Source organism: Schistocerca americana, chromosome 11, assembly GCF_021461395.2.
Source record: "Schistocerca americana isolate TAMUIC-IGC-003095 chromosome 11, iqSchAmer2.1, whole genome shotgun sequence".
In the NCBI taxonomy this organism is placed as follows: domain Eukaryota; kingdom Metazoa; phylum Arthropoda; class Insecta; order Orthoptera; family Acrididae; genus Schistocerca; species Schistocerca americana.
The window spans coordinates 88,571,688-88,632,635 of record NC_060129.1 but is presented as its reverse complement, the minus strand read 5'-3'; the positions used below and the strand labels follow the sequence as shown (position 1 = coordinate 88,632,635).

The window sequence follows — 60,948 nt, the reverse complement described above, 5'->3', positions numbered from 1 at the left end:
AAGGTCGGTCGGTACGCTTTTGTGCTGTATTTGGTGCTTCACGTTTCCATCTCACCATTACATGTCAAATAGTGGACCTAGGGATGTGTAGGAGTGTGGAAATCTTGCATACAGACGTATTATAAAAGTGACGTCTAATCGCCAGACGATGTTCAAAGTCCGTGAGTTTTTGTGAATTTTTTGATTAATTTCAGCCAAAAATAACAGAGTTGCTCTGTGATATCCACTGAAGATTGTGAGTATAGTTCTCCAATTACGTACAGTGTAGCCATTCCGATTTTCATCTGAAATCAGAGAGGATTTGATTTTACATTACTAACTTATTTTCTAAGAATATGAGCCTCAATGCAGGTGAAAATAATGAAAATTAAAAACTGTGCAGGCGTTGGAACAATTTACTGCGATTTTCACGTTTTTTTCTCCATTTAGGCGAAGAAAAACACCCGTGCAATCGTGACATCTCCTCATAAGTTGGTTCATATAATTAGTAATTTCATACACAATCATATTATCACATTTAATAATGATCGATTCAATACTTTTTGAGTTAGACTGGACGCAAATGTCAAAATAGTCATTTGGAAATGAACGCGTTTGAGAAATCAATTCTTGGAAACTGGAAATTCAAGGAAGTCAACAATAATGTAAAATGCTTACCAATTGATCTGCGATTCCAGAGCCATATAGTAATCCTTCTTCTTTCTCAGAGGCTTCGTTTTGCGCTTGCAGCAGTGCTTTCCGAGCTATCCGACCTTCCTTCGTTTCAATGAGCTACGTCGATTCTGCCAGCATACGCCCTGGTTATCCATTTGTTCGGCATAACTGAAGCTTTACGTGTCTCCTAAAATTCCTGCCTCGTTCATGGCCATCAGAAGGCATGAATTTCCTTCATTGAATAAGCCAGCTGCTAAATACGACGCCAAATCAACCACTTTTAGTCCGGAGTGCAAGTGTTTGGGAGCTAATCACCAAATAGTGGAATTAAAAGTTTCATTAGCATTTTGTGTGTGGCCACCTACACATTTCTCCAGTAATTCATCCCCTGATAAATCTTATATGGGAAGAATTTCCTTCTGTACGAATGCGAATTTCGCTTTGAAATTTTGACAGAGTACTCTTGGATAGTTAGCTTAACGATTTCTCGAACCTCCTAGTGTGGTTTCCGCATTAACCATCGTAATCCAAATTAGGTTATTATATTAATTTAGATTTTCTATCCAGTTTGTTGAAAGTAAATGAATTGTGGAGATATATTTACTCATAAATTTACAGATTCTCCAGCAGTTGTTTATTTGGCCTGACAGCATTGTCCTTGCATCATGTTCTGCAGAAGCGTTAGTTGGTTCATCTGCATTTTTGTCGCAATTCTCACTGCTGCCGACTATAGCGACTCTCATCCCAGTACAGGTAAAGATTTTACTTGTATAAATTGACATAAGTCTGTATATGATAATGAATAACCAGTTTTAGTAGGTAATGAAAAACATATTCAATATTTTCATTAAGTATTTTATATATTTGTTTTTCAGGATTAGATCCCGAAGTCACAGTCTACCACTTTGGAACTGACAATATGAGTAAGTGTCATAATTTTCCATTACTTCCAGAAACTTTTCATGGTTCAAGAAATTCATGCAGTGCAAACTTATCTCATCGGTAGACGTATTTGATGATTTAATAACTGATTTGGGTCATTTGATTATTATGCATAAAATCTCTAAGTTCACTGAGTTTCTATATTATTACTTTTGTTTTTATAGTCGGTATGAGTTGGAATACAGTTTACATATGTGTTACATACGTGTTGGTACACCTTGAGAGTGGTAATCATGGCCTTTTTCTAAATTATTTTCATAAAGGTTTAGTGGTCCCGTCTAGATCAATATAACACATGAATAGACGAAGCTAAACAGAATCTATTTCACATAAGTAGTCGTGATATACAGGTATTTGACATGTATTCCAGGATTACAGTAGTACATTGTACATCGCCTTCCATAAATTTATATTGAGTACAGAAAAACCTTCTCACGTTCACAATATTTATATAACCAATTAAAAACAGGAATCTGATAGTGGTAATCATCTCAGGAGGTATCCATCAGAAATTGTAATGCTTGTGCTGACTACCTTATAATCCTGTTTCTTATCTGTTTAAATTCATTAAGATATGGGTTCAAAATTATGGTACGTTTGCTTCCAACGTGTCCTTTCATCAGTGGCAGAGTTTTTAAATTAATAGTGGATGTCATCATTGTGGTTCAGCTGAAGATTTGCTTTTATGTAAAACATAGTTCCATAGAACCTTCACATGGACACAAACAGTAAATTTTGAAGGAGTGTTAAGTATTCCCATCTATATAGATAACTTGTAGCACTTACTCCTTCAGTTTATTTTGAACAACATACTAGTTTCTCTTTTCTTGTAAATAATGGTTATTTTAGGAAGACAGGTATGACCTTAAGAGCCAGTTACATGGCACATGCTGTAACTATACCAGTAGCATTATGATTCTCTTGTTAGTAACAATAGTAAATCAATAATAAACCATGTTCCTCTTCACAGTGTGAGATATGTCATGTTCCCTATTATGATTGCTATCTGAGTGAATGTCCATCAAATTATTGCTATTTACTTTCTGTAACAATACGTTACAGAAAGTAACTACAAGTTGATCCACATTTTCGAAGAAGTATGTAGTTCAAAAATGGTTCAAATGGCTCTGGGCACTATGGGACTTAACATCTGTGGTCATCAGTCCCCTAGAACTTAGAACTACTTAAACCTAACTAGCCTAAGGACATCACACACATCCATGCCCGAGGCAGGATTCGAACCTGCGACCGTAGCAGTGGTGCGGTTCCGGACTGAGCGCCTAGAACCGCGAGACCACCGCGGCCGGCAGTATGTAGTTGATATGTACACTGTTTCAAAGGAACCACATGGTAAACAAAATGTCATTCTAGAATGGGACGTAATTGATGTCTGTAGATCATAAATTTTAAGTAACCACGTTGGTGTCGTCTGTAAGCAATAATTTAATTTCACACATACTTAACGCCTGCTGTGTGCAGATTGTTACCAGAAATTTGAAGCATAAGGGGACGCTAGGCTATACAAAAATGTAACTCCTTGTTCTGATGTCACAGAAACTTCCTGTGATGAGACAAGTTTTTAGCCGGTTAACTGATGAGTTACTGATTTTATAATTGCTAATAGCAGGCTGAACAGCACAAAGGCTTTAGTCAAATCACGCAAGCTATTTACAGAAGAACAATTTCTGTGTCAACGCTCTAAGGTATACACAAATACAAAGATAGGAATATTCCTCGGAAAGCCAAATTATTTTTATTCCTAATTGCAAAGAATTCAATACATTTGATTGTATGAATTAATTATTTTAATAATTTGAGGTTTTCCACATTTGTAACATCCAATTAGAGTTCCCTGGAATTTTGTGTAGGGCACCTTTTTCTAAAGAGTTCATATAATGGTGTATTTCGTTTTGATAAGACCAAAACTGTGGTGAAGTGTTGCATTAAAACATGAATGAAATCTATGTATTCCATCTAGTTCCCCAGAGTAGGTTTTCAGCTGTTTACATGACGTACTGCCACATCATGTCATGTATATTTCTGGAAGGCAGGATGGTTTGGTTGAGTTACCCAGTGGTTACAGACAGGTGACTCATAACTTTCATGTAAAATATTGGGAGTTAGTTGTTGTAGGATATACACTGCAAGTCTAATGTCAGTGACATTTGAGCATCTCATGTATCTGTTCAGTTTGTGTCATTTACCTTCTGCCTAGTCTGATGCACTGTCGCAACTTCCTCCCTGTGCCAACCTCTTACCTTCAGAGTAGAACTGGTTATCTCACGTTCCATGTTGAAAATTCGTACCAGGACGTAAAATCTTAGAAATATTTTCCTTATGTTTGGTTGTAATAGACACCTTCGACGGAGGAAAGCCATCTTTCCCTCTGCATGTCTGCCTCTGAAATCCGCCTTACTTTGTCCTTCATCTGTAATTTTGCTTTCAAGGAAGCAAAATTCCTTCATCTATTTTGTAATCCCAGACTTTGACGTTAAATTTAACGCTAATCTCGTTTCTGGTATTCCTCATTACGTTAATCGTTCATTTGTTCACACTAAGTACATATTTGCATTCATTTGACTCCCCATTCCACGCAACAGACCTAATAATTCTTCCCGATCTTCACTGACAGTAATGTTTTCAGCGAATCTTCCCCATGGCACTTATAACCATGACTGTTAATCCTACTCCTACGTTTGTCTTTTATTTTATTACGGTTTCCTAAATGTACAGATTAGACAGTGGCGGAGAAACACCGTTTCATTAAGTTACACCCTCATTAAGCACATCTCTTTTCTCATAGTCTTCCGTTCTTATAGCTTCTTTTGTGTTCCTATATATATTATTGTATACCCAAATTTCCCAGTATTTCTAGTCATTTCACGCTGTAGAACGCTTTTCCTAGGTAGAAGAATTCTATACAAGTATCTAGATTCTTATTAACTCTTGAATACATTACGAAGTGGAATGCAGCACATGTGTTTTGGGTTCTGTCGTGTTTCCTATGCACTTACGCTACATCTGTTCTCCAGAACAGAGCTTTCTTTGTGGACCAAAGTCTCCTCCAGCCACTCACCCTCCCACTGATGCAAGACTCTCTTAAGCTCAACATCGAGGTGATAGCATACAGGAGGATGGCACACTGTAATACTTGAGAATCGAGACAATCCTCTTGGCGGCCAGATCTGTCCTTTCATTCTTCACAATTCCGATGTGTTTTTGTACCCAGCAAAAAGACACCTAAATCCCCAGTCGTTGTAGTTGGAGCAGGGACTAGCTTCCCTGCTGAGTACAAACGTCTCACAGGGTGAAGGGAACGTAGAAAATCGGATGACACAAGAAATTTATCACTGGAAGAACGTCTCACCTACTCCAATGACCGCAAGATCGCATAAAATTCTGCATAAAAGACAGTAAACGCTTAAGGCAGTCTGATCTTGAGGACAAGATCTGTCAAAAAAACGTAGCAACCAACAGGATCCGCCTGTAGCGATGCGTGCATAAAAACAGCTATATTGTTGTGGTGCCCAGGTAAAATGTCAGAAAATATCTCATTAAAAGCGGAAGCAGGAGCGTAATCTCTCTTGTAGCGCCCCAAATCTAAAATCACTCTGGGTCTCTCCAGTAACCATGGCAGCAAGCAGTTAAAACCCTCGATTTGGAGCAGTACTGGCTCCTCACTGAGGGACTCCAGCACATGTTGCACGTGGATCGCAAGTGGCATTGTGGCTCTTAAACGGTTGGAAATAAGTGGGATGAGCAACATTATAGAGTGTGGGTGAAGTTGGAGCTGTGAGGAACTTGCATGCCTGATGCAGTAGGTGGAGCTGCTGGTGACCCCCCCCCCCCCCCCTCCCCAGCCTCTGCACATAGGCTGGGTATGGGACTTGTCCTATAGCGACCTGTGGCCAACTGGAGACCCTCAAGGTGGACAGTGTCAATTCAAATCAAAAGGCCTCGCCAATGCATGAACCATGCACCCATAGTCCAGCCATGAATGCATGAAAGCCGTATAAAACTTCAATGCTCAGATACACATTGCTGCGGCTCAATGCAAGTTCTTTAGCTGTCAGAATCTACATTCCTAAATCAATATCTAGGGTCCGGGGTCTCTCCCAGGAATGCTGGTCCCCATGTGCCACAATGCATCCCTTGTGCATCAGCTCTCATCTGTGACTAGATTTTAGCTCACTTTCCTGATGAAAACCTCCAATAGAATCTTCTGAACCTCAAAGATCCATTGCTAATCTCATGACTTCCTATCATTCGAGCTTCTGAGCAGGCTGCCACAGCAGCAGCATTTATCGAAGACCCAATTCTTGTATTTGCCACATAACCCAAATTGGAAGAACATTGGTTGTAGCACAAGTCAGGGACAGTCCTCAATGCCATTTCCACAAGGTGAATTGTGTTACTAGCTGTTAGTGTGCCCACAAAGCTGAAATTTGCCACACCTCCACTTCTATGTCTGTGGACTGGTGACTGGGCGACACCAAGGAATATTCTTCCCAACCATATTTTACAAAAGCGGCGCTGGTACCTATATATACTCTTGCAGTCCACTCAGTTGCTGTCTATACAAGTCAAGTTGTAACGCAAGCCAGTCAACTTCCAGACTAACACTGGGTCATCAGCTACAGTAATCGACTGGGCTACACAAGCCATTAAGTCTCCTCCAGGCACCCCTTCACAACAGAGTTATGTAGTTTTAGTAAAAACACCATTTCTGTTACAGGACATACCTGTTAGAGGACTTTTCCATAGTAAACGCTACTGTGGCGTTACAGTAACTCCAGCTTGGATTCTGATGGTTGTGGCCCCTCAGGTCTCTAACCTGTCCAGCATAGACTTATTCCATGCCTTGGGGCTTGAGTTCTGCGCCAATTCTGATGCAGTCCAAGCACTGGGCCTCTCCCTACACCACCTACATCTTGGTTAAATTAGGACCAGTGTTCTGCCAGTGAGCATCCTGGGGATCCAGTCGCATATATCCCTTACACCTACTGCAGCTCCAAACTCCAAAATTATTTAAGGTCCGTAGCGTCGAGTTTGCATACCAGGATAAGCATCAACAGGACTTGCAACATCTTCAGGATGAGGGCGTCATCATCCCAGTAACACACAGCCAAAGGGCCCTTCCTATTTGACTGTGGAGAAACCATCAGGCGCTGGCTGCATTGGTGATGACTTCCAGGACACTGTGAATGCCTAATCTGTAGTCGTCAGATATACCACTCCCATGCTTCAGGAGACTGTTTACATCTCGCTGGGTCTATGGTATTTGCCAAAAATGACCTTCATTATGCTTATTTGCCCAAAATGATCTTCATGATGCGTATCTACACCTCACACTGCGTCACGGCTCCCAGGAGACTAAAATCATAAACATCATAGCCACTCCTTTTGGATTGCTCCAATATACATAGCTTCCGTTTGGCATCGCCAAAGTTACATCAATTTTTTGGAGGTACTATGTTGTTGGTGTGGTCTTCAGTCCTGAGACTGGTTTGATGCACTCTCCATGCCACTCTACCCTGTGCAAGCTTCTTCATCTCCCAGTACTTACTGCAACCTCCATCCTTCTGAATCTGCTTAGTGTATTCATCTGTTGGTCTCCCTCTACGATTTTTACCCTACACACTGCCCTCCAATGCTAAATTTATGATCCCCTGATGCCACAGAACTAGTCCTATCAACCGGTCCTTTCTTCTTGTCAAGTTGTGCCACAAACTTCTATTCTCCCCAATTCTATTCTATACTTCCTCATTAGTTATGTGATCTACCAATCTTCAGCATTCTTCTGTAGCACTACATTTCGAAAACTTCTGTTCTCTTCTTGTCCAAACTATTTATCGTCCATGTTTCAATTCCATACATGGCTACACTCCATACAAATACTTTCAGAAACGACTTCCTGACGCTTATATCGATACTCGATGTTAACAAATTTCTCTTCTTCACAAACGCTTTCCTAGTCATTGCCAGTCTACATTTTATATCCTCTCTACTGCGACCATCATCAGTTATTTTGCCCACCAAATAGCAAAATCCTTTACTACTTTAAGTGTCTCATTGCCTACTCTAATTCCCTCAGCATCACCCGACTTAATTCGACTACATTCCATTATCCTCGTTTTGCTTTTGTTGTTTTTCATCTTATATCCTCCTTTCAAGACACTATCCATTCTGTTCAACTGCTCTTCCAAATCCTTTGCTGTCTCTGACAGAATTACAATGTCATCGGTGAACCTCAAAGTTTCTATTTCTTCTCCATGGATTTTAATATCTACTTCGAATTTTTCTTTTGTTTCCTTTACTGCTTGCTCAATATACAGATTGAATAACATCGGGGAGAGGCTACAACCCTGTCTCACTCCCTTCCCACCAACTGATTCCCTTTCGTGCCCCTCAACTCTTATAACTGCCTTCTGGTTTCTGTACAAATTGTAAATAGCCTTTCACTCCCTGTATTTTACCCCTTCCACCTTTAGTATTTGATAGAGAGTATTCCAGTTAACATTGTCAAAAGGTTTCTCTAAGTCCACAAATGCAAGAAAAGTAGGTTTGCTTTTCTTCTAAGATAAGTCATGAGGTCAGTATTGCCTCATGTGTTCCAACATTTCTATGAAATCCAAACTCATCTTCCCCGAGGTCGGCTTCTACCAGTATTTCCATTCGCCTGTAAAGAATTCGTGTTAGTATTTTGCAGCTGTGACTTATTAAACTGATAGTTCGGTAATTTTCACATCTGTCAACAAGTGCATTCTTTGGGATTGGAATTACTATGTTCTTCTTTAAGTATGAGGGCATTTCGCCTGTCTCATACATCTTGCTCACCAGATGGCAGAGTTTTGTAAGGACTGGCTCTCCCAAGGCCGTCAGTAGTTCTAATGGAATGTTGGCTACTCCTGGGGCCTTGTTTCGACTCAGGTCTTTCAGTGCTCTGTCAAACTCTTCACACAGTATCGTACCTCTCATTTCATCTTCATCTACGTCCTTTTCCATTTCCATAATATTGTCCTCAAGTACATCGCCCTTGTATAGACCCTCTATATAGTCCTTCCACCTTTCTGCTTTCCCTTCTTTGCCTAGAACTGGATTTCCATCTGAGCTCTTGATATTCATACAAGTGGCTCTCTTTTCTCCAAAGGTATCTTTAATTTTCCCGTAGGCAGTATCTATCTTACCCCTAGTGAGATAAGCCTCTACATCCTTACATTTGTCCTCTAGCCATCCCTGCTTAGCAATTTTGCACTTCCTGTCGATCTCATTTTTGAGACCTTTGTATTTCTTTCTGCCTGCTTCATTTACTGCATTTTTATATTTTCTCCTTTTATCAATTAAATTCAATATGTCTTCTGTTACCCAAGGATTTCTACCAGCCCTCGTCTTTTTACCTACTTGATTCTCTGCTGGCTTCACTACTTCGTCCCTCAGAGCTACCCATTCTTCTTCTACTGTATTTCTTTCCCCCATTCTCGTCAATCCTTCCATTATGCCGTCCCTGAAGCTCTGGAAAACCTCTGGTTTAGTCGGTTTATCCAGGTCCCATCTCCTTAAATTCCCACCCTTTTGCAGTTTCTTCAGTTTCAATCTAGTTTATAACCTATGGATTGCGGTCAGAGTCCATATCTGCTCCTGGAAATGTCTTACAATTTAAAACCTGGTTCCTAAATCTCTGCCTTGCCATTTTATAACCTATCTAATACCTCCTAGTATCTCCCGGATGATTCCATGTATATAACCTTCTTTTATGATTCTTGAACCAAGTGTTAGCTATGATTAAGTTATGATCTGTGCAAAATTCTACCAGACAGCTTCCTCTTTCTTTTCTAATCCCCAATCCATATTCACCTACTATGTTTCCTTCTCTTCCTATTCTCGAATTCCAGTCACCCATGACTATTAAATATTCGTCTCCCTCCACTACCTGAATAATTTCTTTTATCTCATCATACTGTTCATCAATTTCTCCATCATCTGCAGAGCTAGTTGGCATATAAACTTGTACTACTGTGGTAGTCATGGGCTGCATGTCTATCTTGGCCACAATAAGGCTTTCACTACGCTGTTTGTTGTAGCTTACCTGCACTCCTATTTCTTTATTCATTATTAAACCTACTCCTGCATTACCCCTCTTTGATTTTGTATTTATAACCCTGTATTTACTTGACCAAAAGTCTTGATCCTCCTGCCACCGAACTTCACTAATTCCCACTATATCTAACTTTAACCTATCCATTTCCCTGTTTAAATTCTCTAATCTACCTGCCCATGTAAGGGATCTGACATTCCGCACACCGATCTGTAGAACGCCAATTTTCTTTCTTCTGATACCTACATCCTGTTGAGTAATCCCTGATCGGAGATCCGAATGGGGGACTATTTTACCAATGGAATATTTTACCCTAGAGGACGCCATCATCATTTAACCATACAGTGAAGCTGCATGCCGTCGGGCAAAATTACGGCTGTAGTTTCCCATTGCTTTAGCTGTTCACGGTACCAGCACAGCAAGGCCGTTTTGGTTAGTGTTACAAGGCCAGATCAGTGTCAGTCATCCAGACTGTGGCCTCTGCAAGTACTGAAAAGGCAGCTACACCTCTTCAGGAACCACACATTTGTCTGGCCTCTCAACAGATACCCCTCCATTGTGTTTGCACCTACGATATGGCCATCTGTATTGCTGTATTGCTGAGTCACGCAAGCCTCCCCACCAACAGCAAGGTCCATGGTTCACGGGGGGGGGGGGGGGGGTGGCGGGTGGCGATGAGTAACACTTAAAGGACGTCTCAGAGACCATGAGCTACCTTGACAATTTTCTGGTTGTAGGAAAGTATACTGCTGATGTTGCTCTTCTCCCCATTCACAGAAGCTTACCTTCGTTGTAAACTTGGCATATGTTATTTTTCCATCCACCAGATCGAATATTTAGGACACAACTTCAGGCATATGGCTTACACCACATTGTGTGCCTACCATCCAAAAATTACTAGCCTCGTTAGATGCATTCCAGCCGAAGTCAGCCAAACTGTTATAGACCATTCATGCCCCATGCTTCAGCGATGCTGGCACCACTCGCTCTGTAACAGAGTTCCCTCGAAGTGGCCATCCTAATGCAATAAGGTGTTCCAAAACCTGAAGAAGGGCCTCTTCGACCTACCTGTCTCATGGCATACAATCCAACGAAACCATTGGTATCAGTGGCCGATGCTGACTGGCAGACTTTTGTCCCATATTGAGAATGGCGTGGAGCGACCCACTGCATTTGTAGCCAAGATACTTACAGCAGGATAGCGGAACTACATAGAAAAGGAGGCTTTGGTCATCATCTTTGGCAGCAAACGCTTCCCTGCCTGCATCTATAGCCACCGTTTCACACTCATGACATATCATAAGCCTCTAATGCGTCTCTTCAAGTATTCAGCAAGTTGCCACTGTGGGCCCCGTTTCTCTCAGGATATGCCTATTGTATCCAATATCACCCTAATGCCGCCCATGCCAATGCCGATATCCTATCGCGATTTCATGTTAGTCACAACCCAGAATTTCATGAGGATCCAGAAGTCTGTTTTCATGAGGACAGTGAGACTGCCATCATCAAAAACCCATCTTCCAAGTGATGCACGCTTTGTGGGATATCACACAGTGACAGGCCATGTCCTCCAGGAGGATTTGCATTATACAACAGAAAGACAGCCTGCAGACAAAGTAATGTCTCATGTACCCAGACCTCCAAGCCTTCTGTAGCACGCAGCAAAAAAATGGTTCAAATGGCTCTGAGCACTATGGGACTTAACATCTTAGGTCATCAGTCCCCTAGAACTTAGAACTACTTAAACCTAACTAACCTAAAGACATCACACACATCCATGCCCGAGGCAGGAGTCGAACCTGCGACCGTAGCAGTCCCACAGTTCCGGACTGCAGCGCCTAGAACCGCACGGCCACCGCGGCCGGCACGCAGCAAAAGTCTTTATCCTTGCATCACATTGCGCTGATAAAGGTCGCGATGGGCCATGCTCAGGTCCTCATTCCCAGAACCCTATGGCATTGGGAAGTCATTTTGACTCTCCTAGCAATACATCCACTGGAAGGGTATGGAGACATTTTATGCGAGAATGGTGAAAAGGTGCCTCACATGTCAAAACAAGCAAGCTGTGCCCTCCTGTCAGTATTTTCCATGGCCTCCTATGGTGACTCATTGGTCCTGTCTTCAATTTGGACTTTGCTGGCCCATTCCTTGGATCTGTGTGGCGTCTGATTTTGATTGTGAGCAGTGGGTTCTGCTTTGTGTTTTTCATGCCATTCACAACCTCAGCGAAGACGATCCAGATTGTTGCATGGTTGTTCGCCCTTAAAGGCGTCACACAAGCCTTTGTCACTGACAATGGCCCCAATTATCATCAGCAGAATTCTGATTCTTGCTATTCAATTTAATTTCATCAGTCCACATGGTCATCCTCACAAATCACCATTTTCCCTAGAATCAGAACAGCCACATACCTTCTTGTATCAATGGATTGTGTAGGTTTTCTTTGCAGGATCCAGTGCAGCTGTGGACACCCTCCATTTATTCTCCATTTGATTTGGCAGGCAATGTTTGAATTCCAGTTGCTGCAAAGAGGCTGTTGCTGCTGGCATATGTATGATGTATGGGCCCATCATGGATCCAAACCACTAATGGGTGCCATAACTCCTTCTTGCACTCCAATGCCTGTAATGCGACTCTCTTTGCGCCATCTACCATTTCCTCCAACCCAAGACCTCCTGTGGCCAGCCACAATTCGTCACTCTCTCATCCCATATGAATAGAAGTGGATCGTCCCCCTCCCCCCTTCCCCAGAATGGTGAATGCTCCAACACGGTCGAGGCCTCCAGGGCCTGCTGTGGCCTAGATGCACTTTTGGGGGAGAATGGCGGGCAGTGGCAACATGAATTATGGTTGTACCATGTATGCCACAGAATGTAACACTCATGCAGTCCATAGCAGCCACGCAAGATTTTCAGAAGGCGCACCAAGAACTACAGACCAATAGATATCTCGACAGGCAAAAGTAAGAGGTCGCTGGCCTTATCGCAAACCGTGCCCGTATACGGTCACGAGTTAGAGTGGGACAGCACGGTTCTTCCTGGAGAATAACTATTTAAGGAAACCCAGGGATCACTGTGGACAGTTCCCATCGACGAGAGTTGGCCGATTCATGCTACTGTCTCTACGCTATCGATGACGACAATTTAGCGGCGAGAAGTAGGCTTCTGAGTTGGAAAACAGCTCTCACTGATTGTTGGTCATTTCAATGTTGAGTTCCGGCTCCAGGGATCTAGGTGGAGCCAAATCCACTGAATTGTATTTTGTTCGGAAACGCAGAGGAGGTATAGTCTGATTGTAACTATAAATTGTGACAGTTAATTTTCCTTTCAAACAGACAATAATGGAACTAAGAAATTTTTTTGCTTCAACTGGGATACTCAATAACGAAAAACAGATGGATTTTGCAGAAATTATGAGCTCCACAGTGAGAATAAACAGCTAAATGGTAGTTCTGTTGTATGAATGCATAAGGCCCACAGGAATTCCCCCACATAGATGCAGCACAGTCATAGGCCTGTCCTCAGAAACGTGCTTTATAATTGCACGAAAGTTACCCATGTACTTGTCATCTTGTTTATCAATTTCAGTAGGATCTAAGTCATTAAGGGGGCCTTAATGCAATCTCCTGACATCCACAGATAATCACCACATCGATGAGAGGGTCTAGCCCTTTTCTGTTTCCTTCCCACCTGCTCCATCAAGCCTTAGTTCTGGCGATGTTTCATATCTTTTGCCTTGTTCATCATCATGTGAACAAAATTTTGACAATGGATTAGAGTAGCTATATAGTAAGTACTGCACGCCTGGATGTTGAAATATTGAACCCACGCCCGGATTCCTGGGTTCGATTCCCGGCGGGGTCAGGGATTTTCTCTGCCTCGTGATGACTGGGTGTTGTGTGCTGTCCTTAGGTTAGTTAGGTTTAAGTAGTTCTAAGTTCTAGGGGACTTATGACCACAGCAGTTGAGTCCCATAGTGCTCAGAGCCATTAGAACCATTTTGAAATATTGAAGATCATGCTTCCACACCAGAAACCTGGAGTTTTCCAGGGCTGTAACATTTTGATTACTACCTTTACCAGACTCGTCATAGCGAAAAACAAACAGTACTTACAGAAGACACCGTCCTCTTTGGCAGAGTATACTAAATAAAGTTGAATGTACGATATTGGCAAATTTGCAAAGTGAGGGGAAATATATAAATTGCATTAGGCACAGAAAAGTTTTGGAATTGTTGTAGCTTCATGTGATAATCAATTTTTTTTTATACTTAGCGAACAAATACTTATCTCATAGTTACAGCCCGATCGTGTATTGTCTCCACGCAGCCAAACATAACCATTTCCAGCCAATGATCGGCTCAGTTGGACCAGAGGACCCAGTCCACTCCATGTAATCACAGTCCACACCAGTATGAAGCTAGCACCAGCTTGCGCTGTGTCTTGTTGACAACTTGCGCCATGACTTCGTCGGGGTCTGCACCATCCTCGAACTCTACAATCAGATCTTACCAACTTTAATCGGGACTCATCCAATCAGACCACCGTCTTCCAGTCGTCTAGGGTCCAACCAGTGGGATCACGAGCACAGGAGAAGGGCTGCAGGGGAAGTCCCGCCGTTATGCAAATGCACACACGTTGGCCACCTGCTGTGATAGCCCATTAACGTAATTTCGCTGCACTGTCCTAACGGATACGTTTATCGTACGTCTCACATTGACTTTTGCGGTTGTTTCGCGTAGTGTTCCTCGCCTCTTAGCACTGACAAACGCCGCTGCTCTCGGCCTCTAAATGAACGCCGTCGACCACTGCCTTGTTTGTGGTCAGAGGTACTCTTGACGCCGTGGATCTCCAAATGTTGAATTGTCTAACGATTTCCGAAATGGAATGTCCCATTTGTCTACCTCCTCCTCCTAATCAGCGTTCAAAGTTTATTAATCTCCGTCGTGCGGTTATAATCAAGCTGGAAACCTTTTCATGTGAATTACCTGAATACAATCGACAGCTCGGCCAATAAACTGCCGCTTCATACCTTTTGTAGGCTGGACTACCGCCATATGTGAAAGGGCATACCGCTATCTCATGATTTTGCCACCTCTGTGTGGCTGTAGCAGCTGGCATCTCTCGTAGTTTGATTCTCGAACTTCAACCGTGGACTTCCTCTGGTATTTTTCTGATGATATATATATATGTCCATTTCACCTAAACAGATAATCAACAAACCCCTTCTAGCCAGCATTATTTTATTGATTTCGTTGTTTGTTATCTTATTAGTCCCTTTGACTTTTCACGGTGTGCCTTTAACAACACATTTCAAAAGTATTCCGTTTTTCAGTTCCTTACATCACAGAGTCCAGGTCACACATTTACAAGATGCAACACAACAAACGCGCTTTTGGAAGCATTTTACTGGCGTGTTAGCAGTCAGTTTTAGAGGCTAACATCTTTTTTCTATGTTTTGTTCGGATTCTTACTTTTTCCTCGCATTTTACTCCTCCAGCGATTTTATTTCTTAAATCAGCAACAAAGTGTCGGAGTACGTGGCCATCCACGACAGGTACATGGACGCTGATTTGTCGCCGTTTTGTCACAAACCATTAGTAATACAGTTTCGTCATGACTTTGTCCACTTCATTGAAGGTGGAATCTAAGATGTGCTGGATCAAATGGTGTCGTTAAGGATATGTGGGTATTCACATGACTTATTATTTTGACACAGGAAGAATGTCGTATTGTTGTACAGACTTGTGAAGAACAATATTTCTGTTAGGAGTACTATGTGGGTCATTTTTGACCCACAATGGATTTTCGAGGCCGTTACCCGCCTCTATAATCATCGCATGACGAATCGCTCCCGTGACTTTTCATCATTTATGGGGTTGTACAACTTACCAAAATTTCATCCCCCCTAGCTCACTCACCTAGAAGTATGAAAAATTTATCTGTTATACCAGTAGTACGATGTGGGTCATTTTTGACCCATACCTATTTAACGCACAGTTTGATATGAGGTAACACCGGTTTGCTGTCACTAAATATGATCTGGGCACGCCTCGACGTTATTCACGAGCTGTTAGAGTATATTATACTTTGGGCCAAAAAGAACATTAAATACGAAGTATTCGGTTGTCGAATGATACATTATGTCAGCGAGGCTTTCCGTTTTCTATGGACTGGCGACATGCAGAACTACGCGGAGTAACACTGCAAAACTACAGAATAACATATGACATATTATACTTCATTACTTTCATCATGGCAGCGACAGTATAACAGAGGTAGTGGCGGGGGACATACGTTGCCATGTGTAATTTTATTTATGTTCGAAACAGGCTTATGTGTCTTGAAACTATTTTATTGGTCTTGACACAGCTGCTGGTCTAAGACATTATTCATTTATTTGTGTGTATGAGTTTTGAAGACGGCTATATTATTATAGCAGAAACCTTGGTCTAGATTTAAAATAAACAAAATTTTGAGCAACTGTGGGCTGTTTTTCATTCGAGACAACATATTATACAGTGCAGAATCCCAACGCCCCTCCTACACTACTGTCTGGAGCACTGCTCTCTTACACTACAGCAGATGTCAGTCGCATCGCCCTTATGGAACGTCACGACTGACAGCTTCTTCACCTCCATTAAACAGGCAGATGAGCGCTGAAGTGGAGACAACACACTGTATGCAACTCACTCACAAGTCAGGCGACCATCTCCTCACAGATTACGATGGGAAATGGTAAAAGATATCCGTATCCTGCGTAACATGCATGCTGGATGTCAGAAGACTGAGAATATTGAGAAGTAACTTCCAGAAACAGTGAAGTTTTATAATGACACTAAGGATGGAGTAGATGTTTTTGACCAAATCGCTAGATACTACAGTCTCCGAGTTGCTACCCAACGATGCCCTGTAAGTGTCTTTTCCTTGACCTCGCCATGATTAACGCTCGCACAATTTTTAAGTTACGTACCTCTAAGATTAGATTACATCAAGGTCAGACAGAGATTCCGAAATCAGATACTGGATTGTAAGGCGTACCTAGGAGCAGGTATAGGCTGAAATTCAAGACATTAGTCAGGAAGAATCAATACGCAAAGACGTGGGATGCGGAAGTACTAAGGAATGACGAGTTACGTTTGAAGTTCTCTAACGATATAGATACAGCAATAAGGAATAGCGCAGTAGGCAGTACAGTTGAAGAGGAATGGACATCTCTAAAAAGGGCCCTCATAGAAGTTGGGAAGGAAAACATAGGTACAAAGAAGGTACCTGCGAGGAAACCATGGGTAACAGAAGATATACTTCAGCTGATTGATGAAAGGAGGAAGTACAAACATGTTCCAGGAAAATCAGGAACACAGAAATACAAGTAGCTGCGGAATGAAATAAATAGGAATTGCAGGGAAGCTAAGACGAAATGGCTGCAGGAAAAATGTGAAGACATCGAAAAAGATATGATTGTCGGAAGGACAGACTCAGCATAGAGGAAAGTCAAAACTACCTTTGGTGACATTAAAAGCAACGGTGGTAACATTAAGAGTGCAACGGGAATTCCACTGTTAAATGCAGAGGAGAGAGCACATAGGTGGAAAGAATACATAGAGAGCCTCTATGAGGGTGAAGATTTGTCTGACGTGATAGAAGAAGAAACAGGAGTCGATTTAGAAGAGATAGGTGATCCAGTATTAGAATCGGAATTTAAAAGAGCTTCGGAGGACTTACAGTCAAATAAGGCAGAAGGGATAGATAACATTCCATCAGAATTTCTAAAATCATTGGGGGAAGTGGCAACAAAACGACTATTCACGTTGGTGTGTAGAATATATGAGTCTGGCGATATACCATCTGACTTTCGGAAAAGCATCATCCACACAATTCCGAAGACGGCAAGAGCTGACAAGTGCGAAAATTATCGCACAATCAGCTTAACAGCTCATGCATCGAAGCTGCTTACAAGAATAATATACAGAAGAATGGAAAAGAAAATGGAGAATGCGCTAGGTGACGATCAGTTTGGCTTTAGGAAAAGTAAAGGGACGAGAGAGGCAATTCTGACGTTACGGCTAATAATGGAAGCAAGGCTAAAGAAAAATCAAGACACTTTCATAGGATTTGTCGACCTGGAAAAAGCGTTCGACAATATAAAATGGTGCAAGCTGTTCGAGATTCTGCGAAAAGTAGGGGTAAGCTATAGGGAGAGACGGGTCATATACAATATGTACAACAACCAAGAGGGAATAATAAGAGTGGACGAGCAAGAACGAAGTGCTCGTATTAAGAAGGGTGTAAGACAAGGCTGTAGCCTTTCGCCCCTACTATTCAATCTGTACATCGAGGAAGCAATGATGGAAATAAAAGAAAGGTTCAGGAGTGGAATTAAAATGCAAGGTGAAACGATATCAATGATACTATTCGCTGATGACATTGCTGTCCTGAGTGAAAGTGAAGAAGAATTAAATGATCTGCTGAACGGAATGAACAGTCTAATGAGTACACAGTATGGTTTGAGAGTAAATCGGAGAAAGACGAAGGTAATGAGAAGTAGTAGAAATGAGAACAGCGAGAAACTTAACCTCAGAACTGATGGTCACGAAGTCAACGAAGTTCAGGAATTCTGCTACCTAGGCAGTAAAATAACCAATGACGGACAGAGCAAGGAGAACATCAAAAGCAGACTCGCTATGGCAAAAAAGGCATTTCTGGCCAAGAGAATTCTACTAATATTAAATACCGTCTTTAATTTGAGGAAGAAATGTCTGAAGATGTACGTCTGCAGTACAGCATTGTATGGTAGTGAAACATAGACTGTGGAAAAACCAGAACAGAATAGAATCGAAGCATTTGAGATGTGGTGCTATAGACGAATGTTGAAAATTAGGTGGACTGATAAGGTAAGGAATGAGGAGGTTCTACGCAGAATCGGAGAGGAAAGGAATATGTGGAAAACACTGATAAGGAGAAGGGACAGAATGATAGGACATCTGCTAAGACATGAGGGAATGACTTCCATGGTAGTAGAGGGAGCTGTAGAGGGCAAAAACTGTAGAGGAAGACAGAGATTGGAATACGTCAATCAAATAATTGAGGACGTAGGTTGCAAGTGCTACTCTGAGATGAAGAGTTTAGCACAGGAAAGGTATTCGTGGCGGGCCGCATCAAACCAGTCAGCAGACTAATGACCAAAAAAAAAAAAAAAAAAAAAAAAAACCTCTAAGAAGAATTCACGGCGGGACCTTATCCTCAGAGTAGCAGATGACCTCGCTGCCTCTTACACACTTCAGACAAAACTCAGTCTCCCCTTACAGGCACTCCATACTGGCATTGGCCAATACGGAGTTCGAAGGTCTTCTCAAATTCAGGTTTCCTGCAGACAACAAAACTACAAAGGGAAATAAAACGTCAAGTGCAACAAGTATGTGTGCAAAAGATGCCGAACAAAAACTGTTGTCGGCTTTCTGAATCTCAGAGTAGGCAATTCTGTCACGTCCTTTTTCTTAAATATACTTAAATATTTATAATTATAGGCTGAAGTAATTTGTTCTTATGTTTTATTTCCTTCATTGCAATAACTACAAAAAATGCAGAGCATTTTAGTCACCTACTGCTTTTTAGAATGTTTCACTAATATTTGGTGCTTATCTTATTTTTCTATAAAAGGAAAAATACTATTGATACTCACATAAACAATATGTTTTGATTCAGTTTCAATCTTTTTATAAAGAAAAACATTACAACAATGCTTTACCAAATTTACGAAATATTGTGGAATTTCTTCTGTAACATTTAAAATAAAAAAAATGTTTACTTAGAGAAAATTCATATTTGACCGTGTACTATTCATTTTAGAGACGTATAGTCAACATGAAGACACTCATAATACCACCCAGATACGAACAAAATGGTGGTTTTCTACTGCGGGTAAAAATGACCCACATGGTATTACCAGGGGTATGGCGAAGTCTAGTTCATTTAGTGTTAGGAAGTGATGGTTGACGCAGATCCACTTGTGGCTCAAGCATGTTCTCACATGGAGGGTGCTGTGCAAGGGGAAGGGTCTACTCAGTGACGCTGTGTTTCAGAATCGCCCACAGCAGGACAGGTCCAGGAGGGGAAAGAGGCTCCCACTGTGGACCTGGGCACCCTGCTGGACGCTGGAGACAGCGCCGTGGTGACTCTGGTGGCGGGCGACACCCGTCTGGCAGCCCACAGGGCCGTTCTGGCCGCCAGGAGTCCCGTGTTCGCCTCTATTTTCAGCCACGGCACGCTGGAGGCCACAGTCCCAGACGTGGGGGGCCAGTTGCTGCGCCACCTCGTGGCCTACATGTATACCCTGCAAGCCAAGCAGCTGGCCAAAATGGCCCCCCAGCTGCTGGTCGTGGCTGATAAGTACGGCTTGTCAGGCCTGAAGGCACAGTGCGAGCAGCAGTTGGCCTCACAGCTGTCTGTTGAGACTGCGGTGACCACAGCTGTGCTCGCTATTCGGAACTCCTGTAGCAGCCTTAAGAAGGCCGCCGCCGCCTTCATAGAGACTCATATTTTACACGTGATGGCCACGAAGGGCTGGGCAGATGCGCTACATTGTCAGCCTGAAGATCTGATTGAAGTGCTCAAGCTGCTGTCTGAGCCAGCAGCAGAAACCAGGTAAGCACAAGACAAGCTACATGCCTACGTTGTCCAGTCCTGTGTAGTTCTGTTTGTGTGCGTGTATTTCCAGCCCCTGAGTATCTTTACGTGTATGTGTGCTGCAAAATACACCATCACTGACAGACATTTTTTGATATCTCGCGATGCTTTCATTGATTTCTCATGTTAGATTAATGTTGTTGTTGTGGTCTTCAGTCCAAAGACTGGTTCGAAGGAGCTCTCCATGCTACTCTATCGTGTGCAGTACCTACTGCAACCAACATCCTTCTGAACCAGCTTAATATATTCATGTCTGGGTCTCCCTCTACAGTTTTTAACCCCCCCCCCCCCCCCCACGCTGCCCTGCAATACTGAATTAGTGATCCCTTGATGCCTCAGAATATGTCCAACCAACGGATCCCTTCCTTTAGTCAAGTGCTACAAATTCCTCTTCTCCCCAATTCTATTCAATACATCCTCATTAGTTATGTGATCTACCAATCTAATTTTCAGCATTCTTCTGTAGCACCACATTTCGAAAGCTTCTATTCTCTTCTTGTCCAAACTATTTATCGTCCATGTTTCACTTCCATACATGGCTACACTCCATACAAATACTTTCAGAAAAGGGTTCCTGACGCTTGAACCTATACTCGATGTTAACAAATATCTCGTCTTCAGAAACGCTATCCTTGCCACTGCTGGTCTACATTTTATATCCCCTCTACTTCGACTATCTTCAGTTACTTTGCTCCCGAAATAGCAAAACTCATCATCTACTTTAAGTTTGTCATTTCCTAATCTAATTCCCTCAGCATCACCTGATTTAATTCAACTAAATTCCATTATCCGCCTTTTGCTTTTGTTGATGTCCATCTTATATCCTCCTTTCAAGACACTGTCCATTTCTTTCGCCGGCTGAAGTGGCCGTGCGGTTAAAGGCGCTGCAGTCTGGAACCGCAAGACCGCTACGGTCGCAGGTTCGAATCCTGCCTCGGGCATGGATGTTTGTGATGTCCTTGGGTTAGTTAGGTTTGACTAGTTCTAAGTTCTAGGGGACTAATGACCTCGGCAGTTGAGTCCCATAGTGCTCAGAGCCATTTGAACCATTTTTCCATTTCTTTCAACTGCTCTTCCAGGTCCTTTGCTGTCTGTGACAGAATTGCAATGTTGTCGCCAAACCTCAGAGTCTTTATTTCATCTCCATGGATTTTAATTCCTACTCCTAATTTTTCTTTTTTTCCCTTTACTGCTTGCTCAATATATAGATTGAATAACATCAGGGATAGGCTACAGCTCTGTCTCAGTCCCTTCCCAAACACTGCTTCCCTGTCATGCCTGTCAATTGTTATAGCTGCCATCTGGTTTCTGTGCTAATTGTAAATAGCCTTCGCTCCCTGTATTTGACCCCTGCCACCTTCAAAATTAGAAAAAGAGTATTCCTCTCAACATTCTCAAAAGCTTTCTCTATGTCCCCAAATATTACAAACGTAGGTTTACCTACCGTTGATCTATCTTATAAGTCGTAGGGTCAGTATTGCCTCACGTCTTGCAACATTTCTATTGAATCCAAACTGGTCTTCCCGTGCTCGCTTTCTACCATTTCCATTTGTCTGTAAAGAATTCGTGTTTAATATTATGCAGCCTTGACTTGTTAAACTGTAATATACACACCTGTTAGATTTAAAGAAGTACTAGATCCAACTGGGTTTATTACCGAATAGGTTAGCTTAAAAAAATCATCTTAGAACTAAATTATTCGTTGATTTATAAGTGGTTTTAACATTATTTGCGGTCATTACTTGTACTGAACTGCATATGTGGAAGAGGCTTATAGGTTCTGGCGTAAAGTATCTGAATAAGTGGTAAATTTGCTGTGAAGACGGCAGGAGCCACATCAGTGGTGGACACAGTGATGTGCTGCTCACAGCAGATGTACACCGGACACAACGATGTGTAGTGTTAGCAGCCAGGGCAGCGAGCCTACAGGCTTTATTCTGTTTGCTGTGCAATTCACCATAAATCTCTTTACTCAGTATTACATATATTGTTCTCTGCTGTATCTGCTGGTGTTCACAATGAGATACTTACAAGTGACATATGCTGCATAAAGGAAAGATGGCGTTGATCAACAAGCGTGTAGTCCGACATTAACACCAGGAACTCTGCAGCGCAGTTCAAAGAGATCAGAAAAGAATTTAAAACTTTCCATCTCTGATGTTGTCATGACATAAATATTAAACCTTGGAAAAAATAGGTGCTGTACAGAAAACGGTCAGACTGACCGCAATTTCCACATTACTACTGCAGCTTGATTTCTATGTTTCTCCTTCACTTTCTATGTTCATTTCTGAAATATACCTACGGTTACAGAACAAACTTTGTTTATTCTCCCCAAGTAGTACAGTGTTATAAGATACACGTCTTAAGATGTGTGCTAGGTTCCAAGAAGAAGGGTGCGGTGCTGAATCGAATCATGAAGAAGACTTCCGTTGCAGGACGTGACACAAGTACGTCTGCAGGAAGCTGTAGGTACTTACTCCTCAAACAGCCTGCGGCCACTTCAGGAGACAACAGACCAGTCTCTACAACTCAGAAAGATCCACAAAATGCGCAGATCCACACAACGCTTCCCATTTCCTTTCGCATTTTGTTCAGTTGTTCCAAAGGATATATGCTGTAATTTGGACATTCCCATTCTCTAGCACATTAGGAGAGGTGGTTTTATTAGTCAAAACGCTGTATGTCCTTCTTGGTGGAACATCTGTCAGTTGTCTAGCAACCTGCCGGCCTTGCTTGTACTTCTCTATGCTGTTTATAAAGGCTGCCCAAAGAACTTCACAGTGTTAGGACCTTCCCTAGCCCATACATTGCAGTTACAGATACATCTCCCACAATATGAGTATTCATAAGACCTTTTGTCTCATTATCATTTTTAAATGCTATATCACTTAACAAATGCACCATTAAATCCTAATGCCCAATAGTTTTCAATTTTATATATATATATATATATATATATATATATATGTGTGTGTGTGTGTGTGTGTGTGTGTGTTCAGAAATTTCCTTTAGAGACTTATATTATTTGTAGAGGGGAGTGAGAACTGGACTCCATGTCCAGAAACATACCGTTTCCCTCCTACGAAGGTCTCAGTTCAGATGTTTAACTCATCCACTTCTGCTTGAGCAGCTGAGTTGGGTGTGATGCAGTACAGTTATTAGATAACAATTCGAAAGAAACACAGCGAAAGATCCCTTTATCAGCTAAGCCTCTTGTTTGTATTATCACTTAAATATTGTGTGTTCACATTACCTCAAAACAAAAAATCAACCTAGCATACTGTACATGCAGAAGGTAATGTTTAAGTTTTCATGAAAACAAATGTGCGGAACTGATAAATGGATGCTTCGTTATGTTTACTTTCGGACTGTTACCTAATAACTGTACTACATCATGCCTAATTCAATTCCTGAAGCAGAATTGCATGATTTAAACATGTGAACTCAAACTGTCGTAGAATGCATACAGTACGTTTCCAGACGGGGTTCCTGTACAAAATATTACGTACTCTCTCCCCTTTAAAAGTCCTAGTAGTTTGTAAAGAGAATTTCCGATGTATGCTTCCATCACTGATAGAGTTTCCACTTATCAATCTGTATTTTCTCCTCACTTGTAGCAACCACAGTTTACTTTAGTCACATGTAATGACTAATAATGATTTAATGCGTCTTTACACAACATTACAGTGTCTCCTGTGTTATGTAACCCATGTCCCCTTAATTTAAATCCAACTCTTTCCTTCGTTCTACAGCAAATCTCCTTATCACAGTCTCATAGAACTGTATATATAGAATATAAGAATTAAACAGAATTTCTATTTTCATTCGAATAACAACTTCCGATTACATATCTTGCATAAGTGTATGTATAGAGTACTTTGCCTTTTTTTATCTTAATGCTCAATGTTCGCTAGTTTATTGAGAATGCTCGTTGGCCAATGTGAAACAAATATATTTACTTGCCTATTTTGGTGACAGTTAAACGTATTAAGGGAATAGCTGCTCAGTATCACACATTCTGTAACCCTTGCTTCTCTAAATTTCCTTTGGTGCACAGTTCAGAATCTACTCTTCTGTAGTTTACCAACTGTGCATCCTACAGCCAAGTCCCTAACAGCTACCGATACTATCTGATGATAATGGTACAAGTTGTACATGTAAAGATTATTTCCATTTTTATTTCTGTGGGAATGTTGTTTTTATGTATTTAAACTACGCTGATGACTAGTTGTCATATCAGTTCTACCTAAATGTTGACCATAGCATGTATCTTTTATTTGTACTTTAATTTATTCAGCCTGTTGTTTGCTAAGCGATGCTTCTAGTGTGGGGGCTAAACCGATTAGCACAGGGGTACGTCCTTCGTCTCAGAGGACCCACTACTGATGTTGAAAGTGTGTGTTCTATTAGTTGTATCTGGACAAACTCTCAGCAGCATTGTCTGCAGTGGGCTGCCCTCTGTCCTCCGTGTGCACTGCGTGACCACACACTGTGTCTCTGCACAGCACTCCAGCCACTGGAGACAGCGAGGTCACCCGGACCAGTCAGCTGCACACGGGCCACAAAAACTGCAGCAGGGCTCCTGTTCCAGCTGCAAAGCACACAGCTACCTGCCCAACTTCCACATTCGACGATGCTTCCGTCTCTTTCCTGAGGTGAGTACTGTCGCTATACATGCACGATTTCCACATTCACTATACCACTTATGAGGGCGTTAGCCAAGTGATCTTATCCAAACACAGAATTTCACTTTATTGTATTTTTCGATAAAATAGAAGTTATAATTGTCAAGTAACGGAATTTTATTTGTTAATTTTTGATGTTTGTGTAAGCATGTATCATAGTGTTTCTCGAGATATTTTTGTGGGAACAGAGTGTGAATTACAACCTGTTCAGACCACAATTGGTCCACTCATGCAGTTATTTGACAAAGGTACCATAAACAACTTTTACTCTACAAATTTAGTGAATGAATAGGTGTGTCGGGTGAAAGCTATCATTTCAGTGGTGGTTTCCCATCTCCTAAAGTAAATTTGTATCAAACTGGTGTTACAGCTACATCTATGCATTGTAACTAAAATATTACTTTAATGCGAATAAATAATTATGTACAAGTTCGTTATGGTCGTCAAAAGGAAATGATGATGGGTCATTATGAAGGAAAAGATGTAAAAATAATATCCATCAGGAGAATAAGGTTATGGAATGTTGTAGAGTGAAGTTTAATTTTTATGTGATTTCCTGCACTTTTTCTTCAAATTAGTTTTTGACGTTTCAGTATTTAGTAAAAGTTGAAAACTTGCGCCATACTGGGTGTACAATACTTGTACATTTGGAACAAGCGGCCTTAACTAGTAGGTCATCCTATCAAACGACCTCACTTGGCTCAAACTTTAAGCTGTCAGTTTTATTTCCATGTTTGTTTTGCAGACACTCTAATTACGTTTCACGGGATGAGCCGGAATAGCACCATTGAATGAATGGCGTCTGTAAGAGACGGAGGTTCAGTCTGCCACGAGAGCTGAATATGAGGTCGTCTAGCAGTAGTTGTTGGAAATCATTTGTTGGAACATCAGCCTCAACGAAACTGGGAGTCACACGTGCATCGTGTTGCGAGGCAGCCTAGTAGTAAAGGCGACTGCTTGTGATGAGCGAGAAATATGTATTCGACATCCTGTATGGGACAAATTTTCGGTGGTCACTACATAATGGTCAAGATGGCTGGTCATGTTAATCAGGCAATCCTCCTGCACGTGTGGTCAGGTCGAGTCGTGTGTAGTGGCGTACGACGTCTTCTGTAAACAAATCCCTGCAATTGACAGTGTGTCACAGGTGTTGTGGGTACAGATCTTGACTCAGCATGTGGAAATTTCTGCGTAAATGGATCCTGATATCGACTTATATTTATGCAAATCGATTATCGATGGTAGCAGATAATGGTAGATGACTTTACGAAAAACTGTGAGTGCACATTGCATTACATTTGTTGCATATTTAAAGACCTGCCACCTGACATTTTAAAAAGCATGTCGTGCATTGTGCAATTTTACATATAATACTGCATTGTTCTACATCACTAGTAAAATTAGTTTTGAGCTATAAAAGGAGGGTAATAACAATGAATTACAAAGTAAATTAAATTAGTTGTAGGAAATAGAGTATTAATAAATGATAGTAATTAGAACAGAAAATAGAAACATGGGAAAGGATTGATCTCCAAATATTATTTTACTGTTAAAACAAAATATAACATATAAATTATGATTTGTGTGGTTGCCATTCCATGTGGGAGGGCCTTGGCCGAAACCTTACTAAATGAAATACGTCACAAGTGATTGCGAGTGTATTTGTTTATACTGTCTATGGAGTAGGGACACTAATTAGATCTTATCTAGGGCATACTATTGCACTATTTGTGTTGCCATGGCTCGATGTAGTTACCCATATACATGTCGTATGTGTGCTGTTATCTTGTATGTCTCTGAGCATGATGTTTTTATCTTTAAGCAATGTCATAGGCTGGAGTGGAACCACAGTACCTAAAGATTCGCCTCACCATATAGCATATTCCTTAGATGTAATGAGTGTCTCAGTTCTTCAATTAGTCGTTTTCCTTCCCATTTTTAACTGTTGCATTGAAAATGCATATCAGGTAAATGAAAAAAATCACATGCGATGCCTCCTTTCTTATAGTTATCTTTTTTTGTCTGTTTTAGGTATTGAACCTCTTATAATATGAGTCTTTGTCTGATGTTATTGCTGTGCTTGTGTCATTTTCTGTTCCCGCATCTACGTCAATGTCTGTGGTGTGTCTGAGTTTGTGTCCTCCCAAGGATCGTGTTGTTGTGGTTGTTATGTGCTTGTCTGAGATTTGCCTTATGAGTTTCCTCGTCTGTAGATTTCGTGCAGTATTCTTGAAGCATTAACAGTTGCGTTGCTTAGAGCACACTATTTGTCTGGGTCTCGTAGCATTTCTTTGATGTCGTTATGCTCTGTTACAGATCTTATGTGTGTGAGGGTGTTGAATGTAATGTCACATGTTCAGGAGACCCATATGCCCCACATGTGCGTGTAGTACTCTAGCTAAGGCCCACTCCGTTCAAGCCCAGTCGCAATGTGAACAACGGCACGGCTTGGATCCGTATGCTTGTGATGAAGCTGTACCTGTAAATTGTGGAAGAAGGAGAAAACACGATGGCCTTTGTCGGTCATCTCCCAGTCCATTTTTCAGGTCTCAAGGTGGCTGTTATTTAATTGACTCATGTCTACAAAGTTTTCCCCTGTTATTACTGGAATCTAGCCATGTGTACCCCTCTTTGCCCAGCACACCGCCGCTCTGTGGTGGATAATGATGTCAATGCGGCAAGACCCCAGAACCACACACAAGGCTTCTACTGACGTGGTGCCAAAAGCACGCAGCATTCTGAGCAGCATGCTCCTCTGTCCTAGCCTCACTGTCTTTCCATAGGCCACTGGACACAGGCAATGTATTTATGCACCTGCTGCGAGGCATAGTAAGACTTCCAAGAGAGGTGTATTATGTGTTTGTAGTGAATGCACAGGACCATATAGTGATTTCATTGCTAATGCACTTACTGTTAAAGTCAAAGACTATGTATTTTGCACGTGAACTATGCGTATACATGCCCTCAATTAGCAACAATGACAGTATTCAACATGCTTTCTTAATATAATTAAGGCGTAATAAAATAAGGTAGTAAAATGGAAATGTCGTGTGGCTAGGGCCTCCCGTCAAGGTATTGTGTGACAGTAATACAAAAATCATGGAAGACAGAACACTTATTCTGAAGTTACATCACGAACTGGAAACTGACAAGCATTTGCCAAATGTCGTGCATAAAAGTAATGCAGGTGATGTAACACAAGAAGAAGTGCATGCTAACAGCCAACGAGAAGAAACTATACAAAAAAATTACTAAAGAGACAGACCACAGCGAGAATCTGTAGAAATGCCAGGTACCTCTCTGCTTGAGGTGACAAGCAAACATGCACACCGCGAAACAAACGATATCGTTAAGCTCAGTGTACATACTGTCGAGGAAAAAGTTTAAAATATATTGTATGCAGTATATTCAAAATTAGTGGAATCTCAGTAAAGTATGTGACGGGAAAGGAATTATATCAGTTTATAGAGTTACAAAAACCTGATGGACGCAATCCTAATAAAATTTCTAAGAAAGCGATGAGGGAACCACTGGAGAAGGAAATGAATGTTGGAACAGAACTCAAAACAAACTACGACAGTATTTAAAAGACTGGTCGAGAATTGTGTTAGTAAGGATAACAAGAAGAGAGCAGAACGTGTGTCGAGAAAGAGTTTTGTTATGCATGGTTCCAATAAGCACATCGATGTACAGGTAGAAGAAAGTTAAGACCTTCCTCGCTGACGGCTGTGCGAACGCGTAAAACACCTTACATAAAAGTTCACAAGTTATGAAAGACTAAGTGCCTACGAATGATAACCTCAGAAACGGAGAGGCTTCGAACGTGCCAGTGTCGTCGGCATCTAGAGAAAGTGGCTGGAGACCAGTAAAACCACGAGCAGACAGTGATGTGTTGAGCGCCCACATCCCATCTCAGAACACTGAGGTCAGAGTTTTGTACAGCAGGGTAGGTGGTGGTCCGGCGGCACAGTAGAATTCTGGTGCCAGCACAAGTGGTTCACAGCAAAAACCTGGCACACGTTGTTGAATGTGAATATGCATACTGCATGACCTGATACAAGTTTGCATGTGGACAGATTAAATCATCATTGTTGGATCTTGCCCACTCGTGTTGTATAGGGTGCCTAATGGATCCTGCGTTCTCAGAATTCTACACAATAACTTAAGCATAAAACGTTAGTAGTTTTATTCCTATAAAGAAGATTGACAATACTTAACTTTAATGTAAAAAGGTGTCACAAGCGATGGGCGACATGCAATATAAACTAGTCTAGTGCAATATGCAATGTTCAGGCAAGTCTGTCTCTCAGTTTGTGGATCACAACTATCAGTTCTCGTAGCAGTCTCTGCTACGCCATGCTAATGCTGTCCACTAATGTCTGGCCGCGGCTGGCAGGAGCGTCGCCTATATTCATTTCTCGCAGGTGTCAATCCAGTCATGGTGCGGTCCTAATCAGTGGACCATTGGCCCATGTCGTTTCACTGCCTTCTCTGGTCTTGCGTTCTTCGTCTTCGTTAAAGGGGTCTTGTATTGAGTGCGACCATGGCGGGGGATGAATGAGTGTAGGCGCAACGACGGGCCGAAAGCTGTGGCTGCAGGGGACACCAAGCTTCCAGCCGTACCCCGCCATCCGGCCTGTGCCCTGGCAAAAATTGCCCCCCTGGATACCACCAGAAGGGTATGCGTCCACCTCCTGGTGTAGAACATGTAGAAGGCGGCGACTGCTGTGTTGTGGGCGGATCCAGCTCTATAGGTGGGACGAGAGGGGACGGAGGAGGCGAAGGCTCCACCTCAATGGGGTCGTCCTGCAGTGTCTTGATGTGCTGTGGCCACTTTGCTATCTGGACCCGTGAATCAGGGGGAAGAGACACTGAAAAATCGTTGTGTACAGGACAGTGGCGAAGTTGATTTTGATGGCGGCACTGCAAAGCATCTGGAACTTAAAAAAGATACATGCAAGCGCCAAGTCGATGGACCATCCCATCCTTGTCGCCCACTGTTGGGTCTTGCCCACTCGCCTCGTATAGGTTGCTGCCTTCTCGGAATTCTATATAACAATTCAAGTTAATAACTTTAATAGTTTCACTTCGTTAAAGCAGATTGACAACGCATAATTTTAATGTACAAAGGTGTCGCAAACGATGAGGGACATGCAATATAAATCAGGATCTTGTGTAACATGCAGTGTTCAGGCAAGTCTGTCACAAAATTTGTGGATCACAACTATCAGCTCTCGTAGCACTCTCTGCTATGCCATGCTAATTCTGTCCACAAATGTCCAGGCGAGGCTGTCAGGAGCGGCGCTTATATACACTTCTTGCAGGTATGATGCGGCCCTAATCAGTGCACCATTGGCCCATGTCGTTTCACTGCCTTCTCTGGTCTTGCGTTCTTTTTCTTCGTTCTGGCGCTCGTGGTTATGCCAGAACCGTCACTACCACTGTAGTGGCAGCAGGCTCATCGAGACTGGACAGTGGATTACTGGAAACGTATGTTCTAGCAGGATGAATCATGTTCTTTTGGTTACATTATGCTGATGGCCATGTCCAGTCATGCCATCGTCCAGGTGGACAGTTACCCAAAAGATGCACAGGTCCATATAGGCTGCACAGTGAGAGCCAGAGTATGTGGTGGGTGCTATCACCTGGGCTTACATGACATCTGTCACCGATGCCACCATGACAGCTGAGGATTACCTGTACACTAATGCGGATAACCTGTACATTTTCATGCTTTATGTCTTCCTCAACGACTATGACCCTGTCACGAAGACAGGATTGTGGTACAGTGACTGGAGGAGAATGATACTGAACACCTCTTGTCTCGTCCACATAATTTGCAGCGTGTGAACCTGATGGAAAACATCTAGCTCGCTATCAGACGTCACCTCCACGAATACAAAGCAGTAGTCCATAATTTTCGAGAGCACGGTGTTGTGTAAATGTAGAGATAACACACACATAAATTTAATCAGAATTATGCACAGGAAGGCTAAATAAGGGTGACAGTTACATTGAATATGATTCTTTGGCATTACACATTGCACACTACAAGCAAAGCAAAGTAGGTGCCAACAGAACAGTTAGTGGCCGAGGACGGAACGCAACAGCAGGCATAGTAAGGAATTACACAACATGTCCCCACTGTCCTCTTTCATCCCCCTCACCATAGAGGATTTCTCTGCATCTACTATCCAGCGTGGTAGCCATCCATCTTGGGCAGCTGTCAGGTACCCTCTTGGTCCTTGCCCCCTAACAACGCAGGGATCGCACTGCTGATGTCTGAGCTGCAAACTCCCCACATTTGCCAAGCAGTACATGCCCATCTTCTTGGGGAATCAGGACTCCTGGTCACAGCCATCGTGCCAGGTGGCCTTTGCTGTGGCTGGGTGGCGCCTGTGGAGAGACCCTCTGATCAGAGTGCGTGGCGTCAGGGCGCACGACCTACAATAAAGTGCACCAAGTCATCTCTTGTTGGTGACTGGCGCCAGCAATCTCTGAGAAGGGCAGGGTAAACTATAATGTTGACAGATATGATCCTGAATTGTTCTTCTCCGTAGTTACACCATGAGAGGAAGAAAGGAGTATGGAAAAGAGAGAACATTGTTCGCCAAGTTATTTAGTCTGCAGCAGAATAGATGAGCACTGCTTTCTGGCTATAAAGCCTCTATTTTCTTTATCAAGAACCTGGAGGACGAGTTTGACGAAGTGGCTGTATTATCGAAAATGAGAAATGCGGCAGTCCTAAATGAGACAGTATCCTGAGCCCAGCCCTGGGCGTTGCTCGCCTGTGACCTGCTCAGTCATATTCCTCTTCCTGTCATCCCCCATCAACATGGTCCCCCACAACATGGTCGAGGGGATTATTTTCCACCAGGACCTTCTCTTGCAATCTGACGACAAGCACCACACCAATTTAGAACAGTGGGGTGTTCACTTCATTCGGCATATCTATACGGGACTGAAAAACAATAGGGTTGCTACTGGTGCCTACATCTTGCCCTTTGAGGTTGGTTCATTTCCCAAAAAATCAAGGTGATGGTATATCGATGTGATGTAAAACCATACGTCCTACCCCCTATATGGTGCTTGAACTGCTGGTAATTTGGGCATATGTTTTCCCACAGCAATTCCACCACCACATGTTGAGACTTGCAAACCGTTACAACATTCTCCTTTCAAGGCAACTATTTCTACCCGTAATAAAATGGCAAACTTTTGCATGGTAAGAAAACACACTCATAACCAACTAACTGTATAAAACACGTAAGCACGTTGAGTAAAAGCCTTAAAAGGTACTGAATAGAAAAAACACACAACAGTTCTTGCTGGCTATAAACAATATAAAATAATCCACTACGGCATACATTAACAACCTTGCTTGATTATAGCCATATATACATAAACACAAATTTACGTAAGTTAGAGCTTCCAGATGAGCAGGAATTCCTTATGCAATTGACTAGTTCTTACTACGAGGAAAAAGGAATTTTTTCTTCTTTCTTGGAGTACCTTTTACATGTGAGTCTAGTAATACCAGTTATGGTAGGCGAGAGAATGGATCACTCTTAGTGCCTTGCATTTTAAACAGTACAACCATTGGTGCCTTAGACTTTCACAGACATAGCAGAGGCTAACAGTCGAATAAACCCGTAGGTGGCCGGCCGCGGTGGCCGAGCGGTTCTAGCCGCTTCAGTCCAGAACCGCGCGACTGCTACAGTCGCAGGTTTGAATCCTGCCTCGGGCATGGATGTGTGATGTCCTTAGGTTAGTTAGGTTTAAGTAGTTATATGTTCTAGGGGCCTGATGACCTCAGATGTTAAGTCTCATAGTGCTCAGAGCCATTTGAACCAAACCCGTAGGTAAGCTGGGAGAGGAAAGAAGCAATCCGAACCACAGATTTACTCTGACTCGCCCCCCTTCGGTCCTCAAAAGGGGACAAACGGACCTCCCTTTCTAATATTACCACCTTCCCGCAGGTGGGCAGACGAGAATGAATGGCGGGAAACCCCCAAAATATACGGTTCATATAATTAACGTGAATAAGTACATTGAATTCAATTAAACTTCAGAAAATCTGTAACAATCAATACTCAACGTCTGGTGCGTTACGACTCCCAGGCTGAACCAACGCAACACCTCTGCCGAGCCGCCCGCTGCCAGGCATTTCAACGGACGCACGAAGGCGCGCCGATTTTCAGAACCTCCTCGCCGGTCGACAGCATACGGCCGAACTGCAAATTAGGCCCCTCGCAGACCCACGCTCAGGAAGACTCCTTTCGCGACGAGCAGTTAATGCCGCATACCATGGAGCCGCTGTTCGCGTCGCTTACGCTGATGCCGCGGTCTGCGCGCTGTCCCTCTGGCACCGGCAGAGAAGTCGCTTCTTCATGCCGCAACTGCAAACTCTCCACAAGAGCCCATACAGCCAAATCATAAACCCACGCGAACAGCCCGCTTTTCCCCTTTCCCTCTAGAGGGAGACACCGAAGCCTTCAATTGCGACAACAGCACCAACGTCAGAGAAAGGAGGGCGACTGCTTCACGCTACGTGCTGTGGCGCGCTTTTCAAAGCTAACTTTACTATGGCTCACCAGTGGTTCCAACACCACCAGTCCCTAGCAGTTCCAGGTCTGAGGACGAGGTGGAGATCGTAGAATCCCTCAAGGTCCTAGATCTTGCTGACGCTTCAGATGCAACAGTCCTGGATACCAGCACTCATGGTGACACTGAGGCATAAACTGTCTCCTTGATCCCTTCATGCATTCCCAAATGACTGACTACCTATTGCTCCAGTGGAACTGCGGTGGTTTTTTGTCCCACCTCGCTGAATTATGACAACTTTTGAGCATTACATTTGCGTTTTGCATTGCTTTTCAGGAAACGTGGTTTCCTGTGATGTCGACCCCAGCCCTTTCTGCCTGACATGGGTACTACAAAAAATGTACTGACTGTGACAGACTGCAAGGTGGAGTCTGCATCTATCTATGTCTGTAGCGAACCTATGCCCTTTGAAACACTTTTAGGAGCTGTGAGGACAATGCAGGAAATTACCATCAGCAATATATACGTCCCTCCAGACGATGAAGTTTTGCACCATGTATTAGCTGCCCTAATTTCTCAAGTCCCACCCCCACCCCCACTTTTCCTACTTCTGGGTGATTTTAATGCCCCTAACTTTGTTTGGGGTGGAACCAAGATTGCTGCTGTGGTAAGGTTTTCAATTATCTACTAACTCACCTCAGTTTTTGCCTCCTCATTACAGGTGCCCCCATTCACTTTAGTGTGGCATATGACACATACTGAGCCGTTGATCCCTTGGTTTGCAGTCCTGGTCTGCTCCTTTATATCCACTGGAGATCTCACGACGAATTGTGTGGTAGTGACCACTTTCCACTCTTTCTGTCCCTACCCCAGCATCGCCTGGACACTTGCCCATATGGGCTCTTACCAAGGCTGAATGGGATGCTTTCAAGTGCACTACAACTGTAGAATCTCATTTTTATAGGACCACCATTACTACCATTGTTGCCCAAGCTGAATCTTGAATCTCTAGTTCCTCAGGTTGCCCCAGTGGAAGTCAGTGCCTTGGTGGTCACTCAAAATCGCTGTGGCCATTAGAGACTAGGTGGGCCCTTAAACATCATAAGCACCATGGATTTCTAGAGCACGTCATTGCCTTCAAACAGCATCGTGTCCAGGTATGTCAGCTCATTGAATGATGGTAGTATTGGGGACGATACAACTCCACCATTGGCACAAGAACCTCTCCTTCCCAGGTCTGGACCAAGTTCAGATGCCTTTACGGATATGAGACTCGTGCAGGTATACATGGAATTTCGAGATGGAGCTGTATATGCCGATCCACACATAATTGGAGACTGTCTCGTGGATCATTATCTTCGCACCTCAGCATCTGAGAATTAAACAGTGGTGAAACGACAATTCCTATCTCGCGCTCCACACCAATCCGAGACATATGGTGCTCCCTTCAGTGAGTGGGAATTGCTCAGTGCCCTTGCCAAGTCTCCTGACTCAACCCCTGGGGCAGACCACATCAATTCCCAAAAGCTTAAACGTCTGTCAGTGGATTATCAGTGCCACATCCTTGTCATCATCAACTGAATCCTGAGCGATGGCGACTCCCCATCGCAGTGCCAGGAGAGTATGATCATCCCAGTGCTAAAGCCTGGTAAGAACTTGCTAGATTTGGACTATTATCATCCTATCAGCCTCACGAACTTTCTGGGCAAGCTGCTTGAATGTATGGTGAGCTGGCCGTTGCGTTGGCTCCTCAAGTCTCAGCGTCTTCTGGCTCCCTCCCAGGGCGGTTTTTGGCGAGTTCGCTCTACCACTGACAACTTACTCTACCCGGAGACTGCGATCTGAATGGTCTTTTCCCGGCGTCAGCACCTCATTTCCACCTTTTTTGGTCTGACGAAAGCCTACAATATCACTTGGCGACACCACATCCTCTCTACTCTGCATGAGTGGTGTCTTTGGGGCCCGCTCCCGATTTTTATACGGAACTTTTTGTCGCTACGCATTTCAGAGCTCGAGCTGGTGCCTCACACTGTCCTCCTCACATCCAAGTGAATGGGGTCCCACACGGCTCTGTCCTGAGCGTTCCGATCTTTTTAATCATCGTTAATGGTCCTCAGTATCTCCCCACCTATATGCTGATGATTTTTGTATTTCCCTTTGCTCCTCTTCTGTTGGTGTGGCTGAACGTCGACTGCTGGAAGTCATACAAAAGGTGCAGCAGTGGGTCCTCACTCACAGGTTTCAGTGTTCAGCTGCCAAGACTTGTCATGCCCTTCTGTTTTTGTTGTACTGCCATCTGTATCTGGTACTTTACCTTGATGACCAACTACTTAATGTAGTGGAGACATTCTGCTTTTTGGGACTGGTCTTTGATACTTGCTTAACTTGGCTTCCCCATCTTTGTCAGCTTAAGGAAATGTGCTGGCAACATGTTACTGTTATTCAGTGTCTGCACCACAACGAATGGGGTGCTGATCGCCCTACACTGCTGCAGCTGTGCAAAGCACTTTGCAGTCCCTTCTTTCCTAAGGATGCCTGGTGTGTGGTTCTGCTTTGCCCTCAGCATTCCAGCTGCTGGACTCTATACACCACTGTGCGACAGGAGCTTCCCAAACCAGCGTCCTTGTAAAGGCTGGTGTTCCTCCATTGCGAATTAGGTGACAGTAGTTGCTTGCAAATTATACTTCCCATATTCATTATTCGCCTTACCATTCAAATTATGATCTCCTTTCCCCAATATGGCTAACCATCCCTGACAAGCCGGCCGCGGTGGTCTAGCGGTTCTGGCGCTGCAGTCCGGAACCGCGGGACTGCTACGGTCGCAGGTTCGAATCCTGCCTCGAGCATGGATGTGTGTGATGTCCTTAGGTTAGTTAGGTTTAAGTAGTTCTAAGTTCTAGGGGACTTATGACCTAGATGTTGAGTCCCATAGTGCTCAGAGCCATTTGAACCATCCCTGACAACAGCAGCGCACATTGGGGATGCCAATTGCAATTTGTGTTTGCTTCTTACTGATCTCGACACTTTCCTTCTATCACTTTTCTATGTACAAAATTGTTAAGGCTTTCGTGGCCACTTGTTGACAAACTGCCTATTGGCTTCTGTCTCGGGTTCTTCGGCCGACGTTCATCTAATGATTTTTCTGGAGTTTCGCCAACACGAGTGGCTGCCATTGTCAAAGCTTCACCCTCCATTGCCGGTGGTGAACTGGAGGCGAGCTCGCGGCCGCAGACTATATGTAAACACGGCGTAAAGACGATTTTCAAACCGACAAGGAAGTTCAAAGAGTGTCTTAGATCGGCGAAGGACAAAAGAGACCCACTTGCAATGTCGGGAATATACCGTATTCCACGCACATGCGGAAAAGTTTATGTCGGAATGACTGGACGATCAATTAACACCAGGATCAAAGAGCATAAGCGACATTGCAGGTTGGGGCAGGTGGAGAAATCGGCCGTGGCAGAGCATCCACTGAATGAGACCGACCATGTAATAAAATTCTCCGACACGCAAGTTATGGCTGTAGAGAAGCACCATCACACGCGCTTGTTCAGAGTAGCTGTAGAAATACAAAAGCACGCTAATAGTTTCAACAAGAAAGAGGAAAGCGTTAAGGTAAACGGATCCTGGCTGCCCATACTGCAGCGAACGACCGTCGCAGGTAGCAAGAGGAGAACCGCACCGGAAATGACCGCGGAGAAGCCCTCGGACGTTGGCGCGCCAGGTACATATAGTCTGCGGCCGCAAGCTCGGCCCCAGTTCACCACCGGCAATGGAGGGTGAAGCTTTGACAATGCCAACCACTCGTGCTGGTGAAACGTCAGAAAAATCATTAGATGAACGTCGGCCGAAGAACCCGAGACAGAAGCCAATAGGCAGTTTGTCAACAAGTGGCCACCAAAGCCTTAACAATTTTGTATTATGCCTCTACGGGGAGGAGATTTGCAGATTGTACCGACGCCTTGACCAACGACGGAAGAAGAAAGCGCGACTGATGTCCTCTCTCGCCTTTCTGTCACGGTGCCGAGATGAATGTGCTACACCGAAGTTCTTGAGATGCAAGCGCCTATTCACCACCGCCCAAGCACATCGTATCTACGGCAGAATGGAACGAGCTTTTCTTCGTGAGCGAATACATACAACACGGAGAGACTTGGCAAGAACGGATCGGGAACTTCTGAACATTTTCTATCAACTAAGTAGCAGAATGCATCGAGACGACTGGGACAAGATCGACAGCATCACTCACAGGAGCATGCAGAACGAACTCGAGCGCTGCAGCGAGCGGCAAAAGAAAAAGTTTGAAAGATGCCGGAAGCAGACCGACAAGGCGATTCCCGACATGTCACACACAGTGGTCAACCTCACTGAACGACAATTGACCGAAGTGGAATTGTCTGTTCTTCAAAAAGGAGGGAATTTCGCTATCATCCCGAGAACTATACTTATGGAGGACATGATTGCCAACACCGAAGCAGCCATTCGGACCCTTCCTTGTGAAAGGGCAGAGGAAATACGCACTGTAACAGCCAGGATACTGCGCCGAGCAAAACCACCAGCTTGCAACATGAAGAAAGAAGAGGTACAAGCCATTAAGAATCTCAACGCCGATAACAGTATATTGGTACTGCCTGCCGATAAGGGGAATGCGACCGTCGTAATGAAGACCGAAAATTATGAGCAAAAGATCCGAGATCTATTAGATCCGACGACGTACCGAAAACTAAGCGCAGATCCAACGCAGCGTATCACTCGGAATACGAATCGATTAATCAAGGCGTCTTCTCTGCCGGCGGACATACAGAGAAACCTGCGCAACACAGAAGCCCTACCGCCTCGGCTGTATGGATTACCCAAGATCCATAAGAACAACGTTCCACTGAGACCGATCGTTAGCGCTCCTGGCTCACCAACGTATAAACTGGCGAAACACTTGGCCTCTCTGCTCCAGCCACACGTGGGGAAGACCGACACATACATTAAGGACTCAGGACATTTCATTGAGAAGCTGAAGAAACTGAAACTTGCGCCAAACGACATCCTGGTCAGTTTTGATGTTGTTTCGTTATTTACGAAAGTGCCACTCAGTGACGCTCTGGATCACATCGGTTCCATGTTCCCGCAAGACATCAAAAAGCTCTTTCATGCATGTCTCACCACGAGCTATTTCACGTGGAATGGCGATTTCTACGAACAGCTGGAAGGTGTCGCCATGGGTAGTCCTCTCAGTCCAGTGGTGGCCAACTTATTCATGGAACAATTCGAAGCACAGGCACTGGACTCGGCGACTTGCAAACCTAAGGTGTGGTACAGGTACGTCGATGATACTTTCGTGGTGTGGAAACCACTCGGTGAATTCCTAAGACACTTGAACAGCCTCCATGCCAACATAACATTTACCATGGAAGTAGAAAAGGACAAGAAACTGCCATTTCTAGATGTGCTGGTCACAAGGGACGGCGAAAACCTGGGACACAGCGTGTATCGGAAACCGACACACACGGACCGATACCTGTTCAATCTGTCAAACCACCACCCGAGCCAGAGAAGAGGCATGATTAGTACGCTCGTAACGAGAACAGGACGAATATGTGAACCTCAACACCTCAAACGAGAAATGCAACACCTGGAAACTGCTCTGCGGAGCAATGGGTACTCCACAAATTACATTAGCAGTGTAACAGAGCCAAACACTCGGCGAAGTAAGGAACCAGAAAAAGAAATGTCGGGCACGGCCTTTCTGCCATACATTCCCAGAGTGACGGACAGAATCGGCCGTATATTGCGCAAACACGGCGTAAAGACGATTTTCAAACCGACAAGGAAGATCAAAGAGTGTCTTAGATCGGCGAAGGAGAAAAGAGACCCACTTGCAATGTCGGGAATATACCGTATACCATGCACATGCGGAAAAGTTTATGTCGGAATGACTGGACGATCAATTAACAACAGGATCAAAGAGCATAAGCGACATTGCAGGTTGGGGCAGGTGGAGAAATCGACCATGGCAGAGCATGCACTGAATGAAACCGACCACGTAATAAAATTCGACGACACGCAAGTTCTGGCTGTAGAGAAGCACAACCACACGCGCTTGTTTAGAGAAGCTGTAGAAATACAAAAACACGCTGATAGTTTCAACAAGAAAGAGGAAAGCCTTAAGGTAAACGGATCCTGGCTGCCCGTACTGCAGCGAACGACCGTCGCAGGTAGCAAGAGGAGAACCGCACCGGAAATGACCGCGGAGAAGCCCTGGGACGTTGGCGCGCCATGTACATATAGTCTGCGGCCGCGAGCTCGGCTCCAGTTCACCACCGGCAATGGAGGGTGAAGCTTTGACAATGCCAGCCACTCGCGCTGGCGAAACGTCAGAAAAATCACTTTTCTATGTGTTCACTTTGTGGTCCATACCACAGCCACTGGTTCGTCTGGACCTATCGCAAAGCCCAAAAGGCTCAGTTCTACCTGTGGCCTCCACTGGCAGTTTTTCTCTATTGTTGGTGAGTTTCAGGACTCAGAAACAGTCTACATAGATGGCTCAATGGCTCTTGTCGGCTTCACTTATGCTCACGTTGGAGATGCTGAACAGAGCTCCTAGCTGGACTGCGTCAGTGTTTTCACTGCACAGTTGGTAGCTATCTCTCGCACTCTTCAGCATATCCATTCCTGCACAGGTGAGTCCTTCGTCATCTCTAGTGACTCTTTAAGTAGCGTAGAAGCTCTCTATCAGTGCTTCCCTCACCACCCTTTGCTGTTAACTATCCAGCAGTCTCTTTGTGCCCTCGGCGACAGCGGACATTCGGTGACCTACATTAGGACCCCAGGACATGCTGGGATCCTGGGCAGTGAACTTGCTGGTTGGCTGACCAAACATGCTACCAGTAAACCAACTCTGGAAATCTTCGCACTGGAGACTGATCTCCAGTTGGTCTTATGCTGTAAAGTTTTCAGGATCTGGGATGCTTAATGACACACGGTCAGTACACCAAATAAACTATGTGTTGTCAAGGAGAATACAAATCTGTGATAATCATCCATGCAAGCCACTCGCAGGGAGTCTGTTGTCCTTTGCTAACCCCACATCAGCCGCACCTGGCAGACACATAGACACCTCCTCCGTCGCTAGGACGTACCTCAGTGTTGCTGTAGGTCCCACTTGACTGTCGTCCTCATCTCACTGGACTGCCCTAGTTTAGTTGCTCTGCAGTGGACTTTTAACCTTCCCATCACACTGTTAACGGTGTTGGGAGTCAGTCTTAACAGTTGACATCGTTTTACGTTTTATTTGTGAGGGTAATTTTTATCACACAATCTAATGGTGAGCATCTGGCTTTTTCTATCTTTATTTTAACTCTTCCTCACTCTTTCTTTGCTGTTTTTTAGCCTTGGTGTTCGTATTTTCCCTGTCCAAGTTCGTCTAGCCTTGTCTTTAAGGCTGGAGGTTTTAGTGTGTTGCAGAGTGGCTCGCTCATCCTTTATTCCTGTTGTGATCACCCAGTCCTGGCCATCTGCTGCATTGTTCTGATACCATCCACTGTTTTTTCTTTTAGTTTACGTTTTCCACTTTTGTTAGCCTTTTTTGTTTTCTTCTTCAGTGTGGTTTCGAGTCAGTCTTTCACCTTTTACTTTCCCGAAATCGTTTTGGTAATGTTTTTAACCTGAGAGCTGTTTGAATGTAGGGTAATGGACAGATGACAGCGTAGTTTGATCCCTTTACTCACCACACCAACCAACCAATTAAAACTGCTCTCATAAAGAATCGAACTCAATGCAGTTTTCGTAGTACTATAGCTAGGAACATGTCAGATCTATTGCCAGAATGTACAGATATATTTTATATCAGACCTCAGCTTGTAAATCACATCCAGCGAGAATGATAGTTGGGTTTGACAATCCATATGACTGAGTGAAAAACAATTTTTAATATGACTGTGAGCAAAATGCGATTTAACGGATGAGTGACTAACATGATATACAGTGTTATAATTAACGAGGCATCCACAGTCATCGTTAGTCAGCATCTTATGACACCACTATACGCAGATTAGTATGGGATGGCTGCTGCCAGCAACATCACATGCTTCTGATTTTAAATCACATCTCGTAATATGACAAGGACTTCAGGTTTCCAAGATGAAGAAGATATGTAAGGAAAATGCTTATAAATAAGTTTGCAGTTCAACAGGAACTAAAATTTGCAGAAAACTGCACACGTTTGATCAGCGAGACCAGTAATTGACTACGAAACAGTTCCAGCTCATAAAACTAGCCTAAATATCATCTCCATAAATGCTTGCGGATCTTATGTATTTTCCCACAATTTACAATATGGTTTGAGTTAGTTAGGAACATAACCGTATGTCAGTGCTTCAAAGGCTAGACGGCTGTGACACAAAAATTACTTATAAGATACAAGTGGTAACTTTCATGAAAACTTATACCATTGGTAAAAGCATTTAGCAGTAGTATTTCCACTGTTCACAACATTTCCAAACAGAACGCAGGCAGTGGTGTAATCCTTCATGTGTAATGACAGCTCCTTCAAGAACATCTTTAGTGTCACACTGCTACAGGACATGCAGATATTGGATCTCAAGCCACAGAACTGAACGTCACGAAAGACAAGAAATTACTGCTATGTCCAAATGCATTCTCATTCCATATGAAGCATCTAGCAGATACACTTCGATCAATGTAGATCTAATAAATCACAAGCTAGATTCTGTTTCCGAGTATTAGTTGGACACAGTTTTTTTTCAGGGAATACTCTAAATAATCCCTTGCTGACCACAAAACTCAGAGCCAGCAGGTAGGAGGTAATTTGTGATAATGTTACCATAACGGATAAATTATACAGTTTCCTATCCCTCCAAGTTTACTTTGCCTGCAATTCTGAATAGTAGACAAACGATGAATGGAGCTGCATGATGGAAAAAACATGTTCACCAACAGAGCAACTTACAAACACACGGAATTCAAGTGCATTCCTAAACCGAAATATACTGATCACCAATGCACTAAATCACTATTTTAAAGAAAAGAAATCCTATTAACTGTCTCTCAAAGTGAAAGATTAAAAAATCTGTTAAAGTCCTTGTTCATGCTAAGCAGGAAATCTAACTTGCGGTCGTGATGTGAAACAAAATTTAAACTGTCACTAATGTTCATTACATTACTTTGCAAATTCAACTTTTCTGAGTGGTTTTCCAGGGTATCATTTCACTTCAGTGCATGTTCATTGTTTTCAGTGTGATTGGCTTCTTCTTTCTTAGTGCATTAGATTAATTTCACTTCAATTATTGCTTATGGCACATACTGTCTCTCAAATGGTTCAAATGGCTCTGAGCACTATGGGACTTAACTTCTAAGGTCATCAGTTCCCTAGAACTTAGAACTACTTAGACCGATCTAACCGAAGGACATCACACATATCCATGCCCATGGCAGGAACGTAGCGGTCGCGCGGTTCCAGTCTGTAGCGCCTAGAACCGCTCGGCCACCCTGGCCGGGGGGCTCTCAAAACATCTTATTATAAGTGAATTACATTTTTATAGTAGATTTGTGTTCCTGCTACTTTCATGAGGTGAAACATTATTTTTCATCACTAGACAGGAAAAATTGTGCGCCAAAATTATAAATGAAAAACACTGTTTTGAGAATCATTCGGCTAAAAGTCCGTTAAGTATAACAAATATTTTATAAAGTCATTCTTACATTTCAGAGTGAATCATAAGTTACCCCATTTCCTGTTAGTATTCTATGTACAGTAATCCATATGCAGAGAGCTAACTTTTGATTTATGGGAGCACAGTCAGTCCCATGGTTTGAGATCCTACATCTGCATGTACTGTAGCATTGTGACACTAAAGGCAGTCTTGAAGATGCTGTCATTACATAGATAGAGACACACCACTGGCTGTGTTCTGTTAGGAAATTTTTTGGGCAGTGGAAGGACTGCTGCTAAATACTGAAAGAATTGGGAGTGACTCATTATTACTAACAGAGTTTATATGTATGTAATATTTGTCAAAAATATGGGAGAAAATGCTAGGAAAGCTTATGGCGTGTAGTTTTCATTTTCATGCATGCAATTTTGGGCATGGTTTGCAGGTCTCCACCATATCCATTGTACATCAGTGCTAGAAACACCACTCAATAAATTGCCTGCTACACCACACCCCATCAGAGATCACTCGTGTACAGAAGGTGGCTATCATCGGTTCACAGCTGAGGCACGCCCATGCTGGGTGGTACCACTACCAGCCCCAATAACCACACATATGAAAGGCAAAGACTCATCGCTCTGTATAAGTTGTGTGTGGCTGCTTCAGCAGCAGATTTAGAGTACAGATTAGCGGATCATTTTTTAACAGCGATAAACTTTGTGGCCCAGAAGCCCACATACGACTGATCTAACAGAATATAGACTTGCAGCATCTTGTCCACCCAGAAAATCTGTTGGATTGGAGGAGAGGGTATCATGCACTGGGTGTACTGATGAGGCAGCAAGCTGTAATTAAAGTGGGGATTCCATAAAATATTCAGTCGTAATGAGAAACCGTAGTAGATCAAGTGTCTTAAATTGTCACTGATTCTGGTCAGGTTATAAATGATTACCATTAAAGTACCAGTAATGATAGTTTAACACCTGTTTGTGAAGCAGCTTCCACAGCTCCGTATTAAATTGCCCAAACAGCTCAGAGACTGGCTCTCATCTGTAGGAGTTTTTTGAATCTGGAGATGTGACTTTGACGTCTGTCAGTGATCTGTGCATTTAAAAAATAAGTAGCACTACTTCAAACATTCAGTGTCACACCGTGGGAACACCTTCACCAGACTACACACACACACACAAAACACACACGCACAAAAGACACACACACTCAAACATGTGTGCAAGGCAAACATAAATACACTGCCTTCACCGGGACCACACCAAGTGAAACACTGTGGGAGTCAAAAGGGCTTCAGAGCTGTTGGTTCCTGTACAGTCATTGAGGATTCACGTCTGTTTCTATCTATATAGAAAAGAACCATTATTATCTCATGCAGTTATCACTATAAAATGAGTTTTGAGTATGTCAGCTGTATGATTTTCAATAGAATCAGCAACATTTGCAAATCTGTCTGCCCAAAATATTTCTAGAAAAAGGAATTATATATTTTATCGATCAGCGGATATTGGATTCATTAATTTAATACGTCATTTACCATTACTTCTTAATTGACTTTAGTTTCAGAAAATGTTACTAAATTCTTCTCCTGAACACATGTCGCACAGTGTGTTGTATCAGCATGTAGGTATTTTCGTTTAGACCCATCCTAGCGAGATTGTCGCATCTAAATTACATACTGCAGCACTTTCCAGGAAACAAGATTTACTTTCCAACGGTTGTCATATCGAGACAAGTACATTAAACTTTAATTTACTCTCATGATCTCGCTGTCGCCTTAAGGCGCATCACGGCCAGAGGAATATAAGACGAAAGTTTCTCTTTCTCTCTATCTCTCTCTCTCTTTGTCTCCCTCTCTCTCTCTCTCTCTCTCTCTCTCTCTCTCTCTCTCTCTCTATCTCTCTCTCTTTCTCTATGTGTATGTTTCTGTGTGTGTGTGTGTGTGTGTGTGTGTGTGTGTGTGTGTGTGTGTGTGTGTGTTTGTTTGTTTGTTTGTTTGTTTGTGTTAGTTCTTGTGTGTATGTGCATCTGTCAATGAGTGTGATTGTGTGTAGGGGTAGAGGAGTCCAGTTTGGTATCATTGCTGTACCCTAAACGTCACTACTAAATGGTTTCCTGGTTAATAGTAGCTTTCTCTGTTTGACGAGTTTGTGTCAAGAAACTTGTTGATAATTGGGTTTACTTTTGCTCCTGTAATAACAGAAACTTCTCTTTAAATAGCAGGAGACGTCATTAGCATTATGTGTCACATTTTCAAGTGTCAGAGAGGACTGCTGCACACAGAGACGTAGTAATGGCTGAACGAAGTGGAAGGCAACAACTTCTATAATGACTGAATTCTAAGGTCAAAAAACTAACGATCATGAATTAAAGTGACAAAATGTGATAACTTTGTATCTTGAGAGTTGGAGTGTAGGAATTTTTTGTGGAGAGTGCATGAAGAATTTGAGAGAATGACGTAAATGTGCATCTGTACGTTAATATAAAACAACTTTCTCAGTGTTCTGTATTACAGATGGGAGATTTATCAGTTGTCAGAGAGATGAGTTTTAGAATTGGTTACAGTTGTACCACTTCGATACGCTTCTTCATCAGAAGTGTGTGTCTGAAGGAAAGTATGAGAGTTTCTGTGTTTTGTGTAGGGCCCTCTCTGCAGCGGAGAAAGGCAAGAGGCTGATCAAGGCAGCTAACGATGGGACAGTGCAAGAGCTGCAAATGCTGCTGGCAGCTGGGGCTGATGTGGGTGCGACGGATGGGAACAAGAACACTGCACTGCACTGGGCAGCCTGGGAGGGTCACGTGGAAGCGGCGAGCTGTCTGGTGGGGGCTGGCGCGGAGGTGGGCGCCGGGAACTGGGTCCAGAACATGCCGCTGCACTGGGCTGCATGGGGCGGCCGGCCGGCCGTGGTGCGGCTGCTGGCGGCGGCCTCTGCAGACCCCAATGCCAGGAACGTGGACGGGGACACGCCGCTGCACTTCGCGGCTGAGCATGGCCGCACAGAGGAGGCGACTGCACTACTCGATGCAGGGGCTGACAGCGGAGCCAGGAATCACAAGGGGAAAACCCCAGTGGACCGCGCCAGGCAGTTCAACCACCAACACTGGATAGACAGGATAACACGACACTAGCACTACAATACACACCTCTGAAGTAAATAGAACACTGCTCTAGTAAAATCACAACAGTAGCGACAATGTGAGATTCATATACACTAATGTGTGTAGCAAGAAGCGAGTTTCCTTCCATGAAAACTCAACAATAATCGAAACGTATATCATTAATAATAAACATGTTTTTAACTAAATTCATTATTGTAAAGTAATTGGTAAAAATATGCTATTACACATAACACCACAGCCAGTGTGGCAGTAAGGCGCTGTACTGTTGCGGTAAGTTGCTGGCTACAGTAACAATAAATCTTCAATTTAATCAACAACAATTTATTTATTCAGCCAACTGCACAATTTGCAAACACTGCCAGTGAGTGTCCGTTAAGTATGACTTTAAGTAAACAGTTATGATGAAAGTCCAAAGACAGTCGTCTGAACAGAAAAAGAGCACGTTGTATTGAGCAGGAACATCAGTCATCCCCAAGGAAACCCCAGAGGCTTAGTTTGTGTCTCAGAATAATGTAATACAGTATCACAGTAGCTGTGGAAAAAATAACAATGATTACTCAAACCATTCTTCTTACAATACCATATAGATATTACAGCGCTTCTTAAAAACATCAAGAATTTTCTTACTTGCCAAGGACAAGCATTTACAAGAGAAACACACTCACTAATTATGTCCATGTCTTGCGGAGATGCAAATGTGTTCACAATGCAACAATTTCCAAAACTTATGATAAGGCATACGCCCACAGAAATTTTCATTGAAGGAGTCCACATACATGAAAATAAATCATCTTTGGTAAAACAGTTACTGACTGGTTCTTCCGTGTAGTATGCTGCACAAAGTGGAAACCGTAAGATCACGACAACTTAAAGAAATAAAAGGTAAAACATTATTAATCTGGCCTTAAGAGTCAATGTAACAATCTATCAAACAATGCTCAGAGCTGTATCTCATCTAGAGTAATTTAAGATTATGTTTACATGTTATTCTAAGCCAATTACATACAAGAAAAACAGTTTTGCATCACCCCAGTTCCCAGAACTCCTGAAAATAGATGTTGACTTTGGCTACTGTATCACGGAAACAGTCTATTTTACTGTTCAGAGTTGTCTATACCCACCCAAAGATGTAAATAACCATGTATGAGCAGCGCCTATTAGACGGAGGGAGTCCGACAGCTGATCAGTTCCAGTCATTCCACCAAGAAGGAGGTGCATGGCTAGTGTTGTCTGTACTTCAACCCTGCCTAGACGGTCAGTACTACGGTCTGATTGCGTTCGCATTGTTTGTGTCAGGAAGGGCTCTCAAGAAGGGAAGTGTCCAGGCGTCTCAGAGTGAATCAAAGTGATGTTGTTCAGACATGGAGGAGATAAAGAGTGAGAGGAACTGTCGATGACATCCCTCGCTCAGGCTGCCCAAGGGCCAGTAATGCAGTGGATGATCGCTTCCCACGGATTATGGCTCGGAGTAACCCTGACAGCAACGCCACCATGTTGCATAATGCTTTTTGTGCAGCCACAGGACCTCGTGTTACAACATAAACTGTGTGGAATAGGCTGCATGATGCACAACCTCACTCCAGATGTCGATGGTGAGGTCCATCTTTGCAACCACAACACCATGCAGTGTGGTACAGGTGGGCCCAACAATATGTGAATGCATCCCTCAGGACCTTCAGTCAGACAACTGTCAGAGATGTGTTTGGAGGTGACCCAGTCAGGATGAACGCATTAGATACACTGCCCAGCGAGTGCAGCAAGATGGAAGTTCCCTGCTCTTTTGGGGTGGCATTATGTGGGGCCGAAGTACGCCACTGGTGGTCATGGAAGGGGCCATTATGGCAGCACGATACGTGAATTCCATCCTCCGAACAATAGTGCAACTATATTGGCAGCATATTAGCGAGGCATTCGTCTTCATGGACCATAATTTGCGCTCCCATCGTGCACATCTTGTAACGATTTCCTTCAGCATAACGACATCGGTTGACTAGAGTGGCCAGCATGTTCTCCAGATATGAACCCAATCGCTCATGCCTGGGATAGGTAGTGCGGTTTATGGACGACGTGACCCTTGAACCACTCTGAGGCATCTACGCCGAATCGCCATTGAGGAGTGGGACAATCTGGAGCAACAGTGCCTTGATGAACTTGTGGGTAGTGTGCCATGAAGAATACAGGCACGCATCAATGCAAGAGGACCTGCTACTGGGTATGAGAGGTACCGGTGTGTACAGCAATCTGGATCACCATCTCTGAACGTCTCGCTCTATGGTGGTTCAACATGCAGTGTGTGGTTTTTATGGGCAATAAAAAGGGAGGAAATGATGTTTATGTTGAGCTCTATTCCAGATTCTGTACATATTGCGAAACTCTCCGAACCGAGTTGATGCAAAACTTTTCTTGATGTGTGCGTTTTAGCTGGTCAAGAGGCATCAGATAAGGCGCTCTTGCTTAACTTCTCTCTGTAAATAAATGAATGTGTGAAAAGGAACTTCATATATGTCGGTCAAATGTGACCATACATATGATTTGGCATAAACTTCTACCTATTGTGTGAAACTAGTAGATAAAAAGAAGACGAAAATGAACTTAAGTAACCAATTGCTCTAACTGGAACGACTTAGCAGAAGTCTTGTTGGGCAGAGTAGTGCCCAACAGCCAACAGCGTTCCACAGGTTACAAACAGAGTAAAGTTAACACTACGCTGGATACCTGTAGGAGGCTCACGAGGAAGAGTAAATAAGCTTACCTTGCAATTAATACACACTGGCCTACGGTTACTATTAAAGAAAACGTAACATATCCAAATACCTCAATAAACGATACGAACAAAGAATGAGTGACGATGGATAAACAGTGTTACGTGGATTAGTACAATTTTGAACTTAGCCAGACTCCCCTTTAAGACAAGTAATGACCTTGGTCACAAAACCTGGCTTAAGCCTGTACTATTCGTATTTTTATTTAATAATGGACATTTATACTAGATCTTAAGTCACTGGCAAGAATAGTAGGAATTAGTACACAACAACAAAAATAAATAACAAGCAGCCAAATCAGTAGTTTTCTCAGAATAGTCCATCAGTTGACTCACACCAAAACAGAGCATAGGTCTGTAAGAGAAACGCGGAATACTAACACAAATCAGCTATCTGTATCGCTGAGGCAAGCAAACCTCCGCGCCAACGGCAAGGTCTATGGTCCGTGGATGGGAAATGGAATATATTACACATCAAAAATGAAATTGATACCATTTTCATTTCATCATGCACACATTTCATCATCCAAATGAAGATGTCAGAAGGGTAGGAGTTCCTATTCAGACAAAAGTGAAACTGCAACCTATGAACACAAGACAGTCAAACAAATTTCACGAAGATAGACATGAAATGGAACTCACCCTAGGCAGAATGGTGCAACTGAGGTGGTAATTCAAATAACACAATTACAGGGAGCAATTTACTACTTTTTCTATAATTCAAGTAAATAATTGTGATTACGTTAGTGATCCGTCAGCTGAGATGCTGATATCCATATTGATGGAAGCTAAACAGCTTCTTTGACTCTCCGTGAATGATAAAGCGTAATATGTCTATCAAACGTTTGTAAAAGTTAAGCTATCATTACCTATAGATAATTAGGAATTCATAATTCAGGTGCACAGCTATTGACCTTCACTTGGGGAGTATCAACAACATATACATCTACATGGATTCTCTGCAAATCACACTTAAGTGCCTGGCAGAGGGTTCATCGAGCCACCTTCACAATTCTCTATTATTCCAATCTCGTATAACGTGCAACGAACGAGCACCTGTGTCTCTCTGTACGAGCTCTCAGTTCCCTTATTTTGTCGTGGTCATCGTTTCTCCCTATGTAGGTCTGTGTCAACAAAATATTTTCGCATTCGGAGGAACAGTTCGTGATTGAAATTTTGTTAGAATATTCTGTCGCATAGAAAAACGCCCTTGTTTCAATGATGTCCAGCCCAAATCCTGTATCATTTCAGTGACACTCTCTCCCATATCTCGAGATAATATAAAACGTGCTGTCCTTCTTTCAATAGTTTCGATGTACTCCGTCAATCCCATCTGGTAAGGATCCAACACTGTACAGCAGTGTTCTAAAAGGAGACGTACAAGCGTAGTGTAGGCCGTCTCCTTAGTAGGTCTGTTACATTTTCTAAGTGTCCTGCCAATAAAACGCAGTCTTCGGTTACCTTCCCCACAATATTTTCTGTGTGTTCCTTCCAATTTAAGTTTTTCGTATTTGTAATTCCTAGATATTTAGCTGAATTTACGGCCTTTAGATTTCACTGATTTATCGTGTAACAGAAGTTTAACAGATTTCTTTTAGCACTCATGTGGATAGCTTCCCACTTTTCGTTATTTGGGGTCAACTGCCAATTTTCGAAGCATTCAGATATTTCTTCTAAATCGTTTTGCGATTTGTGTTGATCTTCGGATGACTTTATTAGTCGATAAACGACAGCGTCATCTGCAAACAACCTAAGATGCCTGCTCAGATTATCTCCCAAATTTTCTATATAGATAAGGAACAGCGAAGGGTCTATAACACTACCTCGGGGAACGCCAGAAATAGCATCTATTTTCCTCGATGACTTTTCATCAAATTACTGCGAACTGTGACCTCCATGACAGGAAATCACAAATTCAGTCACTTAACTGAGACGATATTCCATATGCACGCAATTTCACTACGAGCCGCTTGCGTGGTACACTGTCAAAATCCTTCCGGAAATCCAGAAATAGGGAATCAATCTCAAATGCTTTGTGAATAGCACTCAACTCTTCTCGCCAATAATGAGCTAGTTGTGTTTCACAAGAACGATGTTTTGTAAATCATTGTTGACTGTGTGTCAATAGACTCTTTGCTTCGAGGTAATTCATAATGTTCGAATACAATACATGTTCCAAAATCCTGCTGCATATTCAATCCTCAGTGCGTTTTCATTTAAAACATATATATATATATATGAGTTACTATTTTTTTGCTGCCAGCATAGCCGAATGGTTATCGTCATTGCCTTCAGTGCAGAAGGAAGAGAGTTCGAATCCTGGAACCACCTCAGTGTTTCTATGAGGCCAGGAAGTCTGGAAAAGGGTCCACCCAGCCCTTGAAGCCAGTGGAGTAGCATCTCAAATAAAGAACTGGTGATACAATCAGGATTCATCTGTGGCAGTAGCAGATGGAGTTATTGGCTACATGACGATCACAAGGGCCACGGTCATAGACAGCTGATCACTCTGATTTGTAGGCATAAGTTGCCCAGACTGAACAGACCTAAGGCGTAACCTCTTAATGATTTACGTTCTACATCCCATATTTTGTATGTACAGTGTACAGGTGATATGTCACTAAGACAGAACGTACACTTTTTCACCATTTAACACTATGAGGTAACAAAAGTCTTGAGATACCTCCTAATACCGTATCACACCTCCATTTGCTCGCCGGCGCGTAGCAACTCGACGTCGCATTGACTCAACAAGTCGCTGTAAGGCCCCTGCCGAAATACCGAACCATGCTCCCTCTACAGCCGACACTGACTTGTAAAGAGTGTGTCAGAACTCTCCACTACATGAAACAATATATCCAACTCAACGCTATTCTTTCCATTGTGTAAGCACTCAGATATCGGTAGTAACAATGTTGTTGTTGTTGTGGTCTTCAGTCCTGAGACTGGTTTGATGCAGCTCTCCATGCCAGTAAAGCTGCATGCCCTCGGGAAAAATTACGGCTGTAGTTTCCCCTTGCTTTCAGCCGTTCGCAGTACCAGCACAGCAAGGCCGTTTTGGTTATTGTTACAAGGCCAGATCAGTCAATCATCCAGACTGTTGCCCTTGCAACTACTGAAAAGGCTGCTGCCCCTCTTCAGGAACCACACGTTTGTCTGGCCTCTCAACAGATACCCCTCCGTTGTGGTTGCACCTACGGTACGGCTATCTGTATCGCTGAGGCACGCAAGCCTCCCCACCAACGGCAAGGTCCATGGTTCATGGGGGGGGGGGGGGTAGTAACAATATGAGGGCGAAAGATGGGAGCGCATTGCTGTGAGACGAGGTGTGTCTGCGGGAGTGGAAGCAGTGATGTCGGTCGAGAGCTCAGAGACAGAAGACGTGTCACGCTGCCCTCACGGCTGTGACGGCAGATCTCACCACACTCGAGGCCTGATGTCATTTATACAGCCAGGAGAGATTTAGATGGCTTAACTATGCTTGGAGATGGAATTCCAGGTAAAATTCGCAAGCCTAGCGCAAAAGCAATTGCAAGGTTAGACTCGTGATTGTTAGTCCGAGTTTGCAATAATCCCATGTTTCACTTGTCAGTGAAAGAAGGCATAGAGCATATAATAATAAATATTCTCCACATATAAATAATATGCTGTGGTTACTAAATGTTAACGCAATTCTGAAACTGAAATAATTTGTTAATCTGGCACTCAGCCATTATTGACACATACGTCATTTGTCATTGTCATTATTAATACTTGCTCATGATGATTCTGAAGTTTACATTAGAGTTAATTGATAAAATCCGTTCTGAGAAGTTATTTAGTAGTCAACAGGGCCCGAGCACTCTACTTTTTATTAAATTTACTCTTAGTAACAATAAGCTTTAGCCGCATGTTGTTGTTGTGGTCTTCAGTCCTGAGACTGGTTTGATGCAGCTCTCCATGCTACTCTATCCTGTGCAAGCTTCTTCATCTCCCAGTACCTACTACAACCTACATCCTTCTGAATCTGCTTAGTGTATTCATCTCTTGGTCTCCCCCTATGGTTTTTACCCTCCACGCTGCCCTCAAATACTAAATTGGTGATCCCTTGATGCCTCAGAACATGTCCTACCAACCGATCCCTTCTTCTGGTCAAGTTGTGCCACAAACTTCTCTTGTCCCCAATCCTATTCAATACTTCCTCATTAGTTATGTGATCTACCCATCTAATCTTCAGCATTCTTCTGTAGCACCACATTTCAAAAGCTTCTATTCTCTTCTTGTCCAAACTATTTACCGTCCATGTTTCACTTCCATACATGGCTACACTTCATACAAATACTTTCAGAAATAACTTCCTGACACTTAAATCTATACTCGATGTTAACAAATTTCTCTTCTTCAGAAACGCTTTCCTTGCCATTGCCAGTCTACATTTTATATCCTCTCTACTTCGTCCATCATCAGTTATTTTGCTCCCCAAATAGCAAAACTCCTTTACTACTTTAAGTGTCTCATTTCCTAATCTAATACCCTCAGCATCACCCGACTTAACTCGACTACATTCCATTATTCTCGTTTTACTTTTGTTGATGTTCATCTTATATCCTCCCTTCAAGACACCATCCATTCCGTTCAACTGCTCTTCCAAGTCCTTTGCTGTCTCTGACAGAATTACAATGTCATCGGCGAACCTCAAAGTTTTTATTTCTTCTCCATGGATTTTAATACCTACTCCAAATTTTTCTTTTGTTTCCTTTACTGCTTGCTCAATATAGAGATTGAATAACATCGGGGAGAGGCTACAACCCTGTCTTACTCCCTTCCCAACCACTGCTTCCCTTTCATGTCCCTCAACTCTTATAACTGCCATCTGGTTTCTGTACAAGTTGTAAATAGCCTTTCGCTCCCTGTATTTTACCCCTGTCACCTTTAGAATTTTGAAAGAGAGTATTCCAGTCAACATTGTCAAAAGCTTTCTCTAAGTCTACAAATGCTAGAAACGTAGGTTTGCCTTTCCTTAATCTTTCTTCTAAGATAAGTCGTAAGGTCAGTATTGCCTCACGTGTTCCAGTATTTCTACGGAATCCAAACTGATCTTCCCCGAGGTCAGCTTCTACTAGTTTTTCCATTCGTCTGTAAAGACTTCGTGTTAGTACTTTGCAGCTGTGGCTTATTAAACTGATACTTCGGTAATTTTCACATCTGTCAACACCTGCTTTCTTTGGGATTGGAATTATTATATTCTTCTTGAAGTCTGAGGGTATTTCGCCTGTTTCATACATCTTGCTCACCAGATGGTAGAGTTTTGTCAGGACTGGCTCTCCCAAGGCCGTCAGTAGTTCCAATGGAATGTTGTCTACTCTGGGGGCCTTGTTTCGACTCAGGTCCTTCAGTGCTCTGTCAAACTCTTCACGCAGTATCGTATCTCCCATTTCATCTTCATCTACATCCTCTTCCATTTCCATAATATTGTCCTCAAGTGCATCGCCCTTGTATAGACCCTCTATATACTCCATCCACCTTTCTGCTTTCCCTTCTTTGCTTAGAACTGGGTTTCCATCTGAGCTCTTGATGTTCATACATGTGGTTCTCTCATCTCCAAAGGTCTCTTTAATTTTCCTGTAGGCAGTATCTATCTTACCCCTAGTGAGATAAGCCTCTACATCCTTACATTTGTCCTCTAGCCATTCCTGCTTAGCCATTTTGCACTTCCTGTCGATCTCATTTTTGAGACGTTTGTATTCCTTTTTGCCTGCTTCATTTACTGCATTTACTGCATTGCAGATGCTGCTGCATATTGCTGCGAATTGCTGTAAACGACATGGAAAAAGGCAGTCATCTAAAAAGGTGAGTGCCGAACTTAGGGCCAAAACAGAGACACTGACTCACCACAACATGTCATGTACTCTAATCCAGTGAGTTCCGTTGCACAAGTCAGACTCTGTATCACCTGTAAATTCTGGTTCAAAAACGCAATCAGATAATTTGAGTACTGTTTCAGATTCATTTGTTCCTGTAGTTTTTCATATTAAAATACGCATACAGATAGCTTATCCAAATGTTAGTTTTAAGGTTTTCATGTAACGATCTGCTGAAGGCTGAAATGACAGTGAATATGACACTCATACAACACGCACACAGCGTAATGAAGGTTAGATTCCGCTTACTGACCGCTCACGTTGCTTACCAAGTCCAGTTTCAAGGACGAACATAGGCAATTTTGGCTGTAGATACGTTACATATATTTGTTGAATATACGTTACAAACAGCGGAAATGTTGCCATTGGAAGGTTTTGTGACAAAGTGACGTCTCGATTATGTCCCATATTTTTCCATTCGTGTCGGCCGATTTGGGAGGGCAGTTATTTGCGCGAACTGTGCAGAAAATTCTTAAAACCAGTCGTGAACTTTTGTGCCCCAGTGACATGGTACACCGTCATCCATAAAAATTCCGTTGTTGTTTGGCAACATGAAGTTCGTGAATGGCTGAAAATGGTCTCCAAACAGCACAACATAGCAGTTTCCAGGCAACGATCGGATCAGTTGGACGAGAGGAGCCAATACGCTCTATGCAAACACAGCCCACAACATTGTGGAGCCGTCCCCGACTTGGACAGCGGCTTGCTGTCAACCTGGGCCCATGATTACGTAGGGTTCGCTCTTAGCAACTGAAATCTGGACTCATGTGATCAGTTCGCGGATGTCCAGAAGTCAAATGTCAATATTCCAAGAGAGGCGGTGCAGGCAATATGGAGTTGTTTACAAGAGTACCTGCGTCGGTCGTCTACTGGTACAGCCCATTAACGCTAAATTCTGCACCACTGTCCTAACAGATACGTTGATCGTACGTCTCACAATGATTTCTGCAGTCGTTTAACGCAGGTTCGCTTGTCTGGTAATACTGACAACTCTACGCAAACGCTATTGTTCTTGGTTGTTAAGTGAAGGCCGCGACCACTGCGTTGTCCGTGGTGAGAGATGATGCCTAAAGTTTGGTATTCTCGGCCCAGTCTTGACGTTTTGGATCTCGCCATATTGAATCCCCTAACGATTTCCGAAATATAATGTCCTACGACTCTAGCTGCAACTACTATTCCGCATTCAAAGCCTGTTAATTAACGCCGCGGGGCCAATCGCGACAACAACCTTTTCACATGAATCACCTGAGTATAAAAGACAGCTCTGACAATGCGCTGTCCTGTCATACACTGTGTGATCATATGTGTCCGGACACCCCCAAATCCAATCGTTATTCATATTAGGTGCATTGTGCTGCCACCTACTAAACTTTTCACATGAATCACCTGAGTATAAAAGACAGCTGTGACAGTGCGCTGTCCTTTCATACACTGTGTGATCATATGTGTCCGGACACCCCCAAAACCAATCGTTTTTCATATTAGGTGCATTGTGCTGCCACCTACTGCCAGGTACTCCATATCAGCGACCTCAGTAGCAACCAGACATCGCGAGAGAACAGAATGGGGCGCTCCGCGAAACTCACAGACTTCGAACGTGGTCAGGTGATTGGCTGTCACTTGTATCATACGTCTGTAAGCGGGATTTCCACACTCCCAATTATCCCTAAGTCCACTTTTTCCGATGTGATAGTGACGTGGAAACGTGAAAGAACACATGCAGCACAAAAGCGTGCAGGCCGACCACGTCTGTTGACTGACAGAGACTGCCGACAGTTGAAGAGGGTCGTAATGTGTAAAAGGCAGACATCGGTCCAGACCATCACACATAAATTCCAAACTGTATCAGGAACCACTACAAGTACTATGACAGTTAGGGGGGACGTGAGAAAACTTGGATTTCATGGTCGAGCGGCTACTCATAAGCCATACATCACGCCAGTATATAAAAAACGACGCCTGGCTTGGTGCAAGGAGCCAAAACATTGGATGATTGAACAGTGGAAAAACGTTGTGTGCAGTGACGAACCATGGTACACAATGTCGCGGTCCGATGGCAGGGCGTGGGTATGGCGGATGCCCCGGTGAACATCTGCATCATCTGTAGTGCCAACAGTAAAATTTGGAGGTGGTGGTGATATGGTGTGGTCGTGTATTTCATGGATGGCGTTTGCACACCTTCTTATTTTGCGTGGCACTATCATAGCACTTTTCCACATTGGTGTTTTAAGTACCTTCTGGTTTCCCACTGTTAAAGAGAAATTCGGGGATGGCGATTGCACCTTTCAACACGATCGAGCACCTGTTCATAACGCACGGCCTGTGTCGGAGTGATTACACCACGAAACATCCCTGTAATTGAGTGGCCTGCGCAGAGTCCTGACCTGAACCCTATAGAACACCATTGGCATGGTTTGGAAAGCCGACTTCGTGCCAGGCCTCACCCACCGACCTCTGCTCAGTGCAGCACTCCATGAAGAATAGGCTACCATTCCCGAAGCAACATTCCAGCACCTGATTGAACGTATGCCTGCGACAGTGGAAGGTGTCATCAAGGCTAAGGTTGGGGCAATACCATATTGAATTCCAACATTACCAAGGGAGGGATCCACGAACTTTTGTCATTTTCAGCTAGGTGTCCGGATACTTTTGATCACATAGTGTACTTTGTGTACGCGATACTACCGCCACCTGTATATGTGCATATGGCTATCCCATGACGCTTGTCGCCTCAGTGTATTCTCATTGAATGATTATCAACGAATTAAGACCTCATACATGGCAACCAGAACGGATTTCCATCACGCATTTCTCCCAGAATACCCGGACAGCAATGGATTAACGGCCGCACAATGTCGTACAATGGGAAGCATATACTGCCATGTAGTTCAACACTTTTTATAGTGCGTATATTGCTGGACAAATGTTGATAAGCCCAAATGCACAATGTATAGTAAAACACCGAGTATACTCCATACAAGTACTGATTCAATTTATAGTCTTTTGTACCTGCTGCATTGAGTATGTCTATCAAGGACAATATGTAATTACATTTCTAAAAGCGATGCTGCAGAAAATCGTTTTATTCGTTACGATAGGCCTGCTATGATAAACAGCTGTCGTTATCTGCAAGTACTTGGTACATCATTTTTGTACAATGCTCCTAGAATTACAGGTAAATATTAACTAGAATACATTATTATTTTTTTTACATACATCAGATAGGTTTGACAACCATAAGTTATCGTATTTCTATCACTGTCTCTTGGTTTTAATTATATTACATTAGTGCTTTTGGAGTAATACCGGTCGGTTATACTAGATATGAATTATTATCTGACGTAATTTTCAAATTGTCTTCCATTTCTTCTGAGTAACAATTATCTAACAGCATATTTAGCAGACGTACCAGCGTTATTGTATGGTTACAATCAGTTTATCATGCTGTAACTGTGGTGTCACCGCCAGACACCACACTTGCTGGGTGGTAGCCTTTAAATCGGCCGCGGTCCGGTAGTATACGTCGGACCCGCGTGTCGCCACTATCAGTGATTGCAGACCGAGCGCCGCCACACGGAAGGTCTAGAGAGACTTCCTAGCACTCGCCCCAGTTGTACAACAGACTTTGCTAGCGATGGTTCACTGACAAAATACGCTCTCATTTGCCGAGACGATAGTTAGCATAGCCTTCAGCTACGTTATTTGCTACGACCTAGCAAGGCGCTATTATCAGTTACTTTTGATATTATGAATCATGTACCGTCAAGAGCGACGTTCGTCATAAATGGATTAAAGTTAAGTACTCCACCAGCTACGTCCGTTTTTCTAAAGTCTAATTTCCTTGTCCTGTTCCAGACCTCACGCCAGCCTGCGTGAGCTAAAACGCGTGCCTTTCGGCCTCCTCTAGTAACACGGTGTTGGCTCTCCTGCCAACACAACAGTAACTGCAGTAGCCTTTACTACTGGTATCATGAGTGGACAGAAAAAAGAAAATAGTCCCACTATCGTATTCCAGAGATCTTTGCACTGATAAAGAAAGCAGCCACATGAAGCGTAGCACAATTTACCTTCAATACCGGTTTTTATATTTATCCAAATTGGGTTCACAGAAAATTTGTGTTGTGAGATTCTCAACGGCGTAGCTATGAGCGCCCAATCTTTTTACTGTTTGGTCTCGCTATTTCCCGGATGATGATGAAATAATGAGGACAACACAAACACCCAGTCCCGGACCAAAGAAAATCCCCGACCTGGCTGGGAACCGAACCCAAGACTCCGTGATCCAAAGACAGCAACGTTAACACCAAGAACTGCGGATTTTTTTTTTTACAAATAGTCCCATCGAACTTCCCTACAACTCGTTTCCTGCATACCGACACGTCTGGCTGATAATGACTGCAAACAGTGGTTCACTGCTCTAGAATACGAGTAAGTTGTAGTCCAAATAGTTCAAATGGCTCTAAGCACTATGGGACTTAACATCTGAGGTCATCAGTCCCCTAGACTTAGAACTACTTGAATCTAACTAACCTAAGGACGTCACACATATCCATGCTTGAGGCTGGATTCGAACCTGCGACCATAGCAGCAGTGCGGTTCCACACTGAAGCGCCTAGAACCGCTCGGCCACATCGGCCGGATAGGTTGCAATAGTCTGTTGTATGCGAATTATTATTGATATGCACAACACTTTGAAGGAACTTTCCAAACAAATGTAATCGACCCACGCCCCATGGTGTGTATACAATGACGAAGTTGATAACAGATAGTGTGACATTAATTTCCAGCCCACAGTAGTGTCCAAGTTTTGATGACTGCAAAAATTTGAAAGGTGGGAAGTGAAAATACATCCAAAATTTCAAGGAAGTGGCTGTACCAGTTATTTGTACAAAATATTGTGACACATGAGGCAGAAGAATGGACACTGACAATGTGAATAAAAGAAAGGGTCCACTGAGTACAAATTATATGTTTGATGAGGTGTTGCTGTGGACAGAAAAAGAGAACAGACCATGTGATGAGGATATCAGACAAGTTATGGAAAGAGATTCAGTATTTATACTGATGCACCTGTGCTCTTGGAATAGCATCTATGATTAGTAATCAAAACGTCCTCGGTCCCTGGTTAGAAACACGCCATCACTCTAGTTTTGATTAATAATCAGCATTGGCGGCCGAAGACTTCTGGCATAAGAAGTCAACCTCATTCTGCCAATGGCCTTGTCAAAGAGGGCGCAGGAGCGGACAGAGGTTCATGGTACTCTTGATATGGGAAACTGTCCCTAAAGGCGGAACAATCAGCAACGATCAACGGCATGAGGATGCAGAAGGTATAGAACTTGTGAACTGTAATTGAAAAAGTGTCGCGATGATCTCTCCATTGGCAAAATGGAGGGGGGGGGGGCGGACTGCCAAGGGGGAGGTGACTATGAGGGAAATACTAAATAAGCAAGTAAACGATAACGTTCCACGAGGCTGGGAAAGGAATGCCAGGAGCTTTAATGTGGTAGAAAGCTAGAAAATCAGAAAAGGGAAATATAAAGTCTCAATCTAGATTTAGAAGGTATCAGTGAAGTTAAGTCGAAAGAAGACAAGGATTTCTGGTCAGATGGGTATAGAGTAATATCACCACCAGCAGATAATGGTATAACGGGAGTAGGATCCGTTATGAGTAGGAAGGTATGGGAAAGAGTGTGTTATGATCAACATATCAGTGATAGGGCTGTTCTTACCAGAATCGATAGCAAACGAACAATGACAACGATAGTTGAGGTATACATGTCGACATCACAAGCTGAAGATAAAGATAGAGAAAGATATGAAGATACTTAAACTGTAATACAGTATTTACAAAGCGATGAGAATCTAATAGTCATGAGGGACTGG

At 43.1% G+C, this 60,948-nt stretch overlaps 1 protein-coding gene across 1 annotated transcript; it reads left to right on the top strand.

Moving 5' to 3' along the window:
* The first annotated feature begins 1,275 nt into the window (after positions 1–1,275).
* On the top strand, positions 1,276–46,586 carry LOC124554035 (ankyrin-3-like). The gene is made up of 5 exons (XM_047128070.1): positions 1,276–1,407; positions 1,530–1,577; positions 19,772–20,333; positions 24,884–25,033; positions 45,924–46,586. The coding sequence occupies exons 1-5, from the start codon at positions 1,320–1,322 to the stop codon at positions 46,408–46,410; spliced, it is 1,335 nt and encodes a 444-aa protein (XP_046984026.1). The 5' UTR covers positions 1,276–1,319; the 3' UTR covers positions 46,411–46,586.
* Positions 46,587–60,948: the final 14,362 nt, after the last annotated feature.

Coding starts and splice junctions, on each gene's coding strand:
- LOC124554035 (XM_047128070.1), top strand. CDS start 1,320: ATGTTCTGCAGAAGCGTTAGTTGGTTCATCTGCATTTTTGTCGCAATT. Junction 1,408..1,529: donor CGACTCTCATCCCAGTACAG/GTAAAGATTTTA, acceptor TTTGTTTTTCAG/GATTAGATCCCGAAGTCACA. Junction 1,578..19,771: donor CTTTGGAACTGACAATATGA/GTAAGTGTCATA, acceptor GCTGTGTTTCAG/AATCGCCCACAGCAGGACAG.